The sequence below is a fragment of the Arachis stenosperma genome, chromosome 5 (genome assembly GCF_014773155.1).
Source record: "Arachis stenosperma cultivar V10309 chromosome 5, arast.V10309.gnm1.PFL2, whole genome shotgun sequence".
Lineage (NCBI taxonomy): Eukaryota > Viridiplantae > Streptophyta > Magnoliopsida > Fabales > Fabaceae > Arachis > Arachis stenosperma.
Window position 1 is genome coordinate 112,016,964 of NC_080381.1, and position 72,089 is coordinate 112,089,052.

The 72,089-nt window shown below is 35.4% G+C and overlaps 4 protein-coding genes across 4 annotated transcripts; 2 read left to right on the forward strand and 2 right to left on the reverse strand.

Annotated features, from left to right (window-relative positions):
- The first annotated feature begins 1,666 nt into the window (after positions 1-1,666).
- Positions 1,667-4,772, forward strand: LOC130982407 (uncharacterized). Its single transcript, XM_057906406.1, has one exon. The coding sequence runs from the start codon at positions 1,965-1,967 to the stop codon at positions 4,458-4,460; it is 2,496 nt and encodes an 831-aa protein (XP_057762389.1). The 5' UTR covers positions 1,667-1,964; the 3' UTR covers positions 4,461-4,772.
- An 11,638-nt stretch (positions 4,773-16,410) lies between these two features.
- LOC130981070 (uncharacterized) lies at positions 16,411-17,556 on the reverse strand. Its single transcript, XM_057904705.1, has one exon. The coding sequence runs from the start codon at positions 17,554-17,556 to the stop codon at positions 16,411-16,413; it is 1,146 nt and encodes a 381-aa protein (XP_057760688.1).
- A 19,494-nt stretch (positions 17,557-37,050) lies between these two features.
- On the forward strand, positions 37,051-39,639 carry LOC130982074 (pentatricopeptide repeat-containing protein At5g66520-like). The gene is made up of 2 exons (XM_057905932.1): positions 37,051-37,739; positions 37,918-39,639. Exons 1-2 carry the CDS (start codon positions 37,059-37,061, stop codon positions 39,109-39,111), a joined length of 1,875 nt encoding a protein of 624 aa, XP_057761915.1. The 5' UTR covers positions 37,051-37,058; the 3' UTR covers positions 39,112-39,639.
- Positions 39,640-39,697: 58 nt separating this feature from the next.
- On the reverse strand, positions 39,698-41,572 carry LOC130982076 (hypersensitive-induced response protein 4). The gene is made up of 4 exons (XM_057905933.1): positions 41,267-41,572; positions 40,955-41,167; positions 40,413-40,509; positions 39,698-40,302 (listed from the first exon to the last, which is right to left on the reverse strand). Exons 1-4 carry the CDS (start codon positions 41,459-41,461, stop codon positions 39,932-39,934), a joined length of 876 nt encoding a protein of 291 aa, XP_057761916.1. The 5' UTR covers positions 41,462-41,572; the 3' UTR covers positions 39,698-39,931.
- Between the last annotated feature and the right edge of the window lie 30,517 nt (positions 41,573-72,089).

Here is a 72,089-nt window from a genome sequence, read left to right on the forward strand (position 1 = left end):
AATAAGAAGACGACAAAAGCAAACAAGTAGCTTAATAATTGAAGTTAAGTCTCATATTTTAAGAGATTTCCTTGTTAATATAAAGGGGAGATAATGAGTTGAGAAAAGGTATCCACCAATCACCATGAATCTCCTTAGCTCATTACTTTTAATTCGGATCCTCTTCAAAACCAAATTAGGGCAGCCTTTTACTCCACAAACCATATTTTTATTTAAATTTGTATTTTTATTAAATATAGAAAAGAATATACTAAAAGCAAAGCACCATTTTTTTTATTGTTATTAATTACTTTGAAAGTTTAAATGGGTTAACTAATTTAAGTCTTATTTTTCTCATAAATAGAATTTTTTAGTTTTGAATTTTTGCAACAAGATCTATAACTTAGGGTTTTCTATTATTTTTTTTAATTTGGAATTTCTTTAATGTCTTTAAAGATGAGAATGGTGATGCAAAATATGGAATAAAAAGAGTAAAGAATTACACAATCTTTGAAATTGTTTAGAGCGTATTTTTATTTATGGATTTCCCATAGAAGATCACTTCCATTATTTTGTACAAACACATTCAAGTTGTAATTAAAACAAGTATTATCACATCTATCTTATTTTTGTGCATAAAAAAAGATGTTGAATGAAAAAAAAAAAAAAAGAGAAAGAGAGATTTTGAAAATCATGTGATTTCTTTTGTCATGAATTTGTTATTTGATTGTCCTATTTATTGGCTATATTTATGAGTAAACATAGATACTTTCATAAATTTGGAAACACAATTTTTTTTATTATTTTAAAAGTGATTTTGTGATTTGGAAAATGTGTAATATTTCTTTTTCCAACAATCATTTATTAATGTAATTTATTATGTAAGAACTTATTTATATTTTATTTAAAACTTTGTGTGTGTTGTATGGTTTGAATTTTTTTGTTTCTAACAAATACTTTATAATATATGAAAATAGTCAGATAAAATGGCTAAACAAATCATCAATAGATTGCTTATTGCTCTTTGCCTAAATTTATTTTATTCTTTTACCACTTGGAACTCATAAAAGAAGTCTTCAATTGTTCCTACAAGAATTGTTGTGCAACTTTTTTTTTTTGTTGGTCTTAGGTTGTTTATTAAAAAAGATTATATATATATATATATATATATATATATATATATATATATATATATATTGTGTGTGTAATTTGATAATAACTTCTACTTATAGGTAGAAACTTAAAAAATGATATTTATAAAAAATATTATTTAAAATGATCAATTTTTTAGATTATAACTTTATGTCTTTGTTACCAAACATATTAATTATCATGCAAAAATCACTATTTTCTTTAATCACGAAACATTCTCTGATAATTTAGATTAGATTCTACTTGATTGAAATTAAGAAAAAAAAAGACACTCTAATAGTCTAACCATTTAACAACAACAAACAACAAAGTTTTGAATGTTTTAGAAAAAGAAACACTAGTGCTACTTTTAAAATTTTTTTTTTGTTGGTGATGAATATAAGTTATGCCTATTTGAACATTCTTAATTCCCAAAATGGTTTATTTGTTTTACCTAATTCCCCAAAAAGAAAGAAATAAAAAAAAATAAGTTAAAAAAAAAGCTGTCTCCTTTTTGGTTGAGAAATACAAATTTGGTTGACTCATACTTTCTCTCTCTTGTTTCTCTCTCCTACTTTTCTCTCCTTCTCCTCTCTTTCTTTCTTTCTTTCTCACCTTCCCTGTTCATGGCACCTCTCTATATTCACACACTCTCACTCACTCACACTCTCACAATCACAAACACAATCACACTCTCTTAAAACCTCTTCCATCTTCTTCTTGTTCCTCCTCTTTTTCTTCTTGTTTTTCTCTGGGACAATTCATCAAACACTTAGTCTTCTTCTTTTTCTGCTTCCATTAATAACATTCCAATTCAGCACAAGTGGCAGTGGGTGATGACCCTTTATGGCTAAATGCCCCAAAACGAGACTCACTGCCACCACCCCAATGGTGACGCCACCACCCTCACCACCACCCCCAACCACCATAACAACCACCCTGTTCTGACCCTTCACCTCAAAGACCCCATTTTGGAACAAAATTCAGACACCCTTTTCACACCAACACCAACAATGGCTTCCACAAACTCCACCAACTCCACCGACCCTCTTCCTTCCCCTGATGACATCGCCGCCAAAGCCCTCACAAAACGCTTCGACGCACTCATCACGGTTCGAACCAAAGCCATAAAGGGAAAGGGTGCTTGGTACTGGACCCATCTCGAACCCATTCTTGTTCGGAACCCCGATTCCGGCGCCCCCAAATCGGTGAAACTCAAGTGTTCTCTGTGTGACTCTGTTTTCTCTGCTTCCAACCCTTCAAGAACAGCTTCCGAGCATCTCAAGAGGGGCACGTGTCCCAATTTCAGCACAGGATTGAGGCCCGGTTCGGTTCCTTCTCCGCTTCCAATCTCAGTGGTCAACACCGGTTCGAACCATAGCAACAATAGCAGGAAGAGGGCTTCACCTGCTTCACCTGCTCCTTATCAAAATCATGCCTTGGCAATGGTGGAGTCTTCAAAGTTTGGTCCTTTTGGTGGTGAAATTGGGTACACTCAGGTGCATGGTAACTCTGTGAACCAGCACCATCATCATAATCAGCATCAGCATCATCATCAGCAGCAGCATTTAGTGCTGTCTGGTGGGAAGGAAGATTTGTGTGCTTTGGCTATGTTTGAGGACAGTGTGAAGAAGCTCAAGAGCCCTAAGACCTCACCTGGTCCTGCTTTGAATAAGGAGCAGGTCAACTCTGCCCTTGAGTTGCTCTCTGATTGGTTGTATGAGACTTGTGGTTCTGTGTCTCTGGCCACAATTGAGCACAGAAAGTTTCAGGCTTTTCTAAGCCAGGTTGGTTTGCCTGCAACAAATACTTTGAGGCGTGAAATCTCAGGTCCAAGGCTTGATGCTAAGTTCAGTGAGGCCAAGGCTGAGTCTGAGGCCAAGATAAGGGATGCCATGTTCTTTCAGGTGGCTAGTGATGGTTGGAAGAATAGGAATTGGTATAGTTTGTGTTGTGGTGGTGAGAATTTGGTGAAGTTTGTGGTGAATCTTCCCAATGGTACTAGTGTGTTCCAGAAGGCTTTGTTCACTGGTGGAGTTGTGTCTTCCAGTTATGCTGAGGAGGTTCTGTGGGAGACTGTGACTGGTGCCAGTGGAAGTGTTGTTCAAAGGTGTGTTGGGATTGTTGCAGACAAGTTCAAGGCCAAGGCTTTGAGGAACTTGGAGGCTCAGAACCATTGGATGGTAAATACTTCTTGTCAGCTTCAGGGGTTCATTAGTTTAATCAAGGATTTTAACAACGAGCTACCACTTTTCAGGGTTGTCATTGAGAATTGCCTTAAGGTTGCGAATTTTATAGACAATGAGTCTCAGGTCAGGAATAGTTTTCTCAAGTACAGGATGCAAGAGATGGAGTATTCAGGGTTGATTCGAGTCCCTTCGCCGAAATGTGACCCTTTAAAGAACTTTGCGGCTTTGTTTCCGATGTTGGAGGACATTTGGAGCTGTGCAAGAGTGATCCAGATGGTTGTGATGGAGGATACGTTTAAGGTAAACTGCATGGAGGATCCACTGGCCAGGGAGGTGGCTGCAATGGTTCAGAATGAGGGCTTTTGGAATGAGTTAGAAGCCGTTTATTCGATTGTGAAGGCCATAAGAGGAATGATTCAGGACATTGAAGCTGAGCGACCATTGATTGGTAGATGCTTGCCTCTTTGGGAGGAGTTGAGAACCAAGGTGAAAGAATGGTGTTCCAAGTACAACATTGCGGAAGGTCCTGTAGAGAAAATAGTCGAAAAGAGATTCAGAAAGAATTATCACCCGGCATGGGCAGCAGCATTTATTCTTGATCCACTTTACTTGATCAAAGACACAAGTGGAAAGTATCTTCCTCCATTCAAGTGCTTGACACGTGAACAGGAGAAAGATGTAGATAAGTTATTGACAAGGCTTGCTTCGAGGGAAGAAGCTCATGTTGTGTTGATGGAGCTAATGAAATGGAGATCAGAAGGGCTCGACCCTCTTTATGCGCAGGCAGTTCAAATAAAGCAGAGGGATCCGGCGACGGGGAGGATGAAAGTCGCAAACCCATTGGGTAGTAGGCTTGTTTGGGAAACATGCTTGAGTGAGTTCAAATCCTTGGGGAAGATTGCGGTAAGGCTTATCTTTCTGCATGCAACCTCATGCGGATTTAAGAGTAATTGGTCTTTCATGAGGAAAATATCTACAAATAAACAATCAAGAGTTGCATTGGAAAGAGCCCAGAAAATGGTGTATGTTGCAGCTCATGCCAAGCTTGAAAGGAGAGACTTTAGTAGCGAGGAAGAAAAAGATGCAGAACTGTTTGCCATGAGCGGCAGCAGTGAGGAGGGTATGTTAGCTGATGTCTATGCTGATGCATCCTTAGTGTAATGTTGCATCTTTTTTCAACTTATTTAGTATTGTGTAATTGTAGGATTTATCATATTCTTTCCAGCACTTCTATTATTCTCTTACCATTTTAGTGGAAGAAATTTTTGTGACCTGGAATTGAATTGAAGTAGGAGGGTATTAGAAGAAGTAAAAAGCATGTTAGTGATCTTGTTATCATCAGTTTTGATTCTAATGAATCATCCATCCTTTTCCTTTTTCGGCCATTATTTTTGTAGAATTTGTAAATGAGGAACCTTTATCATCTATGAATTATGATCATGACAACATTTGATGAAGAGAACAAAGAATGGTTAGTCCCTTTAACCTAAGAAGAAATGTTTGAATTGTATAAAATTGACATTAATTGAAATTATTAGCTTCTAAGACATGTTAATCCTCTTGTACTTATTCTTGTGCTGAGCTTTGTGTAGATCAAATTCTAACAATGTTATTTATGGAGATACCTTTTTGCAATAATTTATTATCCATATATGTTGACACTAGTATGATGTTGATATAAAGCTCCCATCCAAAATATTTGAAATTCAAGAATTTTCAAAACCAAAATGAGTATGGTCAATGTGATAATTTATTAAATTAAATTCTCATCAACAATAATAACTACTTTAAAGAGACATCTTATGGGGTATCATCATAATTTCTTCACATGAATGTGGAAAAGACTGCTACAGTAATAGTCCATAGAAATTATGCCCCTTAATTAGTTGATAGTTCAAATGTCTTGATATGCCATAACACAATACAACTTGGTCTAGATTCTGCTTGTCACCAAATTTTGTGTCTCTGAATAAATAAAAGGAAGATGACTGTTTTTGACCACCTGATTTCAATCACATCCAAAGACTTCAGTGCTTAATTTGAAGTTCTAAACATAAATTCATGAGTTGACAACAAAGAAACAAAAGGGTCTTGCTGCTTTCAGCAAACACCCTGATATAGAAGTTTCAATTTCTTGTACAGTTTATCCTCTCTATTTATTGTTTATTGTAAGAAAATTAAACTAAGAAGTTTAAACAGAAAAAGAAGTTAAAAATCTGAATATAAAAGTTAGGAACCTTGTGTCAAGTTTGAATGTTCATGTGTAGCAACACCCTTTAACAGTAATGAAGAGTGTTCTATTCATGTTCTATTCCATAGTTTCTGTTGAGCTTACTCCAGCTGTTTTTACTTGCCAAATATTTGTAGATTTGATTATTTTGTTCTAACAACATTTAGTTATGTTGTTATATTTCTAACTCATGTAATTGCTGCTGCATGTGAATATACACTAAGGGAGTAATTATCCAAATCAGTCCTTAAGATTTTTAAAATTAAACATTTTAGTCTTTTAACTTTTGAAATATACAAAACATTCTTCTAAGTTTAATTTTGACAGACAAATCAATCCCCGACCTTGTTTTTCCGTCAATATCAAATGGAAAATACTGACATGGAAGCCTGGATTAGTACATGTGGCAGTTAGTTGTCTATGTGTGTAAACAAGATAAATTAAAGAGAACAATACAATATAATAAATACGTATGCTAATCCAAGCCTCTATGTCAGTATTCTCCGTTTGTTATTGACGGAAAAACAAGATGAGGAACTAATTTGTCTGTCGAAATTAAACTTAAGAGAATTTTGTGTATTTTAAAAGTTGAAAGACTAAAATGTCCAATCTTAAAATTTACCATATTGTAAAAAAAATTAAATATTTTAAAAATGATATCGTAATGATTTTAGCCGTTAATTTTAACTATGTATATATTTTAAAATTGAAATAAATAGTTAAAATCGTTGAAAAATACTAGTATTCTTGAATACTTGAAACGCTTCATATTATTGTAAGTACAAAATTTTTGTTTGTGGAAGATGTAGAATTCAGGGAACAGTGGAAACATGTTTTTGGTGATTTTTGGCCTCAGCTTTTAAATTTAATTCCAGCTTTTTAGCGTTTTCTGTTTCCAATAATTCACAACATTCTATCACAAGTCTCCAGTCTTATAGTAATGTTTATTTTATTTTATTCTTGAAAAGAAAAACATGCATGCATACAATGGAAACAATGTCACAAATTGATCCTAGTCATTGTTTGACCAATGCACCTACATCAGAGATCATGCAATTGACAAAAATGTTCATGAAATTTATGAAATCTATTATGTAATGGAAACAATGTCACAAAAGGGGTAGTATTTAGTAAGAATCAATTCCCAATCAATAATCATGCTCCTAAACCTGTAGAAAATTTATCTCTAAGAAGATGAATACTCACATAAACGATATTTTTACTATATGATAGATTCCATGATAATTTAATCAAATATATTATTTAATAACTTTTAATTATTATTTTTATATAAAGATATTTTTCTATATGAGTGGTTATACAATGTAAATGTTATTCTATATATTTTTCTGCAGAGTTGAATGAAGTATGGTATTGACATGTGTCAACTCAAACTGGGAAGAAAAATATATAAGAATCTTTACATCCTAAGAACTAAGAAGGGAAGCTGTGTGAAAATTGAAATGCAACATTACAATGAATGAAACATATAACGATGCTCTTTTTATAAAAATACTTATATTTTGTATTATTATTAAACGTATTAATGAATCGGTTATTTTAAATTTTTTAATAAATTAAAATAAAATTAATTTTTTTTATAACAATAATAATAAACTCAATTTTTTTAGAGATTTAGTTGTATTTTTAAATTTTTAGAGATTTAAATGTCTACAAAATAAAAAATCAGAAATATATTTATCTTTTATAAAAAAATTTAAAGATATTCTACTTAAATTGTATAATTCGATCGGATCAAACCAAAACTAATAATTATAATACAAACAATTGGATTTATTATTATTATTAAAATAAACCGATTTTATTTTAATTTATTAAAAAATAAATTATTAAAAAAAATATTTTTAATATCTTTATTAAATAAGCCTCCAACATATATATGTCATTTTATTTTTTGTGTCTGTTCCTTCCTACAAAAATGGATTAATTATGCCCCCTATTCAGAGTGGTTATCCATGTCACTGCCCTTCCATCACACAGTCAATAACTCAATATATATACAGAAAAAAAAAATATTCTATGTGTATTTATTTTGGTGCACTTTGTAGTTGTTATGATTATGGTATTTATGGTGTTTCTAGTAATTATAAAATTTTAGCAGTATTTAAAATTAAAATTGTATATTTATTTGGTAACATTTTTTAATTTTGAAAAATAAAAAATAAAAAAATATGAATAAATTAAAACATATTGTAAAATAATTAAAAATATGACTAATTTTAATTTATTTTTAAGTATTACTAGAATGTCCTAATCACCAGAATATTCATTATTTATTTTACGGTAAAGATTGTGTATATCTAATACAACTTTGTTTATATTAGTTATGCACTTTTGTAAATTTTCTCTTTATATTTGAAAGAAAATGACATTTTTATAAATAAAGCGAAAATGAGTGTGATTTTAGAATCTCCTAAAAATATTGATAGTAAGATTATGTATCATATTTACCAATGCAATAATAACCTCTTCACTATGTATCATTATTATTATTATATGCATTAAACCGACTCCTTTTATAATTGATATGATAGTGGGGCCTAATGAACAACAATGTTGTATGTATATATCTCTCAAATCTCAAGAGTTGAAGATTGCAAGGGTTGGAGATTAATTAACCGTTTAGCATGCCCATGATTGCTTAAAAAAGTGTTGAAGAAAAGTTGAAGCAAAGATTCACAGAGGGGAAAAGAAAAAAGAAAAAGCAAGAAAAGCCATTTTTGTTAACATTTTTTGGCATTTAAATATCTTGTCTGTTTTATTATTATTATTGTTAGAAAAAATAAAAAAATAACGAAATAAAATAATGAAGAGCATATGTATGTAGTTCTGCTATTATGGTGATGAATGCTGAAATTTCATATCAACATTCACTATATATACTCTTGTTTAATTTTAATTATTTTTGTCAGTCATAAATAAACTTGTTGAGAAAGAATTGATAGAAATTGAAAATTAAATTAAAATTCAACTACTGCACTGCTCTATTTCTCTACTATACCTTGTAATTACAAAATTTTAAGCGACTAATGAAGCATATTGAAGTTTTTTTTTTAACGGTACTTTTTAATTCGAATGAGTTGATTACTCGACTAATCTAAATTAGTTGATTGAAATTATTAATTACTAGTAATTTTTCACCGTTTCTCTAAAGCTTTCTCGTTTCATTAGTTATGAAGCAAATCATACGAAAATTATTATGGAAATATTATTTCACTATAATTTTATTAATAAAAAAATGATATATATTCATAACTGCACACAATTACATATTTGATTAATCATTATGAAACACTAAGGAATAACATATTTCCACTGTATAATTATGATAACAATTTTTTAATTTCATAAGCATTTAAAAAAATAACAATGATATATACTATATTATAGCACTACAACAAATTAGATATATAACTACATTTATTTAGTGACCTTTACTTTTAAGTGTTTATATTAGATAATATTGTAATGCTTTGTGACCTTTATTTTCAAGTGTCTCCCTTAGTTACATGTATAATTTAATATTATAATTTTTTTTATAATATTTCTTATTTTTCACTAAATGCAGACAAAAATATTACAAGAATTGATAATTTAATGATAGTTTTAAATCATCACTTAATATATTGTGACGGTTTAAAATAGCCACTAAATAAAAAAAATCAGAAAAATTAATAATTTAGTGTCGATTTCAATCCGTTGTTAAATATACATAAAAAAATATTCTAACAAATGTTATAATTTAGTGACGGATTTAAATTCTAAAATGATCACAAACAATTTAATGACGGTATTACTAACAGTTGCCAAAACCGTTACTAATTTTCTGATAATGCTCAAATCGATAACCTTTTTAATTATCTCAAAAGATATAACAAGCACTAAAAAGACCTTCACAAAAATGTTATTTTGTTGTAATGCAGCTACATATATCTCATTAGCTAGTACAATTACCATTATATATGTCATCCATCACCACCTATTCGATTAGTTTATGAATTATATATTGATCACTCTATATACATACACTTAGAAATTATCACTCTGGATTTTAAGTGTCTCTGCACACCTGAATGCCAGAGAAATAATGAAAGTGTCTGACCCTCCTTAATTATATATTAATGACTGCCAAAAAGTCAAATAAGGATGTGAATGAACAAAAGTTGTAATCATATGTATATTCAAAAAAAAAAAGAAAACAAGTTGTAATGTGATCCTGAAGAACTCATTAGTCTTTGCAGATAGATTTCAAGTCTGATTTATCTTTTAATTAATTTCTACAAAAATTTGGTGTACTGAAAGTAGATGATCATGTCGGCAATTCCAGCTTCCAAGCAATTCTGACTGCCAACCAACTAAAACCAAAATACTATCAATTTCGTTTAGGAAAAATATAGGTAATTAATAATATTTTTGAATAATGTGTGAACAATGTGATTTAATAGGGTTAAAAGAGTAAATTTAATCAATAGCATTAAATTAGGGTGTAGTATATTTATATTTGATTGGTGGTTGTTCATGTTGTTTAAGATAATTATTGTTTCTCTAACACTTCCCTTTCGTTTATTATTTATGCTTTTGATTTAATTTAATTTATCGAATTATCTACTGTTTAATTCATTTGTCTGTATGGTATGATTTCAATTTTCATTAATTTGAATAATTTGTACATGGAGAAAGAGGATATGATGATGATTGGTATAGGATAATTAAGTAGAACATCTTTTTACAAAGAATCTTGACACTTTCAATGTTGCTCCATCATTTATCTCTCTTTCTAATAATAATGTCCCTCCTTTTCTCCTTCCACTAAATTCTACCTCTTTATTTCTTGTTTTGGAATTATAACATGCACTTACCCCTTCTACTGTAGGATTTCAGTCTTATGGTAAATTTATTTATTTATTTTACTTTTGAATCCTTCATTAATTAATTACCTTATTATAAGTAGTAGTTTAATTAATTTGTGGATTTTTGCATGCCTTGAAAGACTAATTTCTCTTCCATCTGATGTATATATAGTGGTTGTGCTGTGGGAGTGATCATACAACCTTCTTCCAAGTTCCAACAAATTAAACCCCACCAAAAGTAGATAAAAATAAACGAGCAATCCATATCATTTTATTTAAAAAAAGAAAATTAATTTCATCATATTTTTAGCAGAATGTATTAATTATATATTACTTTTGGCCTGCCTTTTTATAAGATACCTGTACTGGATGCCTCCGGTACAGGTTGAGGGATGGATCGGGAACTAGCGGGTCAAGGCAGATGCCAGATTATTCGACTGAGGCAATGGGGGGTGGTACCTGCAAAGACACTCCGACGCTCAAGTCACAATGGATCTAAGAGGTAGAAGGTGTGAGGAGTGAATGAATACCTGGAGGGACCTGAGTCCTCTATTTATAAGTGATGGTAGCTATCTTATCTTATCTTGTTTGCCTAAGATAAGGGAGACGTTTGAATTCGAAAGTTGGTTAGGAGCTCTAGCGGGCCGGTTCCGGGCCTTCTAGAAGGGCGAAGCGGGTCGAACCTGGGTAACCGGGTTCGAGGAGCATTCCGAGCATAGGATCCGTGGGCCGGATCCGTAACAGTTGCCCGCCACAGTGGGAGAGCGAGTGAGGTTGGTCTGTCGCTGGGAGATGTGATTTTGACCGTGAGCTAGGTTGGTTTATCGTCGAGAGATGCGGTCTTGGCCTGGGGGCCTCTCGGGTGGTCGTTTGATTCTTTTGAGGGGGAGTCGGTGTGTCGGCCCTGGTTTTTATGGTTATGCCGAAGATTCGCCTGGCCTTTTTGGTCTGACGCGACTCTTCTGTGTCCAATGCGCTTGTTGCGTTTTTTGAGGTGTGCTTTATTGGTTTCTTTTTCCAAGGGGTCATTTATTGCGAGGGGACGTTTTTTCGGTGTCTTTCCTTTATTGCCCTTACGCGCCTTTTTGTTGTCCAGGGTTATTTGCGTCTTTCTGCCCCCTTTTGAAACCGTTTTGCCTTTCCTTCTTACTTCCCTCGTTCATTCTCATTTTTCTTTTGTTCTTTCCTTTGAAGAAGATTCTCCTTCTCTCTGCTATGTTCTGGTGTTTCCTCGTGGTTGGATTTTTGCTTCCCTACTGCAGCATTTTTTCTTGTTTTCTGTATTGTCAGGTTAGTGTCCTTCTGTTTCTTCTTTTTCCTATTTGATGGTGTCTTGTTGTTCTGTTTTTTGCCATGCGTTGTTACTGCTGTCTATGTTGCTTGTGTTGTGTTTTTGGGTGATGGTGGTATTTTGCGTTTTGGAGGGGTTGAGCACCGCCGCTTTTGATAGTGGGTAGTGGATTGGTTTTTGGTTGTCTTTTTCCCCTTTTGCGTAGGGTTAGTAGGCTGATGGTGGTGCTCCTCCCTGTTTTACGTATGCATCGTCGGAGGAGCGAGGGTGTGGGTACTCTGATAGCCCCTTCCAGGGGCGTCCCCGCTCGCTATGCTTGGGTGACTAGCGATGTGTGGGGTGTTCCGTCGCGGATAACGGAGGCCGATCTCCAAAGGCTCCGTGATCAAGGGGCGGTGTGTGGTGGCGGTGATGTGGAGCGACAGTATGAGCTTGTCCTCCCTGATGAGGACGAGCGAGTTTGTTATCTGAATCTCAATTTGCCGACCGTGCCGGACTGGATGTGGATTTACGAATCGATGTTTACTCGACTCGGTGTGTGCCTCCCCTTTTCCCCGTTTGTTCAGGAGTTGCTGAGTCGGTGTTCCGTGGCACCGTCGCAGCTTCATCTGAACAGTTGGGCGGCTGTTCGGTCCTTTGAGCTTGTGTGTCAATATCTTGACCTTCCGATTTCCGTGCCTGTTTTCCTTTTTCTTTTCTTATGTACTCTTCCGACTAAGGAAGGGAAGCATAAGAAAGGATATATGTCTTTCCGGGCTCAGCCTCATCGTCGTATATTCGGTTTGTTTGAAGATTCTTTCCACGATTTTAAGAGAGAATACTTTAAAGTGCGCCCCGTTCAGGGGCATCATCCTTTTTGGTTGACGTTAGAAGGCGAGCGTCGGTTTTCGACTTACTGGAATTTTGGTGCCGGGCCGTCGGTCTTAACCAAGGTCACGTATGATGGTTTGTCTCCGGAGGATAAGGACATCGCTAGTGTTCTTTGGCATTTGTTTGGGGATCGTCCGTTGAATCCTCGGGACGTCATGGGGGATCCTGTGGCTTGTCGGACGTATATTGGTGTGTTTTTTTTTTATTTTGTTTCTCCTTGTGTCTTCTTTCCGGCTTTGTAACTTGTATTTTTATTTTTGTTTCCTTTCAGTTGATATGGCTGGTGGTTTGACTTCTCTGGCGAGGCTGAAGGCTGCGATGGATCGGGAAGAGGGGTCGTCGGCATCTCCTGCTACTCCTGTCTCTAATCCTGCCGTGGGTTCCCAAGCTGTTTCTCAGGAAGTGGTTTCGGCTGGGGTTGGGGTTGGTACCCAGGCTCCTCCCGTTCCCGTGAATTCGCTTGAGGAGGAGGTCGTTGTGGTTTCGGCTGCTGAGGCTTCTCGGAAGAGGAAGAGGACTGAGGAGCCTAGTAGTGAGACCTTGGGGGAAGAGGGTGCTGCTCCTACTGTGATGGATGATAAACCCCATTTTAAGGGTTTATCTTGTATCGATTTCAGGGGGTTTATCAATGATTCCACACGCTTTTCATATGAAAATACAAGACTTTGTGTTCCTTTCCTAATTTTTGCCTCATGGATGAAAACATGCTTATTTTGCATTAAATTAGATACATTTCTAATCTTTTCTTGGTGCCATTCAATGCTGTGACCTGTGTGCTAAGTGGTTTCAGAATATAGGGCAGGGATGAACCGGAAGAGAGAAGGAGAACGGGCGCAAAGGAAGGGAGCATGAGAAATTGAGCTTTGGAAACTTTAGCATGGGCGCGTGCGCGTACTTGGTGCGTCTGCGTGGATTGCGCAGCTAGAAGTCAAAGCTAGAAGCCAAGCCACGAGCCGGCTTGTGTAGCGGCTATGCCATAATCTCCATGGGCGCGCCACGCGTACGTTACGCCTCCGCGCGCATTACAAGATGTCCCAGTGACGGGCACGCGTGCTTTGCGCGTGCGCGCCGAAGCTCGAATATGATTTTTTAAAGAGTCACGTGACCTGGGCGTGGAGACAGTTGGGGATCTCATCTTGGGGAAGTGCCTTGGCGGGAAGAGCTTAAGAAGACCAAAGGTTGAAGGGTTAAGGGACTTTTAGCTCATTTGTGATTTTTCTAGATATTTTTGCTATAGTTAGTTACACTCTTGGAGAAGGAAGGAAGTTCTCATTAGGGTTCATCTTCATCCATTTTCTGAATTTTCAATCACTCTTTAGTGAGATCCATTGCAATTCTCAATTTGCTTTGTTCATGTCATAGATCTTCTTCTCCAATCTCAATTAGTGTTTGTAATTGCTCAATTTTCATAGATCCTAGATTCAACTTTGTAGTTTTAGATTTTATCAAGTTTTTGAGAGTTTCATTTCCATTGTTGTTCTTTGTTAATTGTTGTTAGTTTCTTGTGTTGGAGCATTTTTAATTCTACTTTCTTCTCAATTCTTACTATGCCTTTCATTCTTGCTCATCAATTGTTTGATAAAATGCCAACACTAGTTATGGAGTAAAAGTTTCTTGCTTGGCATAGGGTTTGGGCCATTAGAAGGAGTTGAATAGTTTATGTCAATTGTTGATTTGGAATTAGAAATTGCTAGTTGACTTGAAGTGCACTAAAGCTAGATTTTCCTAAGGTAAAACTAGAACTTGTGACTTAAGTTAGTTACTCTCATTTGACTTTCCTCTATACCTAGGGGTTAACTAAATGAAGCAAGGCCTAATTGTTGTCATCATTGAAGGAACTATAAGGATAGAATTTCTAATGCCAACCCTAGGCCAAGTCTTTTAAAGATTGATTGTTTGTCATCTATTTTGCTAAACCTTCAAAGAATCATAACAAGGCTTCCTAATCAATAAGATGCATGCTTTAGCAATTCCAAGGGAGGACGACTCGGGAGACTAGTACTCTCGGTTATAGATTGTAGGATTGTTTGATGCGAAGTTTAAGTGTCGGTTAGACTATACTCACGATCATATTCATCATTGAATTCTATATCGGCATGATAAATTTCGTTTATCAATGGACCGACGTTTTGATGCTTTGGGGTTCATAGATCAGTACTTGATGCCTGGCACAGAGCCATTTTTCGATGAATGTGATGTCTCTTTTCAAGCCAAGTCGGTGTATCGTGCCCTTCTCCGGTCTGCCGTTATTGTTCGGAAGGCCGAACCCGTGATGCCTCAGGTCGATTTGTTGGATAAGAAGCTTCACCATTCCCAAGCTGATGTGACCAAGTTGAAAGAGCAGCTTGAATCTATCGAGGTAGCGAGGGAGAAGGCGGTGAAGTCTTCCGAGGAGGCCGGGGCAGAGATCCTCCGTCTTTCCGAGGTCGAGACTTCGCTTCTGTCGCAGCTGAGTGTGGAGAGGCAGCGGGCTTCCGATGCGGGTTCTCAGGCTGCCGTGCTTCTCGGTGAGGTGGAAGATTTGAAGGCCGAAGTTGCTGTTCTAAAAAAGGAGAAGGCAGAGGTGTTGGCTGATGCGAAGAGTGCGATTGCGGCTACCGAGGAAATGATGAGGGCTCAAGCTTTGGTTTTGGCCCCGGGTGTAGACGTGTCCGTGATGGGGCTTTCAAAACCGTCCGTGATGGCCAAATTGTGGACCTCATGTAGCTTTCTTTGTTATCTTTGTTTGTTTTGTTTATTTTGGATATTTGGTTGGCCGTGGGCCGTATGTTTTTGAACTTCGGTTTGTGCCTATTGTGGCCGTTTACATTTTGCTTTTGATGACTCGTGTGGTCGTTTGCTCTTTTTTATTTTGAGCCGTTATGTGTTTAAGCCGTTGTGACTTTAGGACCTTCGGTAGGCCGTTAGTGTTTTAGGGATATCCGTTTGTTAGTCCCCGAGGGTGATCAGTTCTCGGTGTTGCGGCCATGTCTTTATTCCATTTTGGGGAAAAGAAAACGAAAAAACATAATGGAATTTTCTTGGGCCTCGTTAAAACCCTCCGTTTCTGGCGGGAAAGAGTACCCGTGATTAAAATATTCTAAAAAGGGGAAAGTGTAGCGTGATAGAAGGGAAATGAGTAAAAACAAAAAACATTAGAAAGATAAGGGATGACCTAAGGAGGTTGGTCTAAGTGTAGTAGTGTCGTAAGTTGGCGGCGTTCCATGTTCTCGGGACTTCGTCGCCGTTGAGTCGTTCGAGTTTGTATGCTCCCCTCCTGATGATGGCTTTGATTCTGTATGGTCCTTCCCAATTGGGGGTGAGTTTTCCTTCCCTTGGGGTCAGGGCTCCGATGTCGTTTCGTCGTAGGATGAGGTCGTCGGGTGCAAATTCTCGTTTGATGACGCCGTGGTTGTACCTTAAACTGATTCTTTGTTTTAGGGCTAGTTCTCTGATATGAGCTATGCTTCTTTCTTCGTTGATGAGGTCGCGTTCCGCTTCCTCGTCGTTTCCTCCGACCGTTTTTCTGGGGCTCGGGTCTCTTATCTCCACTGGGATGATGGCTTCTATACCGTATGTTAATCGGAAAGGTGTCTCCCCTGTAGTCATTTGGGGTGTAGTTCGGTATGACCATAGGATCGAACCGAGTTCGTCGGCCCATAGTCCTTTGGCTTCGTCGAGCCGTTTCTTGAGTCATTTGACGATTATTTTGTTTGCGGATTCCACTTGTCCGTTTGTTTGGGGGTATTCTACCGAGCTGAAATGGTGGGATATGCGTAGTCCTTCTAGGAATTCTCTGAACTTTTTGTCAGCAAATTGGATTCCGTTGTCCGAGATAACGATCTCGGGGATCCCGAATCGGGTGATGATCTATCGCCAGAGGAATTTTCGGCATTGGGTTGCCGTGATGGAGGCCAGGGACTCGGCCTCGATCCACTTAGTGTAGTAATCTATGGCGACGATGAGATATCGGAGTTGGCCGGGTGCCGTAGGAAAGGGTCCGACAAGGTCGATTCTCCAAGTGCCGAATGGCCGTTCTCCCGATATGATGCTGAGCTGGTGCGGGTTGGCCTGATGGATGTTGGCGTGCCTTTGGCATTTATCACAATTTTTTACTAGCTTCATGGAGTCCCGGATAACCGTGGTCCAGAAGTAGCCGGCTCGGATGACTTTCTGGGCGAGGGTTTTACCTCCGATGTGGTGGCCGCAACATCCTTCGTGGATTTCGCGGAGTATGTACTTCGTGTCTTCGGGTTCGACGCATTTGAGAAGGGGTTGCGAGAGTCCGCGTTTGTATAATTGTCCTGCGACAATCGTGTAATTGGTGGCTTCTCTTTTTGTTCGTTTCTCCTCTTTGGGGTCTTTAGGTAGGGTTCCATCGAGGAGGTATTGTAGGATGGGGTAGGTCCATGATCCTTGTCTAGAGAGTGTTAGGCAAGCGTTAGCTGTTGTGGATATGGACGGTGATTTAACGACTTCTTGAATTAGTGATTTATTGCCGTGTCCTGGTTTGGTGCTGGCTAGCTTGGAGAGGAGATCTGCTCTGGTATTTCGTTCTCTGGGAACGTGCCTTATGGTAATGTGATTGAACCATTCTTTCAGTTCGTTTACCTTGGCGAGGTATTGTTGAAGTAAAAGGTCGCGTGTTTGGTAGTCTCCGTTGATTTGGGAGCTGACTACCTGTGAATCGGTGCTTAGTTCCAGGACTTTCACTCCGACGTCCTTGGCTAGGGCTAGGCCTGCTAGGAGGGCCTCATATTTTGCTTGATTGTTAGAAACTGGGAATTCGTATCGTACTGACTGTTCGATTACAATCCCGTTTTGGCTTTCGAGTATGACCCCGGCACCTCCGGAGGTGACGTTTGATGAGCCGTCGATGTGCAGCTTCCATGACTCAGGAGTGGTGTTTCCCAGAGTCATTTCGGCGATGAAGTCGGCCATGGCTTGTGCTTTGATTGCGTTTCGGGGTTCAAACTTGATTTGGAATTGGGACAGCTCAATGGACCATGCTAGCATTCTTCCTGCTAGGTCGGGCTTTTGTAATACCTGTTTGACTGCTTAGTCGGTCCGGACCGTCACGGGATGGGCCTGAAAGTATTGTCTTAAGCGCCGGGAGGCCGTGAGGAGCTCGAACGCGAGTTTTTCTAGGGGTGAGTAGCGGGTTTCTGCATCTTGTAGGACCCTGCTTATGAAGTATATTGGTCTTTGTTCTTTCTGCTTGTTTTCGCGGATGAGTGCTGCTGCGAGTGCCTCTTCCGTTATGGAGAGGTATAGGTAGAGGGTCTCCCCTGTTTGAGGTTTGGCGAGGACTGGTGGTTCCGCTAGGACTCTTTTGAAGTGTTGGAAGGCTTCTTCGCATTTTGCTTCCCATTTGAAGGGGGCTCCTTTCTTCATCAGTTTAAAGAAGGGGATTGCTTTTTGTGCCGATGCTCTGAGGAAGCGGGATAGCGCTGTGAGCCGGCCAGTGAGCTTTTGGATGTCGTTGAGGTTTTTTGGGCTTGTCATGTCGAGGATGGTGCGACATTTCTCTGGGTTATCTTCGACCCCGCGTTGCGTGATCATGAAGCCGAGGAATTTTCCTGCCTCCATTCCGAAGGCACATTTTGTAGGGTTGAGTCGCATCCGATGCTTTCGTAGGGTGTTCAGTATGAGCCTGAGGTCGTTGATGAGTTGTTCGCCGGATTCGGTTTTGGCGAGCACATCGTCTATGTAGACTTCTACTTTGGTTCCGAACAGATTTTGAAATATCTTATTGACGAGCCTTTGGTAGGTTGCTCCGGTGTTCTTTAGGCCGAAAGACATGATCGTGTAGCAGTATGTTGCGTCGGGGGTGATAAACGCTGTTTTTTCCTCGTCGGGTCGGTGCATCGATATTTGATTATAGCCGGAGTATGCATCCATGAAGCTCAGGTATCGATGGCCGGATGTGGCGTCTACCAATCCATTGATGTTGGGTAGGGGGAAGGCGTCTTTTGGACAAGCTTTATTAAGGTCCGTATAATCAACGCACATTCGCCATTTCCCGTTGGACTTCTTTACTAATACGACGTTTGCCAACCACGTCATGTATGGTAGTTCTCTGATGAAGTTTGCCTCGAGTAGGTGATAAACCCCATTTGTAGGGTTTATCTTGTATTGATTTTTGGGGATTTTATCACCTTTTACCCACATTTATTCAATGAAATAGCATGGTTTTATAACTTCTCCTTTAATTGTGCTTAAGAGTGAAAACATGCTTTTTAGGTCTTAAAATAAATAAATTTAATTCACCTTGATTCCATTAGATGCCTTGATATGTTTGTTAAGTGATTTAAGGTTTAGGAGGCAAAGATTGGATCAAGGGAATGAAGAAAGAAGCATGAAAAGTTGGAGAACTCATGAAGAAATGAAAGAACCGGAAAGCTATCAAGCCGACCTCTTTGCACTTAAATGACCATAACTTGAGCTACAGAGATCCAAATGATGCGGTTCCAGTTGGGTTAGAAAGCTAACATCTGGGGCTTCGAAATGATATAAGATTTGCCATAGTTGCTTGGTGCACGAAATTGCAATAACACTTTTGCAATCCCGCACAACTAACCAGCAAGTGCACTGGGTCGTCCAAGTAATACCTTGCGTGAGCAAGGGTCGATCCCACGGAGATTGTCGGCTTGAAGCAAGCTATGGTTACCTTGTAAATCTTAGTCAGGATATCAGAAATTATCAGGATTGATTGTAAAAAGCAAAAGAACATGAAAAAGGTACTTGTTCTGCAGTAGTGGAGAATAGGCTGAGGCTTTGGAGATGCTCCATCTTCCGAATCTCTGCTTTCCTACTGTCATCTTCATCAAACACGCAAGGCTCCTTCCATGGCAAGCTGTATGTAGGGTTTCACCGTTGTCAGTGGCTACCTCCCATCCTCTCAGTGAAAATACGTCCCTGATGCTCTGTCACAGCATAGGCTAATCATCTGTCGGTTCTCAATCAGGCCGGAATAGAATCCAGTGATTCTTTTGCGTCTGTCACTAACGCCCCGCCCTCAGGAGTTTGAAGCACGTCACAGTCATTCAATCATTGAGTCCTACTCAGAATACCACAGACAAGGTTTAGACCTTCCGGACTCTCTTGAATGCCGCCATCAGTTCTAGCTTATACCACGAAGATTCCGATTAAAGAACCCAAGAGACATCTACTTAATCTAAGGTAGAACAGAGGTGGTTGTCAGGCACATGTTCATAGTTGAGAATGATGATGAGTGTCACAGATCATCACATTCATCCGGGTTAAGAGCAAGTGATATCTTAGAATGGAAACAAGCATGATTGAATAAGAAACAGTAGTAATTGCATTAATCCATCAAGACACAGCAGAGCTCCTCACCCCCAACCATGGGGTTTAGAGACTCATGCCGTGGAAGGTACAAGAAACGTGTAAAAAGTGTTATGAGGTCATAAGGTTCCGATTACAATGTCAAAAGATCCTATAAATAGTAAACTAGTATCCTAAGGTTTACAGAAATGAGTAAATGACAGAAAAATCCACTTCCGGGCCCACTTGGTGTGTGCTTGGGCTGAGCAATGAAGTAATTTCGTGTAGAGACCTTTTCTGGAGTTAAACGCCAGCTTTCATGCCAGTTTGGGCGTTTAACTCCAAGTTTTATGCCAGTTCCGGCGTTTAACGCTGGAATTTCTGTAGGTGACTTTGAACGCCGGTTTGGGCCATCAAATCTTGGGCAAAGTATGGACTATCATATATTGCTGGAAAGCCCAGGATGTCTACTTTCCAATGCCGTTGAGAGCGCGCCAATTGGGCTTCTGTAGCTCCAGAAAATCCACTTCGAGTGCAGGGAGGTCAGAATCCATCAGCATCTGCAGTCCTTTTCAGTCTCTGGATCAGATTTTTGCTCAGAACCTTCAATTTCAGCCAGAAAATACCTGAAATCACAGAAAAACACACAAACTCATAGTAAAGTCCAGAAAAGTGAATTTTAACTAAAAACTAATAAAAATATACTAAAAACTAACTAAAAGATACTAAAAACATACTAAAAACAATGCCAAAAAGCGTATAAATTATTCGCTCATCATTGCTACACGTATGGTGGCGCGCACACGCAAAGTACGCGCACGCGCCGTTGCTGCCACCTGGTTCACTTAAAGCAAAACGTGGCCAGCGAATTCTAAAGCCTTGTGGGCCCAATCCAACTCATTTCTGATGCTATTTAACCCAAGGAATGAAGAGAGAAACACATGTTAGTTACCATTAGCATAGTTTAGTAGTTAGAGTTAGTTTCTAGAGAGAGAAGCTCTCACTTCTCTCTAGGATTAGGATTAGGATTAGTTCTTAGATCTAGATTTTAATCTTTGCTCTCATCTACTTCTACCTTTCAATTTCTTGTAGTTACATTCATTCTCCTTCTATTCTTTTGTTGTAATTTCTTTTATGTTGTTCTTATATTTTGTTGTAGATCTACTATTGTTCCTTCCATTTTCTTTCAATTCAATAAGAGGTAATTCATAATAATTGTTCTTCTTTGCTTTTCTATTGTTGATCTCTTGCCTTTGTAGTTAGATCTCTCTTTAATTCTTGCAATTTATGTTGTTTACTTTTATTGCCTTTTATGTGTTTGTTGAAATGCCTCTTCTAGATATAGTATAGATTTTGTTCCTCTTGGCCTAGGTAGAGTAATTAGTGACACTTGAGTTATCTAATTCCTTTGTTGATTGGTAATTGGAGAGATTGCTAATTGGTTTGGAGTGCACTAAAGCTAGTCTTTCCTTAGGAGTTCGCTAGGACTTGTGGCTCAAGTCAATTCATCCACTTGACTTTCCTTTATTTAGTAAGGGTTAACTAAGTGGTAGCAATGAACAATTCTCATCACAATTGAGAAGGATAACTAGGATAGGACTTCTAATTTTCATACCTTGCCAAGAGCCCTTTTATAGTTGTTAGTTTACTTTCTTGCCATTTATCTTTCATGCCTGTTATCAAAACCCCAAAAATAACTCAACCAATAACAAAATACTTCATTACAATTCCTAGGGAGAACGACCCGAGGTTTGAATACTTCGGTTTATAAATTTAGGGGTTTGTTTTAGTGACAAACAACTTTTTGTATGAAAGGATTATTGCTTGGTTTAGAAACTATACTTCGACGAGATTTTATTTGAGAAATTCTAAACCGTCAAAAATCCAATCATCAGTAGGGCTTTTACTTGTCTCCTGACCTCGACTGCCCGGTCCTGGGACATCTTTCGTCTTCTTTGTGCCATGGGCTTGGCTTTGGAATCTACGGCTAGTCGGTGGGACATTAGGTCGGGGTCTATCCCGGGCATGTCGGCTGGTGTGAAAGCGAATAGGTCTCTGTTTTGTTTCAAAAATTGAGAAAGGTTTTCTTTAAGGTCGTATGGGAGGTTCCTGTTGATAAAAGTGTATTCGTCTTTGCTTCGTCCTATTTGTAGCTTTTCCATGTCGCCTTCTGGTTCTGGTCTGGGCTGGCCGTCTTGTCGGGCGTCCAAGTCGGCTAGCAATATCCCAGCCACGTCGCGAGACTTCTTTCGCAAAGCTAGACTGGTGTTGTCGCATTCTGCTGCGACCTCGCGGTCTCCGTGAATAGTGGCTATGGAGCCGTCATCCGCTATGAATTTCATAAGGAGAATATTTGGTAAAAATGATGGCGGAGAAGTCATTGATCGTTTTCCTTCCGAGGATGACGTTGTAGGCGGTGGAATCTTTAAGGACCACAAATTCGGACAGAATTGTCTTCCTTTGGTCGCCTGTCCCTATGGTGAGGGGTAGGGTTATAGAGCCGTCTGGTTTGAGGAAGTTGTCTCCAAGTCCTGTAACGCCATTGCGGTGTGTTTGGAGATTTTCGTTGCGGAGCCCGAGCTTGTCGAAAGCTCCTCAGAAGAGGATGTTGGAGTCTGTGCTAGTGTCCACCAGTATCCGTAGAACTAGTCCCGTTCTGATTCTTGCCGAGATGACGAATGGTGCATCTTCGGCCGAGGTGCCGTGCTGGCAGTCCTCGGGTAGGAAGTTTATCGTTTGGTCGGGAGTGGTAGATGGGGATTGATTTCTGACGGCCAAGACCTTGAGGTCTTTTTTTAACGTCAATTTCGATTTGCCTGATATGTCTTTGCCTGTGATAACATTTACTATTATGGTTGGGTCGTCTTCTAGGCTTTCCTTGGGAGGTTGTCTTTGTGTTCTCGGGTTGCATCCTTCTCTTTCAGCTGACTTGTCCCTTTCTGTGCGTCTTGGTTCTTTGATGATTTTGGCGAACTCTGGGAGCTTGCCGTCACTTATGGCTTGTTCAAGTGCATCTTTGAGGTCGAAACAGTCTTGTGTCCTGTGCCCGTAACCTTGGTGGTAGTCACAGTAGAGGGTTTTGTTGCCGCCTGTTCTTTCTTTGAGTTGCCGGGCTTTTGGGATGATGCCTCGATCTGCTATCTGGTGGTATATCTCGGTAATTGGAGCCGTTAGGGGTGTGTAATTAGAGAATTTGCCGATCCTGGGTGGTCAGTTTGTGTTTGTTGGTTTGGGGTGTTCTCTTAGGTCTTCTCTAGGTGGGTTGTGCCGAGGAGTCGGGTTGCCGTGTTAGGCATTGTTGTGTTGCCGTTTGTTGGCGGCGACGACCTGGCTGACCTCTTCGTCGTTTATATAATCTTTGGTGACGTTTTGGATCTTGTGCATGGACCATACTGGTTTGGTGGTAAGGTGTTTGCGGAAGTCTTCGTTCACGAGTCCGTTCGTAAGGCAGAGACTTCTGACCGAGTCTGTGAGCCCGTCGATTGTTAGGCATTCGTCGTTGAATCGGTCGAGATACTTTCTTGTGGATTCGTCATGCCTTTGTGTGACCCCTAATAGGCTGATGGGGTGTTTGGCCTTGGGGATTCTGGTGGTGAATTGGGCCATGAACCTTCGCGATATGTCGCGAAAGCTGGTTATGGATTCATTGGGAAGGGCATTGAACCATTTGATCGCTGGTCCGGACAAGGTCACCGGGAAGGCTCTGCATCGGACGGCGTCGGTGGCACCTTCTAGGTTCATTCTGGCTTCGAAGGCTGTTAGGTGTTCCTGGGGGTCTTTGGTTCCGTCGTATTTCATGTCCGTGAGTTTATCAAATCCTTTGGGGAGCTTTGCTTTCAAAATTCTTTCTGTGAAGGGGGTGGCTCCTATTATCACATGGTCGTTTCTTGTGCGTTTGGTTTTTCGGTATCGTCGGTCATCGTCAGTGTGGGCGGGATTACGAGATATGCTACAGTCGTATCTTTTGTTGTGTCTTCGTTCTGGAGATCTGTTACGTGAGGTGCTTCTATCATGTCTTTTGGCGTGTCGCTGTTCTGGGGATCTGCCGTGGCGGGACCTGGATCTGGAGGTTGCGTGACTTCTGTGTTCGGCGTTGTGCCTTTCTTTGTTGGCGATCCGACCTTCAAGTTCCTGCACTCTGTGGCAGAGTTCTCGGATTATTTGCACTGACTTGTCTTCTGGATTCCCGGGGTTTCGAGTCTTGGCGGGGTTGTTTTCTTTGTTATGGACAGTGCTTGCTATCCTTCCTTGGAGTATGGCTTCTTGGTTTTCAGGAGTAGGGTTTCGTGTTCGGGAGTTATCTTGGCGACTTATGGAATGCTCTTCGGGTTGGTCTGCCATTCCGACTAACCCGGCGTAAGTCTCCACAGACGGCGCCAATGTACTGGATGCCTCCAGTACAGGTTGAGGGATGGATCGGAAACTAGCGGGTCGAGGCGGATGCCGGATTATTCGATTGGGGCAATGGGGGTGGTACCTGCAAAGACACTCCGACGCTCAAGTCAGAATGGATCTAAGAAGTAGAAGGTGTGAGGAGTGAATGAATACCTGGAGGGACCTGAGTCCTCTATTTATAGGTGATGGTAGCTATCTTATCTTATCTTGTTTGGCTAAAATAAGGGAGACGTTTAAATTCGAAAGTTGGTTAGGAGCTCTAGCGGGCCGATTCTAGGCCTTCTAGAAGGGCGAAGCGGGTCGGACCCGGATAACCGGGTTTGTCGGACCATTCCGAGCATAGGATCCGTAACAATACCCATTATGTAAATATATATATATATATATATATATATATTTCTCACGTTTTCAATAAAACCCTCTCGTAAAAGCATTTTAGCAATGTTTTCAGTAATGTTAGTATCTTTTTTTAGTTTTAACTCTACTATATAAAAGAAATAGAAAAGGATCATCTAAAACGCGTTTGAATTTAAAACGGATCAATATTCCTGGTCTACGAATCTATTCTAATAGGACAACATCAATATATATATAGGCCGGATCCGTAACAATACCCATTATGTAAGGTATATATATATTATATATCTGAATAATAGGACAACATCAATTATTATTGCCAACAAAAAAACAAATATTATACAAATTAAACAAATAGATTACCTCAAAATTGTATATTTGCATTGTTAAAATTTTTAATAAAGATGGGATAGGAAGGAGCGTGTTATGCATAATTTCAAAGAAAATAACAGTGTTGTTTTAAAACAAGTAAAAAATATACTAAATATAAAATAAAGAAGTGAAAATAGAAGATTTTTAGTATTAATATAATTAGTTCAATAACAATAATTCATATATGTTGTAATATATATATATATATATATATATATATATATATATATATATATATATATATATATATATATATATATATATAAAGAGAGAGAAGGATTTAGTAAGATTGCAACGTAGAGAAAGAGAGAGAATTGAATGTTTTATTGCTGTGTGAAATATTTCTCAGTAGCTTCTCTATTTATAGGCAATGAAGTTTTACATTTTTCAACTTCATTAATTTGGTTTGTCTTGAGAAGTTAAACCATTCAATATTGAAATCAAATGCCCATATTAATGATGGTCATCCACCTCATCTTTCATCCTTATCACAACACTCCCCCTTGGATGACCATTTAGGATTATACCTCGTTAAAACCTTAATAAAGAAAAATCCAACGGGAAAAAGACTTTAGTGAAGGGAAAAAAAGAGTACAAAATCCTTGGTGATGGCGACTGCCTCATTAAAAACCTTGTCATGAAAAACCCAATAGGAAAAAACCTGATCAAGGAAGAAAGAGCATAGTCTCCCCCTCTTGTCGACATCATTTAATGTCTCGAAATCGGCGCATCCCAATTTCATGTACCAATCTTTCAAAGGAGGATTTTGGGAGTGACTTTGTGAATAAATCTGCCAGATTGTCATTTGAGCGGATCTGTTGGATATCAATTGTCCCTTGATTTTGAAGATCATGATTAAAGAAGAATTTGTGAGAAATATGCTTTGTTCTATCACCTTTGATATATACGCCTTTAAGTTGAGTAATACATGTTGTATTATCTTCAAACAGAACAGTTGGAGTTATCTTATGGTCAATCAGTCCACATGATGATAGAATATATTGGATCAAACTCCTGAGCCAAAAACACTCACGACTAGCTTCATATATCGCGAGTATTTCAGCATGATTAGAGCAGGTTGCTGCTATCGTCTGTTTGTGGACCTCCATGATATACCTGTACCACCATATGTGAACAGGTATCCTGTTTGAGATCTCCCTTTGTGTGGATCAGACAAGTATCCAGCATCTGCATAGCCAACTAATTGTGACTTGGATCCATAGGGATAAAACAATCCCATATCAACTGTTCCATGAAGTTATCAAAATATTTGTTTGATTCCACTCCAATGTCTTCTGGCTGGAAAGGAACTATATCTTGATAGTAAATTCACAACAAATAATATATTGAGTCGTGTAATATTAGCAAGATACATTAGCGTTCCAATGGCACTAAGATATAGTACTTCAGAACCAATGATATCTTCGTTCTCTTCTTTAGGACAGAGTTAATCCTTTTTCACATCTAAAGATCTTACGATCATTAAGGTACTCAAGGAATGTGACTTATCCATGTAAAATCTTTTCAAGATCTTCTCTGTGTATGTTGTTTGTTGAATAAAGATCTCATTTTTTATATGTTTGGTCTACAGGCCAAGACAAAATTTAGTCTTTCTAAAATCTTTCATCTCAAACTCTTCTTTTAGAGTTTTTATAATTGTTGGAATCTCTTCAGGAGTTCTAATGATATTTAAATCATCAACGTACACAGCAATTATAATGAACCCAGATGCAGATTTCTTTATGAAAACACACGGGCAGATATCATCATTCTTGAATCCGTTTTTGGCCAGATTCTCAGTAAGACGATTATACCACATTCGTCCAGATTGCTTCAGACCATATAAAGATCTTTGCAATTTAACTGAGTATAACCCTTGCGAATATTCATTGGATGATTTAGATATCTTTAGTCATTCAGGGACTTTCAAATAGATATCACGATCTAATGAGCCGTATAAGTAGGCTGTTATCACATCCATTAAATGCATATGCAGTTTATGATATGCAGATAACTGACCAAATAACGCAATGTTATCGCATCCACTACAGGAAAATACGTTTCTTCATAATCTATACCGGGCCTTTGTGAAAAATCTTGTGCTATAAGTCTAGCTTTGTAGCACACAACTTCATTTTTCTCATTTCGTTTTCTCATAAATACCCATCGGTATCCGACAGGTTTTACGTCTTCTGGTGTACAGACTATAGGTCCAAAGACTTCACGTTTTGCAAGTGAGTCTAACTCAGCCTTCATGGCTTCTTCCCATTTTGGCCAATCATTTCTTTGTCGACATTTTTTGACTGATTTTGGCTCAAGATCCTTACTTTCATGCATGATATTTAATGCCACATTATATACAAATATTTCATTGACAATTATCTTATTTCGATTCCATTTCTCTCCTGTAAAGACATAATTTATCGAGATCTCGTCATTTTCACAATTTTCAGGTACCTGAACATCTTCTGGCATTAAAATTATATCAGAATTTTGGACAACTGCAGGTGTCTCTACTATGTCTTTTTCAACAGGAATAGTATTTACCTATTTTCTCTTTCGAGGATTTTTGTCCTTGGAACTGACAGGCCTGCCACGCTTCTGGCGTGTATTTGCTTCGGTGGTAATTTGTCTAACTTGGACATCAATTCGAGTTGGGGCATTTTTCGCTGGTATATAAGACTTGGTTATCCTCTTTGTATCGGAAAATGCATCAGGCAATTCATTTGCTATTCTTTGCAAATGTATAATCTTTTGAACTTCTAGTTCACATTGCCCTGATCGAGGATCTAAATGCATCAAGGATGATGCATTTCAATTAAGTTCTTTTTTAGGAAGCTTATTCTCTCCCCCTAATATTGGAAATTTTGATTCATCAAAATGACAATCCGCAAACAGGGATTTAAATATATCTCCAGTTTGTATATCAAGATACCTCATTATAGAGGGAGAATCATATGCAATATATATCCCCAATTTTCTTTGGGGTCCCATTTTGGTGCGATTAGGTGGTGCAATAGAAACATATATCGTACATCCGAATATTCTTAAATGAAAAACATTTGGCTGCTGGCCAAAAGCTAATTGCATAGGAGAGAACCGATGGTAACTCATTGGCCTCAAACGAATAAGTGCTACGGCATGTAAAACAGCATGCCCCCCAAACCGAGGTTGGGAGATTTATTCTTATAAGTAAGGGTTTAGCAATTAATTGGAGGCGTTTAATAAGTGATTCTGCTAACCCATTTTGTGTGTGAACATAAGCTACTGGATGTTCAACACTTATTCCATTAGTCATACAATAAGCATCAAAAGCTTGGAAAGTAAATTCACCAGCATTATCAAGATGAATTGCTTTGATTAGATTTTCTGGAAATTGTGCTTTTAATCGAATAATTTGAGCCAGTAATCTCGCAAACGCTAGGTTGCGAGAAGATAATAAGTACACATGTGACAATTTCGAAGATGCGTCTATTAGGACCATAAAATATCTAAAAGATCCACATGATGGATGAATAGGTCCACATATATCACCTTGAATCCTTTTTAGGAATTCAGGGGACTCAAATCCAATCTTTACTAGTGATGGCCTTAAAATTAACTTTCCCTGAGAACATGCAACACAACAAAATTTACTAGTTTTAAAAATCTTCTGGTTCTTTAGTGAATGTCCATGAGAGTTTTCAATCATACGTCAAGATGACGACGAAGAAAAATTATGGTTTTGGCTATATCCTTTTGGGATGTATTATTTTCAGCCTTAATGGTATCTTCAAGATCTATTGAATCAAGATAGATTTTAGCATTTAGTATCCATGGTAAATAATTGTTTTCAAATATATCAAAAATATTATATTCAAGATGAAAGAGTTTTGACATAATAAAAATTCGTTACCTGAGTCTTCCTAAAATTTGATCAGAGTCTCGTACTGATAACGTGTTGTAAAATAAGTAAAAGATATACTAAATATAAAATAAAGATGTAAAAATAAAAGACTTTTAGTATTAATATAATTAGCTCAATAACAATAATTCATATATGTATTCACTAATATTATATATTGTAATGTATATGTATATAAAGAGAGAAAAAGATTTAGTAAGATTGTAACGTAGAAAAAGAGAGAGAATTGAATGTTTTATTACTGTGTGAAGTATTTCTCAATAACTTTTCTATTTATAGGCAAGGAAGTTTTACATTTTTCAACTTCATTAATTTAGTTTGCCTTGAGAAGTTAAAGCATTTAGTATTGAAATCAAATACCCATATCAATGATGGTCATTCATCTCATCTTTTATCCTTATCATAACAAGTGTTATACTTTTATTAGATTATTTTATTGTTTTCATTTTGAGTGATATATATTTTTGTATCTAAATTAAATTTCATGCCTGTATTGAAAAAAAAAACTGTTACAAATTTCTCATTTCTTAATGTATATATATATATATATATATATATATATAGATAATTAGTTAGTATTAGAATTACTATTGAGTATTGGCTATTGAGTAAATATTAAGAGGTGAGGATTATATATATATATATATATATATATATATATATATATATATATATATATATATATATATATATATATATATCACCTCTTAAACTAATTTACTAACATCTAAAGATATACTTATTCAATACTAATTCTAATACTAACCAATCATCTAAACATTAATTGTTAATAGTATATATTTTAGTAGATTTGAAATTTAAGTAGTAGTAGCGTTGTGATGATGACAATAATTACGCATTAATATAAATTTTTATAATATATATATGCTCCGATCAAAATGTGGAGTGTGATGGGACAATGATTACACATTATTAATCAATTCGTCTATCTCCTATATATCAAAATCTTGGGCTTGGGTTTTAGCTAGGATCTATAGTTTTCTTTATCATCAACTAGATATCCCTACCCACCCTTCATAAGGGGTCCTCTAATAATATAATATGTTAGACCTACTAAGAGGCATGCATGCATTTTATCATATGTAAGCTTGTATTATTCTCTTGTATTTTAAGGACAATGCTATTTTGGAAACCCTAAAATAATAATTACAAGAAGTTTTTAATTAGTTATTAATTTCAGCTATTAAATTTGTAGATATAGAAAATTGGATTGTTGCATTTGTACTCTCTTCCATTACAAAGTGCACTAGTTATTTTCAGTCCAAAAAAAAGTGCACCAGTTATTTTGTAATTGTTATATTATAAGGGACTTGTCAACAAGCATTGTCAGAAATTTAAAGGATATATGACATTATTAATTAGGTTAGACTTAGGCACAATGCCTAGATATATAGAATCAAAGAAATATTGGAGGGTAATAATCCTACTTTCTGACTTAAGAAACTAGTTAAAATTTGTGTGTAAGTTTTTTCAATTTATACTAATTTTGTCTAATATATTTTAATTATTTAGTTGGTGCACATTGTTTAATTTCTAACTACTCATTATTCCTTGGCTCTATGGTTATATATTTACAAAAGACTTTTTAAAGTATTAGTTTAGGTTATTTTAAAAGAATTATATTGACTATTGATGTATAATTTAATTTTGTAATATGGAATTATAATTTGAATAAAAGTGAAAATGTACATATATGCATTGAATCCGATCATGAAAATGTAATATATAAAGAGAAATATTAGGTGATTTTTATTATTTTCATGCTATATTTAAACTAATATTTTATACTTTTCATACTAATTAATTAAAAATGTTCATCTCGTAATATTCTCGTTAATTACATGTATTTTCATATAAAAATATATTCTCATCGATTGTTATATTATTTTTTTGATTGTATCTTTTAATTTAGTAAGTAAAAGATTAATTCGTTCAAGGTTAATTTATCGAGAATCAGAATCTTATTTAAAAACTTGTCATTTGTCAATGGGTTATTATATACACAAAGTAAGATTTAAACTATTGATATTTATTTTAATAAAAAAAGTGAGCTAACTATTCGATTAATCTAAATTAGTTACTCTTGTACTGATATATATGATTTTGAAGTGGAATTCCAATAAACTCCCATCATCATGTGTCAGATCTTCTTCTCTAATTAAGGATGTATTTATTTTTTAGAATAAGACAAAATAAAACATTGAGAATAAGACATAAAAGACAAATATAAAATTTAATATTTTGTTTGGAGATAAAGTAAAATAAATTATGAAAATTTAATTTATTTTTATTTTTTATTCAAAAATTTAAAAAATATAATTATAATAAAAAATATATTATAAAAAATAACAAAAATAATAAAAAATAAATAAAAAATAAATTATTTTTAGTTAATATTTCTATATTTTTTTATCATAATAAATATAAAATATATTAATTTAATATTTTTAATACAATATTTTTATCTATATTTTATTTATTAAACATAATTTTATGTCTTTATATCTTTATCTTAGTATATATATATATATACGGCTAATGAGATGGTTTGTTGGGAAAAGGAATTTATAGGGTCTATATATCATGAGTCAAGAACTGAGTGGAAAAACATTATTGCTTCAATTAATTTACATAAGAATCCAACTATATACCCCCCCTAAGGCCCTAATTTCTGATTATGAATTAAAAGAGATTATTATTTGGTGGCTTGAATTTGACAAATACAATTCAATAATGCTTCATTTTGGTGTTAATATGAATGCATTATCCAACTTTGTTGTGCAAATCACAATAATAATCTAAGGTCCAAATTGAAAGAAGTATTGTAGATATTTTAACTCTATATGGCTTTTGTTATTGGCCTCATTATATGGTATCAAATTGTTCAAGTATCAATTTCAAACAATACTATAAATTAATTTGTAACACTGACCCGTGACATATATACATATAAGTTTAGTGGGGAGGTGTCCACATTGGAGACACAGTAATTAACTCAGCTACAAACCAACCTAGTAATATTACTAAAGTTAACCTAATTACGATTAAATAAGTTATTAATAGGTATAAGTATTGTTTTGATTTGATTTCTAAAATTTATGGTCAAAATTAAATTTGTTTCCAACTTTATTTTAAATTTAAAATCATTTTTAATGTTTTATTTGATACTAAAATCGTCAATTTTAATAAAATTTTTAATTTTATTATTAAATTATCCTTAATAAAAAATTATAGAATTAAAAAAAAAGAACATGAGAGGGAGGAGGGAAGAAGAAAAAGGGAAAGAGAAGATGAGGGGAAAGAAGAAAAGGGGGAAGGAGAGACGGCACTGGTAAAGTTTAGAGCCGTCGTCGCCGTCGGAAATCAGAACCAGAGGGAGAGAGAGCTCGACGTCGTGTCCCGCCATTGCCGCCACTGCTATTGACCTCACCGCCACTTCACGTTCTCGCCGCTGCATCTCGCTGATTCTGCTTTTGCTTTTGCTTCTGTTTTGGCTTCTGCTTCGGCTTCTACTTTCGATTCGTCTTCTGCTTCCGATTCTGCTTCTGTGTCTGCTTATGGTTCTGTTTTTTATTTTGATTTGTTATTTTTCTAATTTTATTGTTGTTATGTGTTTATTTTGTTGTTGAATTTGAATAATGTGTCATTGCTGGTGTTGAATATTGTGTTCTTGAATTTAATTATTGGTATTTAGTGGGAATAAGAGAGGTGGTGGTGGTGGTGATAAAGGGGGTGGTGGAGAGTATTTTTGTCCGTAAAAGATCAAAAGGACGATTTTAATACCAAATTCAAATAAAACATTGTGGACGATTTTAAATTCAAAATAACGTTGGGGACGAATTTAATTTTAACTCTAAACCTTAGGGACCAAAATAGTACTTATCCCTTATTAATATTTTTAGACAGATCCTTGTCAATAATGTCTTCAACCGTTGGTGAAAATATTTGTCAAACAATTTAAATTAATAAGAGAAGGCACATTAATAATTATATTTTTAATACACATTTTTCAAACAAATATTCCTTTTAAATTTACATAAATTTTATATAAATATTTTTTTATTCATCTAAACTAATAAGGAACGAATTCTAGATCAATTTTTTGGTTATAGATATTATATTATAAAATCAATTATCTTAAAAATTAAAATTGTTTAAAAAATATATATCAATAATTATATATGTAATATCATCAAACATACAAATATACTATAACTAAGATACACAAATTTGTTTTGAAAGAAAGAGATACAAATATAAATGATACATTTTTTGTTCTAAACATAAAATTATCTAACTTTATATGCACATAACAATAGAGACAAGAAAAATTTTCCATCTTTATCTTAAAATAAATAAGTATTTTCATACTTTATAATAAGATATTTATGAAACATACACATTTTATAACTTAATCTATATTATCATTTGCATGGCACAACAAGTAAATTAAGTTCCAAATTAAATGAAAGACATGTAAAACAAGAGATAGATTACTAATATATAAATCATGTGTCTTGTGTCAAATTGGATATTTATTATATTAATTATTAATAATTGTAATTTAACAGCATATATACACTTGTGTTAGCATCTATAACTTTTAAGTACAAGCCATAATGTGCCATTTCTATCACATGGTATGTTACATTGTTACTTTTGCAGCTCCCACTTAATGCCCTTAATGACCCTACAAGAAAATAAATAAATAAATAAATAAATTTGCCAAAACAAATTAAATCCCTCTCTGCATGAGATTTATTTTCTTTTCTCATTCTTCTTTCTCTCTTAGCTTGCACTGTTTTCTCCCACCAATCTATGGCATAATTGGCTCATATATGAGGTGGCCCCAATTTCAATGGAATCAAGAAAAACAATACCATAAAAATAATTGTTATGGTACTATTAGTCTATTACCACCATCCGACAAGCCCTCACAATTTTTTTACATTGATTAAAAAGAGATGATAATGGGTCCTCTTAGCATTATTAGACAACAGACATTAGACAGAGACTAATACATTAATTTAACATAATTATAATTGGTATAAGGGAGAAGGAAAAAAATAAAAAAATATAAATATATAATAGCACCAATCAGCAAGATTTTTAGTACTCAATTGGATTGGATTACACATTTACACTACTTTGGGAAAGTGACCCAACCAATAATCATTCGCACTTGAAACCTAACCATAGTACCATCCCTTCATTTTGAAAGCAATGGATGAGGTTCTTATAAGTTCTCATTTCAAGATTATGCTATTCCATATTTTTTTTTATTTTTACTTAAAATTAAATATGAATGAAGCATGAGGTGTTAAAATAGTTTGCTGTTATATACAATGCAAGGTCGTTTATGTTGATATAATACCTATGAAAAATTAAAATTTTCATTTGATATAAAAGATTAATTCAATTTATTAACAATGTCCAAATTTGGTGTATTAGGTTTGTTATTTCCTTTTCCGGGTTGTCAAGTATTTAGAAACATTTTTTCTATTAAAACATTAATTTAATAAATGTCTATTTTTATTGACAAAATTAATTAATATTATAAATAATGAGGTTATAATTAAGGAAGTGATTTTTAAATAAAACATAATCCAATAATTGATTAAACTTAGATGATGAATAACATATGAAACCAAGCTAACGTTTTTAAGTATATCATGAAAATATTAATCAATTTTTCATAAATTATTATCCGATTAAGTTATTTTTTAAGCACTGTTCGAAAAGTTTTAAAAATTATTTTTTTGAATTTTTGACTTATAAAAAGTAGTAGTATTAATATCTAATGTAATTTTTAAAATTAAATTATAGTTTTCTAAAAAACTATTTAAGTGCTTATAAAAAAGTTAAAAAATGATTTTTTTTTATAATAAAAACTTTTTATTATATTTTTTTAATAAATACTTTTAGAATTAGAAAACTAAATATAAAATAACTTATTTATAAATTACTTTTAATAAATCTTTAAACTACTTTTTTAAAAAAAGAACTAAATTATTTATTTTCAATAATACGTTTAATTTGTCCACTTGAAAAAATTAATTCAAGTTGCTTCAATCTCAAACGAAATATACTCTTTAGCATAAAAAAAAAAATAAAAGGGAAGGAAAATCAAAATGACATGATAATAATGAAAGTTTTTGTCGCTTTAGTTAAGACTTAACTCTCAGAGAACAAATTTAGTGCAGCCATCAAATCTTGGTTTTTTACCTTACCTAATAATGCTTATCTTGTGTGTGATCATTGCAAAGCTTTATTGTACTCTTTTTCTTTCTTGATTCTTGTATTCCTCTATTATCTTTATAATAATTACTGTTGTACACTCGAATAATTTCTACAACTTGCCACCAAAACCCATTATTATTGTACTCAATTTCATAGCAAAAAAATTGTATATACATGTAAATCTAATCCCATTGGACCACTTCAATCAACAACCCTAATAACATGCTAAGATTCTTAGGTTTCATGGCTTCATAATAGTTTCTAGCTACTCTTATTGCAATATCATGCTTGTCGTTTTATGTTAAGTGTACATTACTCTAAACCCTAATATCTTTTTTCTTTTAAATGTTCATGCAACACGTGCATACAGTTCCTACTCTTTGTTTTTTCAAATAAATTATGAATTTAATTTTAATATATTAACGGTGTAAAATAATTTTATACGTGCATTAAATTACGTCAATAAATTAATTATTTTTTACATTAATCGCATAAATAATTATAAAAGAACTGATATAATTAAACGATCGTATAAAATATTTTATACTATTAATACATCAAAATTAAACTCATAAATTATTAGCAAATTCTTTTGCAATTGTACTGCAAATGATTAAATCTATTCCAAGTTGCCAAAAGTGGAGGATATATGCGATGAATGTAGAACAAGTAGTAGAGTATTTTTGTACGTATTTAAAAGTAGTATCTCTATTATTTATTAACCGAAAGAAAAATTATAATTAAATTAAAGAGATAATTTGTCACTCGTTTAAGGGGTTGGACTTTGCATTAAACTCATGTTTAAATGTGTGAGAAAATTAAGTTGATTCCTTAATGTGCTGTCTAATGTAAGTTTGGGCATATAATAAATAATCAAATTAATTATACAAGACTATAGTATGCTAAGTGTCTCTCTTTTGGGGAGAAAAAGGAAAAGTAAGTAAATGTGGTTTCAATCAGCTGAAGACTTACAAATGACTTGTTTAGTCAACAAAATATGGAAAATCTAATTCAAGGCATTCATAGTCAACACAATTTAATTCTAGTAATTACATTAGTTGAGAAAATCCTCTTAATTGAAGATAAATTCTACCAATTATATTACACTTCTTTTAATCAAAGATATATAGTATGAGAAATAAGATAAAGTGGAATAAAAAGAACTCCAAAATCAGATTAAAAATACTTGATTACTAATTTATTGGTTCAATTGTAAATAATATTATACTTGTCACTCATATTTTATATAAATATAATGTGAAGCAATACCAATATCCCCTATAAAGAGGTCTAAAAATTAAAAGATGATATGTAATATCAAATTTTCACCAACCCCAGTTACCCTCTAAAATAAACCAAATCTTCACATATTTTGGATGCTCTATATTTATTGGGTTTAATTTATTACTTGATCATACATATACTTTATGAAGATAAAGAGTTGGAAGACTCTAAGAATAAGTATAATTACTAATTGGTCATCCTTTCATTCCTTTGGTAGATTCGAAATTTCTTTGTTATTCTTTTACATTTTAGATATCAAAATGAAAGTTTTTCTGCTAATCTTTTTTCATAAATAAAAAGCCTTTTTTTTTGTTTCAAACTTTAAATGAAACCCTTTCTTTGCCACAAAATATGAAACTGGACTACAACAATAGCATTCAATTTAGTAGGCTCAGGTCATTACAAGATTTAATATAATGGGCTGGACTAGCCCATTTGACACTGGCCCAATTATATGCCAAAAACTATAAACTAGAAGACCAAATATGACCGTGTCCAAAAAAAAAAAAAGAAGACCAAATATGACCAAGAACAAAACATAAGTGGCATTTTCTCAAACAGTTGGAATGCATAAGAAAATGCTCCTAATTAACAATTTAAATTATATATATATAAAAGCAACCAAACGAGTAGCTTCTTGGTCGGGAGGTTTTAGAAAATGATTCGGTTCTGTTCAACGTTGACGAGGCCTTCTTCACATTATGATCATTGTATTAGGCTTCGCTCTTTGATTGAATCGTGCAAATCAATGCAGCAAATTAAGCAGACTCATGCACAGTTACTAACTACTGGCCTAATCTCACACTTTGTTTCAACTAATAAGTTTCTAAAGCTTCTTGCTTTTGCTTCCCTTTCATATGCCCACAAAGTGTTTGATCAAATTCCTCAACCAGACTTGTTCATCTACAACACTATGATCAAGGCCCATTCTTTGTCCTCCGATTCCTGTCGTGATTCCCTCATGGTTTTCCGGTCTTTGATTCGGGATTCAGGTCTTCTTCCTAATAGATATAGCTTTGTGTTTGCTTTTGGTGCTTGTGGGAATGGGTTGGGTGTTCTGGAGGGGGAGCAGGTTCAAGTTCATGCTGTGAAAACTGGCGTGGAGAATAATGTGTTTGTTGCAAATGCTTTGATTAGTATGTATGGGAAGTGGAAACTTGTGGAGGAGAGCCGAAAGGTCTTCGAATGGGCCGCGGAGTATAGAGATTTGTATTCATGGAACAACATGATTGTTGCTTATGTTGGAGCAGGTAACATGAACAAAGCTAAGGAATTGTTTGATGGAATGCAAGAGCGTAATGTCGTGTCATGGAGTACGATAATTGCCGGCTATGTGCAGGTATTGCTCGTTTGGAACATCAACAAATTAATCATACTAATTACTAACATTCACATTATTGGACATCTTTATTTAGAGACATTGCAGAAGTTTGTATTGGAAACTATATCATTTTTTTCCAATACATATCTTGATTGATGTGCTATGTCTAAGTTACTTACTTCATACTTTACTATAGGTTGGCTGTTTTATGGAGGCTTTGGATTTCTTCCACATGATGCTACAAGTAGGTACAAAGCCAAATGAATATACACTTGTAAGTGCTCTTACAGCATGTTCAAATCTAGTAGCATTGGATCAAGGAAAGTGGATCCATGTTTACAGTGGCAGAAGTGAAATCAAGATGAATGAGAAGCTTCTTGCTAGCATCATTGACATGTATGCAAAGTGTGGTGACATTGAATCTGCATCAAGAGTTTTCAATGAACACAATTTGAAGCGAAAGGTTTGGCCTTGGAATGCCATGATTGGTGGGTTTGCAATGCATGGAAAACCCAACGAGGCTCTAAGTGTTTTTGAACAAATGAAGGTTGAAAATGTTTCTCCCAATAGAGTCACGTTCATTGCGTTACTAAATGCTTGTAGCCATGGCCACATGGTCGAGCAGGGGAAGTCCTACTTCAGATTGATGGTTAGTGACTATGGAATTAACCCGGAAATAGAGCATTATGGATGCATGGTAGATCTACTCAGTCGTGCCGGTCTCCTAAAGGAGGCCGAAGAAATGATATCAGGTATGCCTATGGCTCCAGATGTAGCAATTTGGGGAGCACTACTAAATGCTTGTAGAATCTATAAAGATATGCAGAGGGGTTATAGAATAGGGAAAATTATTAAAGAAATGGATCCTGACCATATAGGGTGTCATGTTCTATTGGGTAATATATATTCCACGTCCAGAAGATGGAATGAAGCAAGGATGCTAAGAGAGAAGAATGAAAACAGTGACAGAAAAAAGGTTCCCGGTTGCAGCTCAATTGAATTGAATGGAACATTCCATCAATTCCTTGTTGGGGATCGATCCCATCCTCAAAGTAAAGAGCTTTACTCATTTTTGGATGAGATGACAACCAAGTTAAAGATTGCTGGGTATGTTCCAGAATTTGGGGAGCTTCTGCTCGATATTGATGACGAGGAAGACAAAGAGACTGCCCTGTCAATACACAGTGAGAAATTGGCTATTGCTTTTGGGTTGATGAACACAGCACCTGGAACCCCGATTCGCATTGTGAAGAATTTGAGAGTTTGTGTGGACTGTCATAAAGCAACAAAATTCATCTCCAAGGTTTATAAGCGAGTAATTATAGTTAGAGACAGGACGAGATATCACCATTTTAAAAATGGAGTTTGCTCTTGCAAAGAATATTGGTAAAGATTAAAGAATGTGCTAAAGTTGTCAAATAAGTCTCAAGATGCAAGTATCCCTCTATCACAAAGATGACAGTCTTTGACATGTTGAGTTGGCAAGACAAAGGTATGCATTTGATGACATGTTGGTAGCTTGGGTAGGGTGAAAGATGATGTTGTGCATATCATTACGCACAAATGCGAATAAAAAGATCAAGCATGGAGAAGTTGAACTGTTCACTTTTCATTATATACATCATTCAGCAGTTCTGCACTGGAAGATGCAGGCGGAGTGATGGCATTAAAATATTGGAACATCTCAGAGAGAGAGAGACTGAAGAGAATGTGGAAACTCAATTAGATCATGGAAGCTGAAAAATGAACAATCGAGTTTCTCAGACAATGTTATGATTCCTTCATTCTACCGTAACATGAAGCGGCACGTATTATCCATTTGTGCCTTTATTCGTTTCATACTTTACCAATAAGCAAGAAATGGCCAACAAATTATGTAACGCAATTCTATTTGATTATCTGGCAAATGGGTTTAGGACTTTTGGGTACCTGAAAACTCCCTCCAACTTCAGAATAAAAATAACTAACGCGTTCAAGAGGTACCAATATTTGTCATATATTTACTCCTTAAGTTGGTCCACATGCTATACATACATAAACCGTATAAGAAGAAACAAAAATGACTTAACTAAAGCTCCTATAAAGCAGGTTACATAATATTTTTTGAATTGTTTCAACAATTGGAATGAAAAGCAGAAGCATATTACAAAACCATATGCATGTGTATATGAATATGTATATATGTATGGGTATAAAGGTAACAAGCAAAATCAGTCGAGATTTACTTGAGCACTGGAAGCTTCCATGAGTCCATTGCGTATCTGATCACCAATATCCCTAACATGGCCAGGGCCATGGGGTATGAAAACTGTGGTGTTCTTAGAGGAGTTGCCAAGGTCTTTGATGGTGTCAAAGTACTGAGTGATCATAATAAGATCCATGACCTCCTTGGGAGAGGCACCTTCCACCTTGTGGGAGAAATTCAAAATGTTCTCTCTCAAGCCATCTGTGATAGCTTGCCTCTGCCTGGCCACACCAACACCTCCCAAGTACTTGGATTCGGCCTCTGCCTCGGCTTTCTTAACCTGAAGCACCTTCTCAGCTTCTCCCTTGTACACACTAGCTAGTTGCATCCTTTGAGCTGCAAACAAGCAATATAAACACTCATTATACAATAAACAAGCGACAGTAGCAGCACTAACCTATTTGAATCTTAAATGAGCAGCTAACCGCATAGACAGCATAGTTTACCTGCATTGATCTCATTCATGGCCTTACGCACAGAAGGATCAGGTATAATATCAACCATGAGTATGTGCTCTATGCTATATCCATAGTCTCCCATCACCTGACAGACATGATACATGATAAGGCACAATGCAGGGTCATAAGGTGAGTGAAACATTTTTGCTATTTATAATTATCTAACTCATAGTTACATGGATATGGAACACAATATGTTTCAGTAAGGGAACCAATACGCAGTATGCGGTACGTCATATATAAAGTATTTTGGATTAAAGATCCTCTAAAGTGAAACAGTTGATACTTGATAAATTGATAAAGTGAGGAGTTAATCACTCTTAAATTAAAATAGTAGGACACACATTTCATAAAAGTTACAAAATCAATGGTGATTAATCCTTTACTTTACCATTTTACTAACTTTCTCACTTGATAGATCGAAATTCAAGTATTTTATGTGGAAAATACACACTATGGTGAATTCATGTAACTATGATCTAACTACCTAAGTCCTAACTAACTGAATGAAATGAATACCAGAAGATGACCTTAGCAAGCTCTTCGAGAACAGCTTTGGCAACATGATCCTTCTGCTCAAAGAGTTCATCCAAGTTCATTCGGGGAACAATAGCGCGAGTGACATCAAAGACATAAGCCTGGATCTGTTCTTGAGGGTTCTGAAGCTCGTAAAAAGCATCATCAGCGTTCTCCTTCACAACTCGGTACTGAATCGAGCACAGCAGCTGCACAAACACGTTGTCCTGCAGAACCGACACAATTGAAACCCTAAGAATGGATATATATATATATATATATATATATATATATATATTGAAAGCGGTTAGAGAGAAAGAGTTGACCTTGGTCTTGGTCTCGACGCGGACGTCAAGGGAGCAGATCCTGGTGGAGAGGAGGCCGGCGAGGCACTCACCGGCGAGAGGGTTGAAGAAGTGGAAGCCAGGTTGGGCGAGGCGGCTGAAGCGGCCCCACTTCTCGACCACGCCGACGTTGGACTGCTGGATGCATCCGCAGAAGAAGCAGAAGGTGTTCCCCATTTTGCTATTCTTCTCTATTCTCTAATCTCTATCCCTCTCTCTTAGTGTTATACTGTTATCTCACTTCCCTCTCTTGTTGCTTTTGCGCTTTTTTTTTTTTTTTTTAAGGTCGGTTTTGCTCTCAAATTTTAAAGGTAAACGTAATTTTCTCCAAAGTACACATTCAAATAAGGATTTCAGCCTTTGCGTGTTGCGGTTACGGGGTGGAACCGGCGGTGCGGGTTTTTGCTCTATTCAATTTTGTTCTGTAGTATAATAATTTGCATTAAATTTGTTTTGTTTTTATTCACGAGAAATAAAACGTTGAATTTTAATCCGTTTCTGTGAGTATTTGTCTCACTTTTATAATTATTAAAATCTAATAAATAAAATTAAATTTTATAATTTATATAGCTGTTATTACATACATAACATAAATTAAAATAAAAATTTAAATATAATATAATATTATTAATCATTTACTAATTATTTTACATATATTATACATATTTTATATATATATATAGCGGAGTGGGTAGAGGGTGGGTATTACCTAAACCCTACCCTGTTCCGCCCCTTCCAATAACCCATTCCGCTAAAAATTTGCCCAAGTGCGAGACGGATAATTATCCGCCTCAAACGGGTAGGGATGGGTTGGGTACCCGCGAATTCGGGGATATTGTCATCCCTAATTGCGGTTGCCAATAAAATTCTCTTTCTCTAATTGAAAAGAAAAACATAGAAAACATAGTAAAATATGTAAAAAGAATTGTGATGAATAAGATTTTTTCTTTACATAAAAACATAAAATAATTATTTAGTCAATTTTTTCTAAACTCATCGTTATATTATATTCTATAATTGTTATACATCTAAGTTTTCTTTATTTAAATTTATCTAAATAACTCTAACATCAACAAAAATTACTCTCGTGAAAAGAACCTCATTACACGTGCTTTTTCTTCTTCTCCTTCCTCGCACTTCTTCTTCTTCTCTCATGCACTTCTTCTTCTTCTTTTTCTTTCAAATATGCGCATACATCCTCTTTTTTCTCTTTCAAATTCACGCATACCTTCTCCCCCCTTCACCTCATTTTTTGTGCACACATATTTTTTTTCTTCTTCTTCTCCTCCTCCTCCTCTTTCATTATCGTCATCACCAACAACACCAACATTTTGCTAATGACTTATTTTTTCAATCGAATTGAATGGAATACAATTGCTAAATTGAATTGAATTGAATGGACGCAGGTATTCTAAATCGAATTGAATTGATAATCTCTAAATTGTAGACACAATACTATACAATTGTTTCACCTTAATAACGTATTCGGTTCATTATGCAGAAACCTGTTTTGAATTTGATTTTATTTTATATAATGGATAATGTTCCGTTCATTTAGTACTATACAATTGTTCACCTTAATAACATGTTCGGTTCCTAATGAATTAAATTGAATTGAATTGAATGGACGCATGTATTTTGAATTAAATTGAATTGATAATCTCTAAATTGTAGACACAGATGTTTTGAATTTGATTTTATATAATGGATAATGTTCCGTTCATTTAGTACTATACAATTGTTTCACCTTAATAACGTATTCGATTCATTATGTAGAAAGTTGTTCTGAATTTGATTTTAATAATGGATAATGTTCCGTTCATTTAGTACTATACAATTATTTCACCTTAATAACATGTTCGGTTCCTTATGAATTGAATTGAATTGTTTTAAATTGAATTGAATTGATAATTTCTAAAAAAGGAGAAAAAGAAAAAAAACTTGCGTGTACAAATTTAGGAAAAGGAGGAGGAGCGCATGATTTAAAAAGTTATTACAATAACTTGGATTAACTTGAATGAAGATTTTGCTTAGATATAAAATTTTATTCATTATATTAGTGCACGACCATATTAACCTAGCGCATTCGGTTGACAATTTATATATATTTTTTTAACTATTTTTATTTTATAAAAATATTATGTAATCAATTAAACACAACTTAATATTTAATAATTATTTATATTAAAATTTATTAATGATTATAATATTTTATTTTATATTATTTTAGCAATTATTATTATAATTTTTTTTTTATATTTCAGTGAATCGATCATTAATAATCAATAATTCTAATTTGATACCTAATTATATTTTAATATCAAACATTATTATATTATATATTATTTTATAATTGATTACATATTGTGACGTATTTTAATGTCAATTTATATATTTTTTTAATATTTTTTTAAAAAATATTCTATAATTAATTATACATAAATTAATATTTAATAACTATTTATGTTAAAATTTATCAATAATTTTAATATTTTATTTTATATATTTTTAATAATTATTATTATAATTTTTTATCATGTTTCAATGAGTGAATTATCAATATTATTATTATTATTATTATTATTATTATTATTATTAATGAGTGAAGCTGTTTTTTTGTGTGGTCGATAAATTAATGAGTTGATATGGTGAAAATTTAAAATCATGTGACACTAAATTTATTGGTATGAAAAAAAAAAGTAATGAAAAGAATGTAACAGTGGAATCAATGTGTGTGCTTGTTTAACATTACGACCGCCCAATAATTAAACATTTTCGGAATTACTCTACGCTAATTTGAGTTCGAACCCAAACATTGAGGCCTAATATTTTCACATGGACCTACTCCACATCATCTTTTAGCCATGACCCTTGCGGCGCTTTTTCAAGAACTACACTATTTTTTGAATTGGTCAATTATGACATGAAAAAAAAAAAAAAATAGGTCTTTAAGACTTTAACTTTTTGTGCCACAGATATTTTTGTTTTTGACCATTAAAAAATATTTTTAAGTTTCTCACTTCTTTAAAAGTTGAACGGATTAGTTTTTCTGTGCAAATATCTCCGTCAAACTCAACGGAAAAATCTGACGTGTCTCCGTTCTGTTTACCTGGCATTACATTAGACTGCCCATGTGGCACATTAGTAAAAGGTCGGTTTTGGAAAATGGACAAAAAAGTCTCTCTGTTTTAAAATAACATATATTAATTAAGCAAGCTCTTGAGAATACTCCTCCTTCTATCATTTTCTCACGGGCCTTCTTCTCTGCTTCTTCAAAATATCACCGTCCTTATCCATAGATTCCCACCATTCTAGTTTCCTCCTCCTACTACTACTGCTATTACTCTTGTGCTTCTTCTTGTTGTTGTTCTCATCCTTTGCATTGGTAGAAGAAGTAGAAGCAGAAGCAGTCAACTCAGCTTTGGGTCTATGCATTCTAACGTCATTCCCAATCCAATCCATCACATAATCCTTCAACACAGTACCCGATGAACCTCTGTTCTCTTCATTTACCAAATTGCCCCCCACACCCTTCCTATTTTTCTTCACAACTGTATCAGGCGATGGAATTGGTCCTTCTGGAGATTGCTCCACAAAAACAGAGGCACCGTCACTCTTGTAGTTTAAAGCCTCAGCTTCCAACCTGTTTTTCGTCTTGAACCTCGCAAGTCCAAAATCTCCTATCTTGGCCGCAAAGGACCGGTCCAAGAGAACATTATTGGGCTTGATATTGCCGTGAATCACCGGTGGGTCGCAGGAGTGAAGAAACTGTAACCCTCTCGCGACGTCCAGTGCGATGGAGAATCTCGTCTGCCATCGCATGAGCTCAGGAGATTTTCGGCGGAGGAGTGCGTTGTGGAGGTTGCCGTTGTGCATTCTTGTAACCTAATTTCTCAATCAATGGTGCATACAGCTTTTCAAAGTCCATCCATTTGCTGAAGAATCTGTCAATCCACAAGTACGTACCATCCACCTCTCAAAACCCTATCCACATCAAACAGCAAGAACTCCATCATCGTCACCGAAATCCACCAGTTCATGGCACACCCGCACCGCACAAGGTTCACCACTCCGTCGAACACCGGTAGGTTGTGAACTTGGACGAATCGGAGGAAGGGTTGAAGCCTAGGTTAGGATTTTGGTGGTGGAAGCAATCGAAGGATTTACAAGGATAATGGTCCCAAATTACAGAAAAATCGGGGAGTGAAGAAGGGAAAGGGCTTGAGGGAGAGGGGATGAGGGTTTGTGCGGCGCGGTTTGAGAAAAGCAACGGCGGCGGGAGAGGGGGTGATTTTGGCGATTGGAGAGTTGAAGAGAGGTGATAGAGTGAGAGGATGTTGGTGGCCACCATTGTCATCAGAAGAACAAGGTTCAGTGTCATTGAAGAAGGTCTCAAATGAATTTTAGGATTAGGGTAGCACACAAAACGACGCCGTTTTGAGCGACAGAAACTTATGTGTCCATTTTTCAGAAGTTCTATCCCACTAATGTGCCACGTGGGAAGCTGTGATGCCAGATAAGCAGAGGGGGGAGCCACGTCAGCCTTTTCCGTTGGGTCTGACGGTGGCTTATGGAGGAGAGACTCATCCGTCCAAAATTTGTGAAGATCGGAGATTTAAAAGTATTTTCAAATGCTCAGGGACGAAAATGTCTGCGGAGCAAAAGGTTAGAGACTTATTTATCCTTTTCTCTTATGACATTATACTTTAAAATTTTGGAGTTTTTATAGTTATTCACTTTTTTACTTAGGTTGTATTTAGTTGGTGTCTTTTAGACAGAAAAATATAAACATAAATATACAAATAGATATAAACACAAATATACACCCATTTTGTTATGATATTTAGTGATGATACACAAGATACAATTATCTAAATCAAATATCTATTTTACTCTAAATATAACTATCGTTGGGTATGTCTAAAATCAGCCCAACTATTTTGTGCGCATTAGATGCGCTACTTTTTATAAATCGTTAGATTTTATTAAATGAAAATAAAAGTATATTATAAAAGAAAAATACTGATAAATTTATAAATATAGAATATATTAATATATACATACATAAATACATTTTAATACAGAATATTTTAAAAATGGTAACTATAATCTTTTACTTTAAAATAAATATAAAACATATAAATACATACAAAAATATTTTTTATTTATTAAAATTAATTATTATGCAATACTATTTTTAACTACATAATATAAAAAATTAAATTATTTATATTACTTAATAAATAATTAAATTATTATATAATATAATTTTAATATAAATTCGAAAAGAAATAGTTTTTTTAACGTAATATAAATTGAAATAGTTTAACGTAACAGAAATATAAATATATTATTATATAATATAATTTTTTTTCAAAATATTTATAAAAATAAAATTTATTGAAAATATTATATATTATACATAAGAATATTAACATTTTTTAAAATTTTTATTGTGATATATAATACATGAAAATATTATATGTTTAAAATTTTTAAAATTAATTTTTTTAATTTTTTTTCAAATTATATATAATACATATAATATTACACATTTTTTTTAAATATTATATAATATTTAATTTTGTTAAAATAATATTATATATACTATTTTAAATAAAATGTATGCTTATAAATATTTGATTAAAAAATTATGTCATATAATAATATATTTTTAATAAAATTAATTATTAATAAATATTTTTTAATGAATAATATAATTATTTTTAAATAATATAAAATAATTTAATTATTTTCAAGTAATATAAATAATTTAATTTTTTATATTATCTAATAAAAAATAGTACTATATAATAATTAATCTTAATAAATAAAAAATATTTTTGTATATATTTATATATTTTATATTTATTTTAAAGTAAAAGATATACTTGTCATTTTTAACATATTTTGTATTAAAATGTGTTTATGTATGTATATACTAATATATTTTATATTTATAAAGTCTATCAATACTCCTCTTTTATAACATTTTTTGATTTTTATTTAATAAAATTTAATGGTTCATAAAAGATGGCGCATCTAATACGCACAAAATCGTTTGGCTGATTTTAGATATACTCACTATGGTAGTTTAATAAGTGATAACGATAGTTAAATTTTCATTATCGTTATCACTTATTTTAAATTGAAATAGTTATCTAAGGTAGTTTTTTAACTTAATATAAATTAAAATAGTTAAATTCTCATTATCATTATCACTTATTTCTAATATCAATGCTAATTTTTCAACTTCAATTCAAATCAATATCATCAAAAAAATTCAAATTAAAAATTGAAATAAAATGAAAATTTTCAATAATTAGATTTTAAAAATTAAAAATTGATCGACAATTAAAAGATAAACAAAAAAAAATGAGAAGGATGTGATGAAGGTTGAGAAAAGTGACCGAAGCAAAGAAGAATGTGATGAGAAACTGCAAATCAAGCAAAAGAAAAAAAAAGAAAACAGAAAGAATTGGAATAGATCTAAAAAATAATGGTGGTGAAACAATAAGATCCGTGACAACGACAATCTGCAATGACAAAAATGAGGCAACGCAGTGACATCCATAGCTGCCAAAGAAGAGGCAGAAGTAGAAGCAGCAGCAAAAGAAGAAAGTAGCTGCACTGAGGATGAAGAAAAAAATGGCTACAGTAAAAGATGAAAGTGTGTGAAGAAAAAGAAGAAGGAGGCTGAACTAGTGTGAAAGAAGAAGAGATCAAAAAGGTTAAATAAATGAGAATAAAATTAGAATTTTGAAAAAAATATTAAGGTTAAATTTGTCTAAAAATAAATTTTAAATTATGTTTCACCGTGTCTCATCATTTTAGAGAGATACAAAATACGTATATTTTGTGTTTCTATGTGTGTAATCGTGTCTCCCTATTTTTATGTCTTATAAAACAAACATTGGACGTGTGTAATCGTGTCCATGTCTTTGATAGACATAGACACTAAGACAGCGTTTGGTTTGAGAAATATAGATACTGAGACATAGATATAATGGTATACGTTCATTGTTTATTTGCTGAGACACAGATTTTTAGTAGATATGAATGGACACGCAAGTACAAAAATACACAAAATTTGTGTACTGGACCAAGGGGTGAAACAAAAATGTTTGGACATAGACACAATTCATTTTCATTCTTTTTTCAATTATGTCCCTTACATATCTTCTTTCTCCTTCTTCCATTTTTCACGCTTTACCTCTCTCTGCATCAGATCTTCTTTCTTTTCTCTCTCACACCCAAACCGCCATCTTCACCTTTCTCCTTCATTTCTCCAACCAAACAACCGTTGCCTCTCTTTCTTTCCTCCTTCCTCTTTCTCTTTTTTTCTTTGTTCTTCGCTTCTATTCCATTACTGCCGCCGTCGCCTTTTGCCATGGTTGTCTCTAGATCTGTTTTTCACGTGATCTCCAGATTAACTGTTCTCTTTCTCTCTCTTTGTGTCCGCCACTTCTACTTCTCTCTTGCCATATCTTTCCTACTCTTTCTCTTTGTCTACTCTTTTTTAGATTTATTTTAATTTTTCTTTTTAAAAAAATTGTTGAATTGATTATTAAATAGAACTCTTGCTGTTATTGATGGTTGAATTTATTGTTGAAATTATTGAAAATTTTTGTTATTTATTTTTTTGGATTGATGAAGAGTCTGGTAATGGTAGTGGTAAAGATAGATAATGAGAATATAAGATACTATAAATTTTTTAATAATTTATGTGTCTTGTGTGTTTATATTCCAAACATAAAATATATATACATATATTTTTGTTTATATTTTTTTTATTTATATTTTAGTGTCTATGTCTTTTGGTATATACTAACCAAAAGTAACCTAATAAACGAGTCCTAATAAACAACTAGTATCCAAACTAAATGTTTGTACTTAAATAATAATATTACAATTCTAAGTTTTATTTATTAATCAAATCTAATTAAGTTAGTCTAATATAATAAAATTAATTATGACTAATATTATTTTAAATTTTATTATTTAATTTGATTGGATGATCCAAAAAAATTTTAATCAAATTTAATTTATAAAAAAATTTAAATATATAACCTTACTCTTACTTCACAGCATGTTTCACTCTTAAGTCTTAATTATAGACCGATTTTTTTTTTTTTTTTTGGTGTAATTATAGACCGAATTTAGGAATAAGAAGTATTATTCAACACGATTTAGCAAAGGCCCAAGTGTCAGTATAATTTGAATTCTTTTATTTTGTTGGTCTTTTACCTGTATTTTTTATATAATTTTGCACTTGGGCAACCCTAATTTTGAGCTGGGCTAATGTGTTACGAAAAAACAAAGACAATGAGTTAAGCCCCATATCTCTAATAGGCCACTGGATGTTTGGGTTTGAAAGGCTCATGGCCCACTTTCATTCATTAAATTTTGAAATTGTTGTACACATAAGAAAAAAAAAAAAACAAGAAAGAGGACTCGAGATTCTCTCTCATGTGACTTCTCTGTTAGCACTTAGCAGTGCCAACATCACATAAAACAAACTAAATTATCCAGATAAAAAAAAAACTAAATTATCATATTTTGTTTTCAATTTTTAAGTACTTTGTAAAATTTCTTCGTTGTTTGATATCCTTAAAAGGAAAATAAAACCATTCTTATTTTTTTAGGTTTGCAATAGAATATCTATTTAGTCAAAAGTCAAATGACTTCACATATTCACACAAAATAAGTGACTCTTCCAATTAAGTAAGTAAGCTCTATTTTCATTCTTCTAGAAGAATCGAATTCGAGGAGAAATTGTGAAGGAACTAAGAGCTTCAATAAGTATATATATATATATATATATATATATATATATATATATATATATATATATATAAAGGTTGCGAGAACCGGACCGGTCAATGAACCGATGCTATTATTCCTATCGTTCTGTTTCAGGCTTTGCTCAAGAATAAATATTGGATAGATTTGGAGGAAACCTTAACTTTAGTTTGTGAAGATTAGGACTTTACTGGCTATTGCTGCATCAAAGAAGTGATCTTGCAGGCAACATTGTCAAGTCAAGGCTAATTATTCTCTTATACAATTCAATTATCCCTTTTTGGGCTGCCAATATACAATTCAATTGAATAACACATTGATGAAATCTCTTATTGTGCAACAAGCCTCTTATAACTAACCAAACCCTAACTTGGTTCAACAAATTCAATGCTTTCCACAAAAACTCAGAATACAGAAAACTCAATCTCCAAATCTAGAAACAGAAAAACCAAGTGAAACCATCCAAATTAAATTCAGAATCACATTAAGTAACAACCCAATTCAAAACATAATCCCTACTCAGAATCTAGTACAAAAAATCAAACTCAAAAGTCAGAATCTTAGAAATCGAAACTAAAGAAGCAGCGGCTTATTGGAGACACGGCGAGGGAGGAACGACGGTGACAGTGAACTCAAAAGAGGATCAGTTTGCGACAGCGAGGAATCGAGCAGAGATTCCACGGTGAGGCTCCGGGGCAGAGATTCACGGAGGAGAGGACGCGCTTGAAGATGATTGAGCAACCGTTCTCGTGACGTAGAGGAGAAGAGGATCGAGGAGGATGACGACGACAGCACCCTCTGTCACTGTCCATGATGACGATCACAAAAGCAGGCTTCACGACCAGCACAGAGACGGTGAGGAGGAGAACAATGGCGGCGGCTAGGGGTGACGGTGGCTGGTGGGGTTTCGCGACGAGCACAGAGACGATGAGGAAGAGAAGAGTGGTGGCGGTTGGGGACTGACGGTAGCGGCGGCTGGGGGTTCTGATAGGGTTAGTTGGTTAAATTAGGGATTATGGTAAATGTGAGAGTGAGAGAGAAGAGAGAGGGGTAGGGACGTGGGGTGTGTGGTTTTATTTTATTTTTTTCCTTTCTTTTTTTTTTAAAGATAAAAATGATGTCGTTTAGGGTTATATTTTAAAACCAAAAACCCGCTAAAAACGGACGGTTCTACCGGTTCACCGGTTAACCGCCGGTTCGACCGGTTTATCGGTTAACCGTCGGTTCGACCGATTTTTCACTGGTTTTTTGTTAAGCGATTTCTGACTTTATCCGGACCGACTAGATGACCGATTCTCGATTAATCCGGTTGAACTGATCGGTCCAGTTTGATTTTCAGAACCATGATATATATATATATATATATATATATATATATATATATATATATAGTTGATAGAGAAAAATATATTAGGGTACAAATTTTTTTTACTGCACGCAGATGGGAGTGCAACAAATCTATATAGAATAAGGTAGAGTGAGATGTGGGTAAGTAGTATGAAAATTGGACTTTCTCCCTTCTATTATTATCTTTAATTCTTGTCCAACGGTTCTAATTTGCATTATTTAAAACTTATTTATTATTGATGAGTAATGTAAATTTGAAATTATTTTGATGAGTTTGCTTCCTTTTAATAGAATAATTCTAAAAATTCATATTTGGAGATGCGCCCTAATTTTAGAATTTAGTTATCTGCTCTGTTAGAATTTGATGGAAAATCCCAATTTATGTGATACATTCATCGAGTCCGATTAGAAGAGGAGGAAGAGGAAAGAATAGTTCAGTTTGAGGATGAGGATATAGGAAAGGAATGGAAAAGTGCACAAAAAATTTAGTGAGAAGACTATTCTCAAATTGGCATTTTAGCTCTGGGTCACTAGAAGCCGCTCTATATGCAATATGGAGTCAGCCGGAAGAATTCAAGGTTTTAGATCGAGGAGAAAACCTATTCCAATTATTTTTTGGCAATGAGATTGACCTAATTAGAATTGAGAAAGGGGCCTTGGCTTTTCAAGAATTATATCTTGTGTAACACCCTACCACACAGAGCCTTTCGCTTAAGTCGTAAAGCAGAGGTGGCAAGGTATTACGACCTCTAAAAGAAAAGGATATGTACATAAATATAGTTGGATGAAATCATATCTACGAGCCTTGAAGAATAAGCTAAATAAAAACAATAAACAGAAAATCGTGTCACACTTGCATGGATATTCGTAAAACGGACAGGTAAAATCAAAAGAAAACTGAAAACATATATATATATATATATATATATATATATATATATATATATATATATATATATATATATATATATCAGAGTTCCAAAACTCAGATAGCAAGCTCCAGACTCAACCTGCGAAGCTAAGGCCGACCAGAGTATATAATTATATATATATACAACCCAAAATAAAACTCAAACCACAAAATAAATACCTGTATCTCCAAGTTAACCTCTAGGAGGGACAAAACACAAATATGTACATGCAGAGATTCTATAAACATATATACGTAGCATAAAACAAAATATGACAGTCCAAAAGATAGTTCTTCGCTTGTAAGGAGGGTCTCCAGACGCTCAACGAGGTGCCTCTCGACCTGCATTTGAAAATAACAACATAGTATGGGGTGAGAACCAGAGGTTCTCAGCATGGTAAAAGTGCCCGCATAGTTAATATAAAAGGTCTCGAGAGAGTCAGAGACATTCCTAGAACTTCGACACTCAAATTTCAGTTTAAGAATTCAACAAAACCAGAAATTAGGTAAGTTGTCTAAGGTATTCTAGTTCTGAATCTAACTTTAACCTAATAATTCACGTTCTGTCTCCTCCAATCCTCCGAATCACTAGTGAAATAACCCCCTCCACACCTCTGCCAAGGGGAGTTTCTCAGAAAATATACACATACAATTCAAGCAAGAAAAACACATATAGAGAAGCATTTACAGCAGGTAGAACAAGTAGCAGCTAAGCAGAATTAAACAGCTAAGCAAACTAAAACAAAGCAAACAAATGCATATGATGTATGCCTGTCCTATGGTTGATGAGTATCATCTGTCGGTTATACAGCCAACCCGACATGTCCTGGTAGTTAACCATTGGACAGTCCCTCTGTGCGCGCATCCCCAAGCTCAATAATATTCCATGGAGTCACACTTCAAGCTCAATAATATAGTATTCCATGGAGTTAAACTCCAAACTCAAATATAATATTCAATATTATATATATATATATATATATATATATATATATATATATATATACATGCCCATGGAAAAATCTGGGGAGTTAAAGTGCCCAGTCACATCTTGCGACAGAGGGTCAACAAATAGTCTCAAATACGCAAGCCACATAATAATCTCTTTCCTTTTTAAAATAACACTTCAAATCAAAACTCCGATTCTTATAGAAATTTTGGTAGTATCTCCTCTAAACTTCGAATTTCTGCCACCCTTCAAGGGTCCTAATTATCAAACCAAACACCTCTCAGTCATTCAAATCATTTTCAATAACAAATTATTCCAAAATCAAACAAATACCAATATTAAATCTTTTTCCAAACCAACCAACTTCAACATCAAATTATTAACAGCAGCTAAACCCCACATTTTATTCCATATACACAATCCATCAATTATACGTTCAGTTCATTCCTAACTTAAGGTCTTCTAGCCTAAGTTTTCACGTGATATTAAACATTAACTACGAGAAACCAAAACCATACCTTCGTACGGAATCAAAATATTCGAAGCTCTGGAGAAGCTTTCTGACTGAGCTATCGAAGAAGAAAATGTACAGAATCATTTATGCCTCCTAAAACCCTAGTTGACCGAACTTAAGGGGTAGAAGAGTTACGTCATCGTCAATTTTCACCGATAAAAAATGGTGCCAACATGTAAAGGAAGAAGATACAAATGCTTTTACTAGATTAGATTTTTTTATTAGAATTACGGATTATAAAAAATTGAAGCCGAAAATTTGGTGGCAGTTTACGTTCTCTCTCGATCACGCTCTTCTCTCTCACCGTTTTCTTTTCCTTTTTTCCTCTCGCATACGATATATATATATATATATATATATTGTATGATTAATAGGCCGCCTTGGCTTTTTTTATTTTATATATATAACCTAATGCATAATAATAGTAATGATAATCATGTAATAATAATAATAATAATAATAATAATAATAATAATAATAATAATAATAAATGTAATAATAGTAATAATAATAGTAATGTAGTGAATATAATAATAACAATGAATATATAATAGTAGGAAGCAAAATTTTATAAAGTTATAATACATATAATACTTACGACAATTATACCCAATGTTTATAATAATAATAATAATAATAATAATAATAATTATTATTATTATTATTATTATTATTATTATTATTATTATTATTATAAAGTTAATAATATATGAGTTACTACTTACTAATTTAAATGGCATTAATAACTTAAGGGTGAAAAATATTTGGTGAAGTATTAGTAAAGCTAAACTCAGCAAAAAGTACTGATATTTATTCATATCGGCAGATATCAAACACGATAATAATATTATTAACTAAACTCTATTTTTAAATTAAAATATCAATTACTTAAATTAAAATATACATATAAGTTTCATTACTTATAAATTACTAGAATTATAGTTTTAATTATGTAAAATATTTCATTATAATATATATATATAGTTATAAAATTAGTTCAATTACTGATAATAAAATAATTTCTAAACATAGAAAATTTCAATTTATGAAATAAATTATAACTTATTTATATTTATATTTTTAAAATTGAGGGTCGCTACATCTTGAACCTGAAACGATAGAGTGAGGATATTCAAATAGTAGATGCAGAATTTACCCACGTCCCAATATGAATTCAACTCTAGGGATTACCAGAGCAATGCAAAACCAAGAGACTAGGTAGGAGAGTCAGACAGGCAATGGAAAGCGTCCAAGAGGCTAATTTATTTAACGTCAAAGTAAAGGAAGAGAGGCTACTAAACGTTAAAGTACTGTTGGACATAACAAAACTCCTGCGCAGAACTCTAAAAATTGTAGAAAGAAATCAAAAGGTTATTGAGATTCAGTCAAAGTACGAAAGGATTGGTAATTTCTGCCATTACTGTGGCTTTTACGGATATGAAAACAACGTATGCAAACAGTACCTAAAGGACTCTACGACTGGAAAGGCAACAGAGGAGAAATGGGGGTAGTGGTTACGGGCATAGTGGGTTTGGAGAAAAATCGAAGAGCAGAAGGAGAATATACACCCCAACAGATTTTCAGCAAAAGAGGAAAGGAAGACAGCAAGTAAGAATCCAACCCCAGTCAACTTAATCCGGGTCTTTGCAAGTTTATTGGTGAATGAGAGCAATACATAAAAGTCAAAATAAGAGAAAAAAATTCAAAGCAATTAGAAAGAAACTTTGGTAGAAGAGGAGGTGGAGGAAGAAGTAGCTGAAAGTGAGAGAGTCTTGGAGTCAAGGAGAAAGGAGAAAAACTTCCAGTAGATCTCGGATAATACAAATAATTCGGGAAGCCTCCCTAATTCTGGTTTTATGGAGAGGCTAAAAGGAAGAGATGTGAGGAAGAAGATAAAACTAAAAAAACTAGCAAAGAAGGGAGGAGAACTTAGTCTTATCATTGGAGTTAAGAGAGGGCTTGAGGAGATAGAAGAAGCAGATAGGAGAAAGAGACAGTGTCACAAAAAAACTACATCAACAGAGAGGGGCAAGGGTGCCAACCCTACAATGGGCATCCCAGGAGAGATGAAGATGCTGACGTAGAACTGTCGGAGTTTGGAAAAACTCCTGACAGTTCACAATATAAAAGGGATTGTTAAATTTCATTCTCCCGAGGCATTGTTTCTATGCAAAACAAAAAATAATGCCTCAAAAGTAGAAGGTGTTCTAAGGAGGATTGGGTTTCAATCATGGTTCTTGGTGGACCCAACTTGGGTAGCAGGAGGTTTGGCATTGGCATGGAAAGAAGGAGTTACCATCCAATTAGTGGACCATAGGTGTTTTTTTTGTACACTTTGAGGTGGAGGACCAACAAATGAATCACTCATGGAAGACAATAGGGGTTTATCTGTCCACAGATGATGCTGGGAGAAACGGGCAGTTTATGAAATACTTCAAAGAGTACAAGGTGTTAGGATGAAGATGATATTGATAAGAGACTTTAATGCAATCCAAACTCATAATAAAAAGGAAGGTGGAAGAAACAAATAAGAATCCTCCTTGAGGGATTTCAACTACTTCATTAATAAGGGGGGACTTATTGATTTGGGATTTGAAGGCGAGTTATTTACTTAGAAAAATAAACAATTTGGAAAAAATCTTATTAAAGAGAGGCTAGATAGGGTCCTTGCCACTATGAAATGAAAAGATGCTTGGCCGAATGCATATGTGGCTCATTTAGAAGATTAGGGATATGATTATAAACTATTACTGCTAAACCTTGAGAGAAACAATAGGATATATAAAAGAAGGTTCCGATTTTAAGAGAGATAGTTTGACAAAGAAGAAGTGGTGTCTTTGATCAAAGAATCATAGAATGAGGAGATAGAAGGTTCACCTATGTTCAAACTTGCTGAAAAATTAAAAAAGTGCAGACATAACTTGGTAGAATGGCAAAAAAAATACTCCGAAAAACTCTCAGATCGAATCCTGAGTTTTCAAGAAAGCTTCAAGGCCAAAACAGAAAAAGGAGATCATGCTGACCTGATTGCATTGAGAATTATGAATGCTGAAGTGGAAGAAGCTTTAGAATCAGAAGAAAGATATTGAAGGGAGAAGTTAAGGGTGCAGTGGCTGCACTTATGAGATAGGAATAAAAAAATTTTCCATTCCAAGTTCAAAACAAGGAATAGAAAAAATAAGATCTAGTTTTTACAGGATGATGAGGGTCATATAGCAGATAAACCAGAAGGGATTGCAACTATTGCGCAATAATATTTCGAGAATCTATTTTCCTCAAACAATTTAAGAGACCCTAAAGAGGAGCTACAAGGGATCCCCAGAAAATCAATGTAGCAACTAATAGAAATTTGACTCAACCAGTTACAGAAAAGGATATGAAAACGGCTGTCTTTTCAATAAACTCATTCTCAGTCCCGGAAGACGATGGTTTCACAGTAAATTTTTCCAATTCATTTGGGAGACAATTAAAGGAGATGTGATACGAGCAGTTAGAAGTTTCTTTCAGGGAGGTAAACTGTTAAAGGCTTTTAATCATATGAGTTCATGCACTCTCTGAAAAATAAGAGATTTGGAGAGTGTAATTTAGCTCTGAAGCTTGACATGAGCAAAGTATACGACAGGGTGGAATGGTCTTTCATTTGGAATGTCATGAAAAAGATGGGTTTTTGTAAAAAATGGTTAGATTGGATTCAGGAATGTGTGATGATGGTTTTTTATTCTGTTACTGTGGATGGTCAACCTGATGACTATTTTAAGCCATGTAGAGGGTTGTGACAAGGCGACCCTCTCGGAGACAAGAGAGCTCTCTTCCAGTGTTGTAGCTTTTGATTTACCTTGTCTTTTATGTAATTAAATGTTGCTCTTTTCAATCTCTGAACAACCGAAGGCAAGCAAAGGTATTTGTCTTATTATCGACATGAGAAACTTGCAATATCTCTGCTAATGGATCCATTGTAATATCTACAACACAGTGGTTCCATTGTACACTTTGAGTTGTTTCAAGCTACCAGACACTCTAATCAAAGATATACAATGATCCATGCTCAATTTTTGGTGGAGTCAGAAAAGGAAAGAAAGAATAATACAGTAGATTGGGTGGAAAATTACTTGCAAACCGCGGGCTCAAGAAGGACTAAATTTCAAAGATTTAAAGGCCTTCAACCTTGCAATATTAGCAAAGCAAGGGGTGAAGGCTTTTAAAGCGGCCAAACTACCTGATATCAAAGGTGTATAAAAGTAAGTACTATAAATACACTGGTTTCCTAAGAGCAGAAGCAGGGAACAACCCATCATGGGGCTAGAAAAGTGTATTAGACGGAAGAAAATTGTAACACCCTCACTATCAGAAGTCACGCTTCCGGCTATGCTACTCTGATAGCAAGAAGTATTACGACTACTTTACATACTAAATACTAAAATAGGAGCCTGTGACTCGACACTGTATCGCTGATTTCTTTGAAAACTGGAAATAAACACTTTATCTTAAGAAAAATACAAACAACCATAGAATCATGTACGAGACTCCTTACATAATAACTCATAATATAATATACATATAAACCATACAATTCCTATCCCTCGTACAAACTTGTAATAACAAAGACGAGGGAAGAAAATAATCTAGTTAATACAAACAACTTATAAACCAATCGCAGTATAACTCTTCTTAATGCTTCTTCATCCGGTTCCTGAAAAGGTAAAGCTGTAGGGGGATGAGAACCTAACCACACGGTCTCACCATGGAGTTTCAAAGTTGTCATAAGAAGATATTTAATAAGAAAACTGTTTTCAAGCTCAGTGATTATCATTGCCTTACGAATCTTTTAAAAACCAATAGGTAATCGTTCAAAACCTTTTCAAAGAAATAATATTTAATCTTTCAAAAATTCGAAACCTTTCTTTTCATATAAGAAAGTCTCAATCAGAAACCAAGCACGCAATCAAACAACACAATCATTAATTCAACACCAAAATTTATTCTCAAATGTAGCATGCCAGGACAAACACAGACAAGACAGACAAGGAAAGCACAAGTAGGTAGCAGTTAAAGCAAATAGTTCAAATAGCAGTTAAGAACAGTTTAGCAATTAGGCAAACCAAACCAAGTTCAAACCTAAGCAAAGCATACAGATGCATATGATATATGCCTATCCTATGGCTGATGAGGCTCATCCGTTGGTTATCCAGCCAACCCGACAAGTCTGAATTGTACTTAGACTGTCCCCCGACGTGCATCCCCAAGAGTCTATGCATAGCCTTTTTCTCAAATAATCAATATTACTCAATGGGGGTAACATTCTCGGGAATTTATATAGTGCCCGATCACACACTTACATCGTAGGGTCAACAGAGTATCGAGTTTTCAACCTGGTACACGTGGTGGCAAGCCACGGCCCTTAATCCAGGGAACCTCGTATCTCAGATACTTCAAATTCATAAACCATGTGAATAATTCAAAGTTCACATCTCAACATTCTCAACATCACAATCATTCATCAATCCAAATCTCATTTCCAAGTTCATTTCAAAGCCATATTTCAAATAAAATCCTCATTATCCTCTTTTTCATTCTGTTCGTTAACAATCTCAATTCCAAAACAAAATTCTTTCTTTGATAGACAAATCAATCTTAAAATGTATAATGCTTAATGGTGCACGAAATTGTGATCATCAATGGCGCCATCAACATGGTACGCTCAATTGCAATCTCAACTCTTTATCACAACTTTGCACAACTAACTGGCAAGTGCACTGGGTCGTCCAAGTAATAAACCTTACGCGAATAAGGGTCGATCCCACGGAGATTGTTGGTATGAAGCAAGCTATGGTCATCTTGTAAATCTCAGTCAGGCGGATTCAAATGGTTATGGAGGATTGATAATTAAAAGATGAATAAAACATAAAATAAAGATAGAGATACTTATGTAATTCATTGGTGAGAATTTCAGATAAGCGTATGGAGATGCTTTGTCCCTTCCGTCTCTCTGCTTTCCTACTATCTTCATCCAATCCTTCTTACTCCTTTCCATGGCAAGCTGTATGTTGGGCATCACCGTTGTCAATGGCTACAGTCCCGTCCTCTCAGGGAAAATGTTCAACGCGCTTTGTCACAGCACTGCTATTCATCTGTCGGTTCTCGATCATGTCGGAATAGAATCCAGTGATTCTTTTGCGTCTGTCACTAACGCCCCACAATCGCGAGTTTGAAGCTCATCACAGTCATTCAATCCTTGAATCCTACTCGGAATACCACAGACAAGGTTTAGACTTTCCGGATTCTCAAGAATGCCGCCATCAATTTTAGCTTATACCACAAAGATTCTGATTAAGGAATCTAAGAGATAAACACTCAAGCCTTGTTTGCATGTAGAACGGAAGTGGTTGTCAGGCACGCGTTCATAAGTGAGAATGATGATGAGCGTCACATAATCATCACATTCATCATGTTCTTGGGTGCAAGTGAATATCTTAGAACAAGAATAAGATGAATTGAATGGAAAATAGTAGTAATTGCATTAATACTCGAGGTACAGCAGAGCTCCACACCTTAATCTATGGTGTGTAGAAACTCCACCGTTGAAAATACATAAGAATAAGGTCTAGGCATGGCTGAGAGGCCAGCCCCCATGATCTAAGAACTAGACGTCTAAAGATAAAAATACAATAGCAAAAGGTCCTATTTATAGAGAACTAGTAGCTTAGGATTTACAAAAATGAGTAAATGACGTAAAAATCCACTTCCAGGCCCACTTGGTGTGTGCTTGGGCTGAGCATTGAAGCTTTCATGTGTAGAGACTTTTCTTGGAGTTAAACGCCAGCTTTTGTGCCAGTTTGGGCGTTTAACTCCCATTTTTGTGCCAGTTCCGACGTTAAACGCCGGGAATTCTTGAGCTGATTTGGAACGCCGGTTTGGGCTATCAAATCTCGGGCAAAGTATAAACTATTATATATTGCTGGAAAGCCCAGAATGTCTACTTTCCAACGCAATTGAGAGTGCGCCAATTGGGCTTCTGTAGCTCCAGAAAATCCACTTCGAATGCAGGGAGGTCAGAATCCAACAGCATCTGCAGTCCTTTTTCAGCCTCTGAATCAGATTTTTGCTCAGGTCCCTCAATTTCAGCCAGAAAATACCTGAAATCACAGGAAAACACACAAACTCATAGTAAAGTCCAGAAAAGTGAATTTTAAATAAAAACTAATAAAAATATAATAAAAACTAATTAAAACATACTAAAAACATACTAAAAACAGTGCCAAAAAGCGTATAAATTATCCGCTCATCACAACACCAAACTTAAATTGTTGCTTGTCCCCAAGCAACTGAAAATCAAATAGGATGAAAAGAAGAGAATATACTATAGACTCCAAATTATCAATGAAACTTAGCTCCAATTAGATGAGCGGGACTAGTAGCTTTTTGCCTCCGAACAGTTTTGGCATCTCACTTTATCCTTTGAAGTTCAGAATGATTGGCATCTATAGGAACTCAGAATTCAGATAGTGTTATTGATTCTCCTAGTTAAGTATGTTGATTCTTAAACACAGCTACTTTATGAGTCTTGGTCGTGGCCCAAAAGCACTCTGTTTTCCAGTATTACCACCGGATGCATACATGCCACAGACACATAACTGGGTGAACCTTTTCAGATTGTGACTCAGCTTTGCTAGAGTCCCCAATTAGAGGTGTCCAGGGTTCTTAAGCACACTCTTTTTGCCTTGGATCACGACTTTAACCGCTCAGTCTCAAGTTTTCACTTGACACCTTTACGCCACAAGCACATGGTTAGGGATAGCTTGGTTTAGCTGCTTAGGCCAAGATATTATTCCTGTAGGCCCTCCTATCCACTGATGCTCAAAGCCTTGGATCCTTTTTATTACCCTTGCCTTTTGGTTTAAAGGGCTATTCGCTTTTTCTGCTTGTTTTTTTTTAATTCACTGTTTTTTCTTGCTTCAAGAATCATTTTTATGATTTTTCAGATCCTCAGTAACATGTCTCCTTTTTCATCATTCTTTCAAGAGCTAACAATTTTAACATTCATGAACAACAAATTCAAAAGACATATGCACTGTTCAAGCATACATTTAGAAATCAAAAAGTATTTTCACCACATCAAAATAATTGAACTAGTTTTAAGGATGAATTCGAAATCATGTACTTCTTGTTCTTTTGTAATAAAAACATTTTTCATTTAAGAAAGGTGATGGATTCATAGGACATTCATAACTTTAAGGCATAGACACTAAGAAACTAATGATCATGTAATAAGACACAAACATAGATAAACATAAGCATAAAAATTCGAAAAAAAAATAAAGAATAAGGAGATTAAAGAACGGGTCCACCTTAGTGATGGCGGCTTGTTCTTCCTCTTGAAGATCTTATGGAGTGCTTGAGCTCCTCAATGTCTCTTCCTTGCATTTGTTGCTCCTCTCTCATGATTCTTTGATCTTCTCTGATTTCATGGAGGAGGATGGAATGTTCTTGGTGCTCCACCCTTAGTTGTCCCATATTGGAACTCAATTCTTCTAGGGAGGTGTTGATTTGCTCCCAATAGTTTTGTAGAGGAAAGTGCATCCCTTGAGGCATCTCAGGGATTTCATGATGAGGAATTTCCTCATGCTCATGTCTATGAGTGGGATCTCCTGTTTGCATTGAGCTCTTTCCACACAAATATCCATGAGGACTTGGTCCAACCTTTGATTAAAGTTGACCTTTTTTTTTTAGTTTGAAAAGGGACCTCGAGGATCACCTTCTTCTTGGCCACAACTTCATAGAAGTGGTCTTGATGCACCCTTGAGATGAATCTCTCCATCTCCCATGACTCGGAGGTGGAAGCTTTTGCCTTCCCTTTCCTCTTTCTAGAGGTTTCTCCGGCCTTAGGTGCCATAAATGGTTATGAAAAAACAAAAAGCAATGCTTTTACCACAGCAAACTTAGAAGGTTTGCTCGTCCTCGAGCAAAAGGAGAAAGAAGAGAGTAGAAAAAGAAGAAATAGAGGAGAAGGAGGGGGGCTTTGTGTTTCGGCCAAGGGAGAGAAGTAGTGTGTATGATGTGTGAAAATGAGGGGGTGAAGATGGGTTTATATAGGGGTGGGGAGAGGGGTAGGGTTCGATCATGTATGGGAGGGTTTGGGAGGGAAAGTGGTTTGAATTTGGATGGTGGGGTAGGTGGGGTTTTATGAAGGATGGATGTGAGTGGTGAAGAGAATGGTGGGATTTGATAGGTGAGGGATTTTTGGGGAAGAGGTATTGAGGTGATTGGTGAATGGGTGAAGAAGAGAGAGAGTGGTGGGGTAGGTGGGGATCCTGTGGGATCCACAGATCCTGAGGTGTCAAGGATATCTCATCCCTGCACCAAGTGGCATGTAAAACGCCCTTTCTGCCAATCATGGCGTTAAACGCCGGGCTGCTGCCCCTTTCTGGCGTTTAACGCCAGCTGCTTGCCCATTCCTGGCGTTAAACGCCAGTCTAGTGCCTCTTTCTGGTGTTAAACACCCAGAATGGTGCCAGACTGGGCGTTAAACGCCCATTTGCTGCCCTTACTGGCGTTTAAACGCCAGCAAGTTTTTCCTCCAGGGTGTGCTGTTTTTCATTCTGTTTTTCATTTTGTTTTTGCTTTTTCAATTGTTTTTGTGATTTCACATGATCATCAACCTATAAAAAACAGAAAATAACAATGGAAAATAGATAAATATAACATTGGGTTGCCTCCCAACAAGCGCTTCTTTAATGTCAGTAGCTTGACAGTGGGCCCTCATGGAGCCTCACAGATGTTCAGAGCAATGTGGGAACCTCCCAACACCAAACTTAGAGTTTGAATGTAGGGGTTCAACAAAAAACTTAGAATTTAGTTGTGGCCTCCCAACACCAAACTTAGAGTTTGACTGTGGGGGCTCTGTTTGACTCTGTTTTGAGAGAAGCTCTTCATGCTTCCTCTCTATGGTTACAGAGGGATATCCTTGAGTCTTAAACACAAGGGATCCTTCATTCACTTGAATGATCAATTCTCCTCTGTCAACATCAATCACAACCTTTGCTGTGGCTAGGAAGGGTCTGCCAAGGATGATGGATTCATCCATGCACTTTCCAGTCTCTAGGACTATGAAATCAGCAGGGATATAGTGGTCTTCAACCTTTACCAAGACATCCTCTACAAGTCCATAAGCCTGTTTTCTCAAATTGTCTGTCATCTTTAGTGAGATTCTTGCAGCTTGTACCTCAAAGATCCCTAGCTTCTCCATTACAGAGAGAGGCATAAGGTTTATACTTGACCCTAGGTCACACAGAGCCTTCTCAAAGGTCATGGTGCTATGGTACAAGGTATTGAGAACTTCCCAGGATCCTGTCTCTTTTGAGGTAATCTCTGCCTAGTCAAGTCATCCAGTTCTTTGGTGAGCAAAGGAGGTTCATCCTCCCAAGTCTCATTACCAAATAACTTGTCATTTAGCTTCATGATTGCTCCAAGGTACTTAGCAACTTGCTCTTCAGTGACATCTTCGTCCTCTTCAGAGGAAGAATACTCATCAGAGCTCATGAATAGCAGAAGTAATTCTAATAGAATCTCTATGGTATCAGTGTGAGCCTCAGATTCCCATGGTTCCTCATTAGGGAACTCATTGGAGGCCAGTGGACGTCTATTGAGGTCTTCCTCAGTGGCGATCACTGCCTCTTCCTCCTCTCTAAATTCGGCCATGTTAGTGGCCTTACACTCTCCTTTTGGATTCTCTTCTGTATTGCTTGGAAGAGTACTAGGAGGGAGTTCAGTAACTTTCTTACTCAGCTGACCCACTTATGCCTCCAAGTTTCTAATGGAGGACCTTGTTTCAGTCATGAAACTTTGAGTGGTTTTGATTAGATCAGAGACCATGGTTGCTAAGTCAGAGTGGCCCTGCTTAGAATTCTCTGTCTGTTGCTGAGAAGATGATGGAAAGGGCTTGCCATTGCTAAACCTGTTTCTTCCACCATTATTGTTGTTGAAACCTTGTTGAGGTCTCTGTTGATCCTTCCATGAGAGATTTGGATGGTTTCTCCATGAAGGATTATAGGTGTTTTCATAGGGTTCTCCCATGTAATTCACCTCTTCTATTGATGGGTTCTCAGGATCATAAGCTTCTTCTTCAGATGAAGCGTCCTTAGTACTGCCTAGTGCAGCTTGCATTCCAGACAGACTTTGAGAAATCATATTGACTTGCTGAGTCAATATTTTGTACTGAGTCAATATGGCATTCAGAGTATCAATCTCAAGAACTCCTTTCTTCTGATTCGTCCCATTGTTCACAGGATTCCTTTTAGAAGTGTACATGGATTGGTTATTTGCAACCATTTTAACGAGTTCTTGAGCTTTTGCAAGCGTCTTCTTCAGATGAAGAGATCCTCCAGCAGAGCTATCGAATGACATCTTAGACAGTTCAGACAGACCATCATAGAAGATACCTATGATGCTCCATTCAGAAAGCATGTCAGAAGAACACTTTCTGATCAATTGTTTGTATCTTTCCCAAGCCTCATAGAGGGATTCACCTTCCTTCTGTCTGAAGGTTTGGACTTCCACTCTAGGCTTACTCAATTTTTGAGGTGGAAAGAACTTTGCCAAGAAGGCATTGACTAGCTTTTCCCAAGAGTTCAGGCTTTCTTTAGGTTGTGAGTCCAACCATATCCTAGCTCTGTCTCTTACAGCAAAAGGGAATAGCATAAGTCTGTAGACTTCAGGGTCAACCCCATTGGTCTTGACAGTGTCACAGATTTGCAAGAATTCAGCTAAAAACTGATGAGGATCTTCCAATGGAAGTCCATGGAACTTGCAATTCTGTTGCATTAGAGAAACTAATTGAGGTTTAAGCTCAAAGTTGTTTGCTCCAATGGCAGGGATAGAGATGCTTCTTCCATAGAAGTTGGGAGTAGGTGCAGTAAAGTCACCCAGCACCTTCCTTGCATTGTTGGCATTGTTGTTGTTTTCGGCTGCCATGTCTTCTTCTTGTTTGAAGATTTCTGTTAGGTCCTCTACAGAGAGGAGTGCTTTAGCTTCTCTTAGCTTTCGCTTCAAGGTCCTTTCAGGTTCAGGATCAGCCTCAACAAGAATGCTTTTATCTTTGCTCCTGCTCATATGAAAGAGAAGAGAACAAGAAAGTATGGAATCCTCTATGTCACAGTATAGAGATTCCTTGAGGTGTCAGAGGAAAAGAAGAATAGAAGGAGGAGGTAGAATAATTTGAACTTATCAAGAGGGATAGAGTTCGAATTGTGCATTGAGGAGGAGTGTTAGTCCATAAATAGAAGGATGTGAGAAGATGGGAAGAATTTTTGAAATTAAAGTAAAAGATTTTGAAGAAATTTTGAAAAATTGAAGAATGATTTTCAAAAATTAAAGTTGGGAAAGAAATAAAGTGATTTTTGAAAAAGATTTTGAAATTAGAAATCAAAAAGATTTGATTGAAAATTATTTTGAAAAAGATATGATTGAAAAGATATGATTGAAAAACAGTTTAAAAAGATTTGATTTTTTTAAAAACAATGACTTAGCTAACAAGAAATTTTAAAAGATATGATTCAGACATTAAACCTTTCTCAACAGAAAAGGCAACATACTTGAAATGTTTGAATCAAATCATTAATTGTTAGCAAGTATTTTTGAAAAATGGAAAGAAATTGATTTTGAAAATATATGAGTGAAAAGATTTGATTTTGAAAAATTATGAAAACTTGAAAAAAAAAATTTGAATTAAAAACAAAATCTTCCCTCTTGTGACATCCTGGTGTTAAACGCCCAAAATGCTACCCCTTTGGGCGTTAAACGCCCAACCAAGTACCCTGGCTGGCGTTTAAACGCCAGTTTTCCTTCCTCACTGGGCGTTTTGAACGCCCAACTTTTTCTGTGTAATTCCTTTGCTGTATGTTCTGAATCTTCAATTCTCTGTATTATTGACTTGAAAAGACACAAATTAAAATTTTTTTTTGAATTTTTAATGATGAGGAATAATCAAAATGAAACTAAGATCAAATAAACAATGCATGCAAGACACCAAACTTAGAAGTTTGTATACTATTGACACTAACAAATTGAGAATGCATATGAGAAACAACAAAACACTCAAGACAAGAGAATTTAAAGATCAGAACAAGAAAATCATCAAGAATAACTTGAAGATCAATGAAGAACACAATGCATGCAATTTTTTTTGAAAATTAGATGAATGCAATTGACACCAAACTTAAAATTAGACACTAGACTCAAACATAAAATATTTTTTTATTTTAAGATTTTATAATTTTTTTGTATTTTTGAAAAATTTTCGAAAAGTAAAAAGCTTAAACATAAAATAAAATTACCTAATCTAAGCAACAAGATGAACCGTCAGTTGTCCAAACTCAAACAATCCCCGGCAACGGCGCCAAAAACTTGGTGCACGAAATTGTGATCATCAATGGCGCCATCAACATGGTACGCTCAATTGCATTCTCAACTCTTTATCACAACTTCGCACAACTAACCAGCAAGTGCACTGGGTCGTCCAAGTAATAAACCTTACGCGAGTAAGGGTCGATCCCACGGAGATTGTTGGTATGAAGCAAGCTATGGTCATCTTGTAAATCTCAGTCAGGCGGATTCAAATGGTTATGGAGGATCGATAATTAAAAGATGAATAAAACATAAAATAAAGATAGAGATACTTATGTAATTCATTGGTGAGAATTTCAGATAAGCGTATGGAGATGCTTTGTCCCTTCCGTCTCTCTGCTTTCCTACTGTCTTCATCCAATCCTTCTTACTCCTTTCCATGGCAAGCTGTATGTTGGGCATCACCGTTGTCAATGGCTACAGTCTCGTCCTCTCAGTAAAAATGTTCAACGCGCTCTGTCACAGCACGGCTATTCATCTGTTGGTTCTCGATCATGTCGGAATAGAATCCAGTGATTCTTTTGCGTCTGTCACTAACGCCCCACAATCGCGAGTTTGAAGCTCGTCACAGTCATTCAATCCTTGAATCCTACCCAGAATATCACAGACAAGGTTTAGACTTTCCGGATTCTCAAGAATGCCGCCATCAATTCTAACTTATACCACAAAGATTCTGATTAAGGAATCTAAGAGATAAACACTCAAGCCTTGTTTGCATGTAGAATGGAAGTGGTTGTCAGGCACACGTTCATAAGTGAGAATGATGATGAGCGTCATATAATCATCACATTCATCATGTTCTTGGGTGCAAGTGAATATCTTAGAACAAGAATAAGATGAATTGAATGGAAAATAGTAGTAATTGCATTTATACTCGAGGTACAGCAGAGCTCCACACCTTAATCTATGGTGTGTAGAAACTCCACCGTTGAAAATACATAAGAACAAGGTCTAGGCATGGCCGAGAGGACAGCCCCCATGATCTAAGAACTAGACGTCCAAAGATAAAAATACAATAGCAAAAGGTCCTATTTATAGAGAACTAGTAGCTTAGAATTTACAAAAATGAGTAAATGACGTAAAAATCCACTTCCGGGCCCACTTGGTGTGTGCTTGGGCTGAGCATTGAAGCTTTCATGTGTAGAGACTTTTCTTGGAGTTAAACGCCAGCTTTTGTGCCAGTTTGAGCGTTTAACTCCCATTTTTGTGCCAGTTCCGGCGTTAAACGCTGGGAATTCTTGAGCTGATTTGGAATGCCGGTTTGGGCCATCAAATCTCGGGCAAAGTATGAACTATTATATATTGCTGGAAAGCCTAGAATGTCTACTTTCCAACGCAATTAAGAGCGCACCAATTGGGCTTCTATAGCTCCAGAAAATCCACTTTGAATGCAGGGAGGTCATAATCCAACAGCATCTGCAGTCCTTTTTCAGCCTCTGAATCAGATTTTTGCTCAGGTCCCTCAATTTCAGCCAGAAAATACCTGAAATCACAGAAAAACATACAAACTCATAGTAAAGTCCAGAAAAGTGAATTTTAAATAAAAACTAATAAAAATATAATAAAACTAACTAAAACATACTAAAAACATACTAAAAATAATGCCAAAAAGCGTATAAATTATCCGCTCATCACTTAAAAACAAATATTTTTAATTAATTACTTCAAATAAAACTTCCAATTTTATAAAATTTCGGCAGCATCTCCTCTAAAACTCTGACACTGCCACCCTTTTCGGGTCCCATCCAAACATTTCTCAAACCTTTTCTCAACCATTTTCAAATCTCAAACATTTTTCAGAACTGAACCAGTTCCAATGTCAAATTATTTTAAAATCAACCAATTCTAACAATAAAACTCTTTTTAAAATCGAATCATCTCAAATATTAAATCATTCATAAAATTAAACCAACTCACAATCAAACCGCTCCCAGAATCAATTTAGTTTCATATCTCAAATTATTTCCAAAATCGTTTCATTTATATTACTAAGTAAACTGTAAAACCAAGAAAATCCACCTTTCTTAATAATCAAGTAAATGACATTCCAAACCGGTTTTTATCCACAACCACACACCACTCACGCAATCAAGCACTCAATGATTCAGTCCAACAAACCATCACATCTATAAGACAAATATAATCACAGAAGTAAATCTCTTTGCATCAATATCTATTTATCACAACTCTGTAATGTAAAATAGATTTTAAGAAAAACTCCTACCTCGAATAGTCGTAACCCAAACCTAACGTGCCTGTTAAACTCCTTTCTCTCAGCCCAAAAACAACGGCGTCAACTCAAACTAGATTTTGCAGCGACAACAACAACACAGGCACCAGCCAACAACAGTAACACCTCCCTAAAATATCATCATCGCGTAAAATTCAATAATCTATAATAGAACAGCAACTGAAAGAGTTCGGAGCAAAGATGTGAAGGAATATTTTTACAAGGTAGGACAGAGTTAATTAATGAAACATTATAGTGGCACAAGGTACAACTAAATTAGCCTTACCAGAGGAATAAAAGAATGGAAGCATAGCAGCTCCGGTGACAACTCCCAACAATCCGCACAATGGCAAAGAGCTCCGATGGCGACGCAACAGCTAGGTGTTGCATGCGACAACCATAAAACTCAAGATGTAAGACCCGGAACTCGACCCTAAGTAACCTACATATCAGAATTTCATCAAATTCTTAATATAACACATATACACTAGATGTGAAGGTTTCGAAATAGAAATGCTTACTGTAATTAAGGGAAATTGTGGGAAATAGAGGGACAGTAACATCCATAGCGGATCTGATGATGACGGAAAAACCTCAACGACAACAGCGGTGTTCCTCGACAACCATAGCTAGAACAGAATCAAAACCACCACAACCGGGGGAGAAGATTGCAGCGGTGACGGCGAGGTCGGCTTCTGCAACAACGGCGCACGATGAGATAGCGTCCTCCTCCTCCTCTGGTTCGTGCGACGGCGGCGGTGGGGTTTCGAGCGGCAGAGACAGCGTAGAGCTCCGCGACCTGGACCTCGCGAGGGTGACGGCAGAACAAAGCGTGCCGATGACGATACAGCTTGCGGCGGTGGGGACCCGACGAAGCTGGCGGCAACGGGTTTCTTCCACATCTGCGAGCACAACAACGGCGACGAAGAGGACGGCCCGGACAGCAGTGACGGCGCGATGCCCCTCACGGCGCCTTCCTCCCTTGCGCTTCTCTGCTCCGGTGATATGCTAAACTGCGACGATAACGGGACGGTGGCGGCGCAGAAAGCTTCCCCTTCCACCGGCGCCCCTCTCCCTCATATCTCCTTTTTTTTCTTTCTTTCTTTTCCTTTTTTATTTATTTCTTCTTTTCTCCCTCTGATTCTCTGAAGCAATGGGTTTAGGTTAGGTTTGGGGAAGGAAAGGCGGTGGGGTAGAGGGTAAAGATTAGGGTAGTTTAGGTAATATTAATAAAAATTAGGGGTATAGAGTATTAATTAAAAATCTAATTTAATTCTTTAAATTTATTTGAAAATGTTATTGGATTATTAATTTATTAATTAACTTTTAATCAAATATTTTAATTTAAAATTAAGTTTAATATAATTAATTTTCTTTGTTTATAAAATTAAAATATTAAATTCTAGAATCTCTATTATTTAATTAAATTGTATAAAATTCTTATTCTTTTACAAATGTTAAGCTGCCTAATTTAAATATAGAAAATTATTCAATAATTATAATATTAAGTAAAATTTTTAATTTAATTGTCAAAACTTGATTTAATTATTTTTAATAAAATAATTTCTAAAAATAAAGTCTTTAATGAATAAATGAATTGAAATTAACTCATGATAATATTTTTTGAAAATTATGGGTCTTACAGAAATTGTTAGAAAAAGGCCTACTGTAAAAAAAATTAGAAGAAGTATCTCAGTAAGGATCAAAGAAGATTCTTAGGTCAAAGAATTCACTACATTACTCCTAATCCTAATGCAAGATTAGGACTGATACCAATTTGAGTTTCAGACCTCATATTACCAAACAGACAATGGAATCAGAGTAAGACCAAAGAATTGTTCATTCCTAAAAGTTTCTCAAGCAATCATATAGACCAATATATATATAACAGAAAAGACATTATTACCTAGATGAAGGAAAGGAATGGCTGCTATTCTATGTCTTCAAGTTACCATATAGCCTTTCAATTTAATCATTCCCCAATTGATTTCCTACTTGAATAGTGTAAAACCAAGAAGTTATTATGGTCAAGAATCTAAAATTTGAAGAGTCAACCAAAGACAAAAAATTTATGTGAAAAGCCTTTCATGAAGGAATACCTGTGAAAGTGAAGCTCCACTCAAAAATCCCTTCAATCAGCCCAATTTGTCCTGAGTGCAACGAGCAAGAAAAAATGGTAGTACACTGCTTATGGATGTACCCAAATTTGAAGGAAGCATGGAGATTAACTGGACTTCCATCACCGACTCGCGAAGTAGAAACCTAGGAATGGTAGCTTGATTTTCAGAACAACATCGCAGGAGGCAGCAACACGGTGGAGAAATAGGAATTGACAGTAAATCTTACCTGACATAACTGAAAGGCTAGAATGAGTTAATATTTTAACAATGTAGGAAGACCTCATGGAAGAGTTTTGAAGAAGCTCAACGAACAGCAAGTAAGAGACCAAGAAGATGTTAGATCCCTAAAATTATGCAACCTATACTAGAATATTTTTATCTTTTGGTAGAATTTTTTTTCTTGTGTGTGTAGTCTAATTAGACCTTTTTTATTCTTACTAAAAATTTAACTACCATTGAAAAAAAATAGAATGATTCTCATTATTAGTTGTGAGTGAAACATGAATAATAATAATAATTGGATGAATATTATCTG

Coding starts and splice junctions, on each gene's coding strand:
- LOC130982076 (XM_057905933.1), bottom strand. CDS start 41,461: ATGGGGAACACCTTCTGCTTCTTCTGCGGATGCATCCAGCAGTCCAAC. Junction 41,168..41,266: donor GCGTCGAGACCAAGACCAAG/GTCAACTCTTTC, acceptor TCGGTTCTGCAG/GACAACGTGTTTGTGCAGCT. Junction 40,510..40,954: donor TTCTCGAAGAGCTTGCTAAG/GTCATCTTCTGG, acceptor CATGTCTGTCAG/GTGATGGGAGACTATGGATA.
- LOC130982074 (XM_057905932.1), top strand. CDS start 37,059: ATGATTCGGTTCTGTTCAACGTTGACGAGGCCTTCTTCACATTATGAT. Junction 37,740..37,917: donor TAATTGCCGGCTATGTGCAG/GTATTGCTCGTT, acceptor ACTTTACTATAG/GTTGGCTGTTTTATGGAGGC.
- LOC130982407 (XM_057906406.1), top strand. CDS start 1,965: ATGCCCCAAAACGAGACTCACTGCCACCACCCCAATGGTGACGCCACC.
- LOC130981070 (XM_057904705.1), bottom strand. CDS start 17,556: ATGCTAGCATGGTCCATTGAGCTGTCCCAATTCCAAATCAAGTTTGAA.